At 41.9% G+C, this 57,388-nt stretch overlaps 3 protein-coding genes across 12 annotated transcripts; all 3 read right to left on the reverse strand.

Moving 5' to 3' along the window:
• Nucleotides 1-873: 873 nt before the first annotated feature.
• LOC109636422 (microtubule-associated protein RP/EB family member 3-like) lies at nt 874-6,616 on the reverse strand. 4 transcript variants are annotated; one of them, XM_020098116.2, is made up of 7 exons: nt 6,459-6,616; nt 4,665-4,792; nt 4,438-4,583; nt 4,145-4,301; nt 3,079-3,221; nt 2,484-2,636; nt 874-2,177 (listed from the first exon to the last, which is right to left on the reverse strand). In XM_020098116.2, the coding sequence occupies exons 2-7, from the start codon at nt 4,783-4,785 to the stop codon at nt 2,109-2,111; spliced, it is 789 nt and encodes a 262-aa protein (XP_019953675.1). In that variant the 5' UTR covers nt 4,786-4,792; nt 6,459-6,616; the 3' UTR covers nt 874-2,108. The 4 variants fall into 4 exon arrangements, with proteins under 4 accessions (XP_019953675.1, XP_069392016.1, XP_019953673.1 ...); XM_069535915.1 differs by having other exon boundaries at nt 874-2,173; nt 2,480-2,636; XM_020098114.2 differs by having other exon boundaries at nt 4,109-4,301.
• Nucleotides 6,617-7,377: 761 nt separating this feature from the next.
• On the reverse strand, nt 7,378-17,763 carry dpysl5a (dihydropyrimidinase like 5a). Of its 4 annotated transcripts, XM_020098113.2 has the most exons (14): nt 17,576-17,737; nt 17,162-17,394; nt 14,908-15,178; nt 13,048-13,206; nt 12,650-12,829; nt 12,457-12,525; nt 12,246-12,290; nt 11,463-11,538; nt 11,135-11,291; nt 10,906-11,047; nt 10,578-10,720; nt 10,244-10,451; nt 9,831-9,999; nt 7,378-9,011 (listed from the first exon to the last, which is right to left on the reverse strand). In XM_020098113.2, the coding sequence occupies exons 3-14, from the start codon at nt 15,166-15,168 to the stop codon at nt 8,926-8,928; spliced, it is 1,695 nt and encodes a 564-aa protein (XP_019953672.1). In that variant the 5' UTR covers nt 15,169-15,178; nt 17,162-17,394; nt 17,576-17,737; the 3' UTR covers nt 7,378-8,925. The 4 variants fall into 4 exon arrangements, with proteins under 4 accessions (XP_019953672.1, XP_019953671.1, XP_019953670.1 ...); XM_020098112.2 differs by lacking the exon at nt 17,162-17,394 and having other exon boundaries at nt 17,576-17,763; XM_020098111.2 differs by lacking the exons at nt 17,162-17,394; nt 17,576-17,737 and adding an exon at nt 15,394-15,554.
• A 1,922-nt stretch (nt 17,764-19,685) lies between these two features.
• Nucleotides 19,686-57,007, reverse strand: LOC109636466 (DNA (cytosine-5)-methyltransferase 3A-like). Of its 4 annotated transcripts, none has more exons than XM_069535675.1 (23): nt 56,864-57,007; nt 55,539-55,772; nt 51,668-51,775; nt 47,335-47,677; nt 42,272-42,318; nt 40,175-40,321; nt 32,182-32,553; nt 30,971-31,129; nt 30,674-30,781; nt 29,838-29,994; nt 29,594-29,740; nt 28,689-28,733; nt 28,257-28,336; nt 28,009-28,121; nt 26,081-26,264; nt 25,902-25,986; nt 25,488-25,633; nt 25,180-25,270; nt 24,870-25,018; nt 24,481-24,566; nt 23,579-23,648; nt 23,054-23,172; nt 20,299-22,904 (listed from the first exon to the last, which is right to left on the reverse strand). In XM_069535675.1, exons 2-23 carry the CDS (start codon nt 55,617-55,619, stop codon nt 22,763-22,765), a joined length of 2,979 nt encoding a protein of 992 aa, XP_069391776.1. In that variant the 5' UTR covers nt 55,620-55,772; nt 56,864-57,007; the 3' UTR covers nt 20,299-22,762. The 4 variants fall into 4 exon arrangements, with proteins under 4 accessions (XP_069391778.1, XP_069391777.1, XP_069391776.1 ...); XM_069535674.1 differs by having other exon boundaries at nt 24,466-24,566; XM_069535677.1 differs by lacking the exon at nt 40,175-40,321 and having other exon boundaries at nt 19,686-22,904; nt 56,864-57,003.
• Between the last annotated feature and the right edge of the window lie 381 nt (nt 57,008-57,388).

Raw genomic sequence — 57,388 nt, forward strand, 5'->3', positions numbered from 1 at the left:
CCAGAGAGGAGGTGCTGGCAGAGGCCAGTTCTTTTGTCAGGGGTCATGGTGGAGACCCAACTGACATGTTTTTAATACTGGCTCACTGCAAGCTTCAGTTTGGCAAGTACCAGGGCCGGAGATTTAGATGGCTCCTAGAGAACAGCCTTGGCTATGCACTATATTTAGTGCATAGCCAAGACTCAGTGTGTGCATCATCAAAAAAGGTCCATATTGTCCCATAGTCTTTGAAGGCACATTTTATTGTTATTATCATTATATTAACTGAAACAAACAAACAAACAAACAAACTTTGCAAAGGCATCAGTATTTGAGGGCACACTTTATTATTATGATATTTATAACCATAGAGATAAACATTACTAGTCACTAGTCAGAAACTGCACTCTGTAACTTCCTTCAGGTCCGTCCGGCAGGTCCGATGTTCGACTCCAGCTCACGGCGGGTGACTCGATTAACATACAACTCAAAATCTTCCACAAAGCCCAGGATTGTCGCCTGAATATAGTTGTAGGGAAAAATGTCACCGTTGCTTCTTTATTCTATGTTTCCCTGTGTTTTCCGCTTGTGCGCGAGAGCGAGAAGATCAGACTCTTTCCTCGCATGAGCGAGCGCTCTACCATCTGAGCTAATCCCCCGGCTGGTTCCGTTACTGTGAGCGTTCAGAGTTCTTGTCACATCATGTTTCATTATTTTTAAATTGTGTCTAGATGTTTATATTTATTCGTATTACCAAGCTTAAAATTTGTATAATGTATAATTATATCAATAAAAGTTTATCTAATTGTATAGTTTGTTGCATTCGTTCAGTGAAACTTTGAAAGCTATTGTAGACTTTACATTGCACTAGAAATCAATCATCACACAAAGCCATTTATTTCACAACCGCTTTATTTAGTCAAAAGTCAAAAGATGAGTGTTCTGTGGATGTTTACATGGTCCAAGAATGGGATTTCCAGAGCAGACGACAGCCAGTGTGCAAAGTAAAAAGAGCTTGGGAAGGACAGGGAGACTTCCTTGGTTAAACAGATCTCTTAATACTGAGTTTCTCATACGTCCTGGGCTACCAGCAAATCAAAAGTAGAAACACAAAATGATCAGCGGGAAAAAAAGACATGATAAAAGCTTTCATGTTAAAAAATCTGTCTGTATCAATTCTTCGTCAGGCTGCCGAGAATCAAACGTCAGCTCTGCTACGATCTAGAACCACGTGGTCGTTCTGCGGGCAGCTCTCCACCTCCGCCTGAAAGATGCAATGGCAACTAACCAGGATCGATCACAAAGTACATTTACAAAATATCACTCATTCACAGTCAATGTCTAACATTCTCATGCTCAGATATGTTGCGGATCAAAAATGAATAATTGCAGAGCACTAATCATTATACGCCTTGAGTCCATTACACCAAAGTATTTCCTCCAGTGTATCCACATGCCATGATCCTTCCATAAAACAAAATAAAAAGCTCGATGCAGCCTCAAACACACACCTTAACTCAAATCACATACAGGGCCCTCAGCTTTCAGCTCACATACAGTAGGTTTTGCACCGATTCTGCTACAGAAAGTTAATCGTAAGGAAATATAAGTTAAATAAATAAGAAATTGTTAATAAAAAGTCAGTTTTAGTAGCTCTGGGAGTGTCCTGATGGCACGTTGGAGCAGTGTTGTTAAGTGCTCTAGTAGTAGCATTAAGACTAATAACTCCATAATGAGCAAAGACATTGTTCTGTTCTCAGAAATCAAACTTTCAGTCATATTTACAGACTTAAATCTACTGTTTGCCCAAGAAACCTCCATGCCAGCGTCAACTTGATTTTCTGCGTTACTCATGCTGAAATAACTGGGATATGTCATACATTACTGTTATTGTTACTGTGTAAGTGGATGCAGGGGTGAGCAGCAACTGATGATGCAAAGTATGTCGATGGCCAGAGGGTAGATGGGGGGAGGTAACCGACTGATGAGAAAGAAAAGAAAAAATGGAGAGCGGGGATGATGGGGGGTATTTATAGAGAGCGTGCAGAGAGAGAGAGAGAGTAGAAAACAAATGAGGGCACAAAAGAAAAGGGAGAACGGAGATGTCCGAGGGGAGGGAGATGAAGGGTTCAGTATTCATCCTGGTCCAGGTGAGCTTGTTCTTCGAGGTCTTCGTCTTCTGGAGGCGCAAAGCCTTCCTGAGAGAAAAGATCGGTTTGTTTGTTTGTTAGTTGGGTTGTTTTTTCATTTGCAAAAACTACAGAACAATAATTGGTGGAAGGATGGAACATGGGCTGAGAAAGAACCCATTAAATTTGGGGTTTTGTTTTTCACTTTAATATTGAAAGATTCTGAGCGTTATATATTATATATTTCCTGACCACTGATGATATTCAAAGTTGCAGTTTCACTTAAGCCTCTCTGTAGTAATTCATTCTGAGAATAAAACAGTCCTCAGTGGTGCACTGCAGTCTATAGAGTTGTTGTTGGTTGTTAATACATGCCTCTGTTGCGTAGAGAATGTTTATTATCCTGCTGAGGACGGGGTTGTTTTCGCTCTCGTGCTCCTGGCAGATCAGCTCGATGTCCCGTAGTTTGCTGAAGTAGAAGTCTCTCTCCTTCTCTAGTCCGTCTACAGTCAACTTCATCTCCATCAACTGAGGGAAGAAACCGAAAAATGTGTTTCAGTGGGAGTTTCCAAAGAAAAAGTGATAACACAGCCACAGACATCAGTGTTTTCATCTTATCAACAGTTCTGAAACATGCAAACCATGCAAATGTTAAATAAAGAGTGGGGGTTATAGTGGGGGGGGGGGGGGGGGGGGTTTCTCAATATTTTCTTTTAATCTTAACTAAATTTGTGGTTTGAATGTAAAATAACCTTTGCTTTGGAAAGATTCAGAATAGATTTATATGTTATGTATAACAATGAAAATAAGACCGAAAACAACTGGATAACAATATTTTTCTTTTCATTGACAGTTGTCAGTAATTTTCAGACGTGAGACATGACAGTGAGCCAGAGTACAAAACACCAGAACCCTGAAACTACTGTGATTAAATGAGGATTTAGACTGTAGCTCCTCCATTCAACTCTACCTGTTGATTTAGCTCCATGATCTCCGCATCACTGCCTCCATTTCTAGACAAAGACGGGTTCTTCCGCAGGGCTGGAGTGTTGTGTTGGACCCGCTGTGGTGTTGGCATGTTTTTGGGAACTGTTGGAGATGTCCTCTGTGGTCCTGGATTTGGTCAGAGATGGTGATAGACGTCATTTGAATGAAAACAGAGTCGCTGCATTAATTGTTTTTGGCTTCGTAGCAACTGTAGCGATGGATGTAGCACATTATAGAGAGCTGATGTTATCAGCTTGTAGCATAAAGTTGTGCCTTTGATAGGTTGTTTTTGTGAATAATATAAAAGACACATATTGATATTGCCAGATTTCCAAGAAGCCAATTAAAAAATTTAAGAAACCGTTGAAAATCCAGTTTCTTGGAGTTAAAGTCTTAAATAAAAACTGCCAAACCTCTATAAGTGCTTCAGCAGAGGAGTCTCAAATCAAAGACAAAACATGCCATCTTGCAAGACTACAGTTTTCTCATAAATGCCCATTTACAACCACACAGCTTGCCAGTGGCAAAGTCACTCGGCAGGCGTATGAGACACTACAAATAAAATTAGGTTTTTTTGCCATCTTTACCAAGCAAAAAGCTTTCATGGAGCCAGAGCAAGGCTGTTCAAGCTGACGTTGTTGTTGTTAGTAAAATGACACACACTTAGTTTTTTATCAGTCTAGCTTTCAGGCAGATGAAGCTGCAGCTGTGTAATGCGATACACAGGAAAACACTGCTGCATTTGATATTTCCGTACATTATGAATTTGAACTAGGAGAGCAAGTTCAAACTGAAGTTGCATGATGTGAGTTTTGCTACCCCACCAATGCTGCCTCCCGCTGCGCAATGAGGTGATTCACCACCATCCCAGCAGAGACTCGCTCATACCTACGCAGTGTCATGTTGCTTGTGAATGCTGGGCAGTGAGATGGACCTAAAGAGGACAGGGAGCGCCTTCGGGCCATCCAAAGCTCAGCAAGACCGTGCAGCAACGGCAAAACTGTCGGGTTTACCTGGGTTTCTCTTTGGTTTGTGGATAAAGTGATCACCTGGGTTGGGGGAAGGGGCCACGTCCTGACCCTGTCTGGCTAGTAAAGGGTCGTACTCCTTCCCGTCGTAGTTGGCATCGAAGAACTTCTTGAACCATTGCACAAATTCAAAGTTGTCCTGGAACTTCCCTTTTACAAGCTTTTCCACGGGAATTATCTGCAGAGTGGAAATGGGAAATGCTTGAATAGGTCTGTGTGATACAACATGCAACGTAAGCATCTTGAGTAAGAGATGATACAATCATAAGTATTGAGTCAAACACATAATAATATGGTAATGAGAGGATTCTGACTTTGTCGACACTCATCCGTTTAAAAGCTGCCTGAAGAACTTTGAAGTTGTGTATAAATTCATGCTCCAGCTTGGCTTGAAATTTGACCTTCTTCAGCAGGATGCAACCTGGAAACAACATGTCCATGAACTGGCAATATGCTGCTCCTGGAAAACACAAAGACGAGGTAATTAGCCTCATTGTCCTGTTGTGGACAAACGTCAGGGACAACCGACTCTCAGCTTTACCTGAACAGAGCTGTTCGATCTTGGTGTAGGTGAGATGCAAAGAGTCGTTGACCCATGCCAGCATGTCATGTCGGCTGAGGTTGTCAATGGACACAGATGTGGCGTACACATTCACTGCCATCCCCTACCTGAGACAAAACAGCAAAGAGAGAAATAAAGTTTGTCAGTTTGCAGGATGTAAAAAATTAAGGTTTCAGTGGAATTAGGTGGAACTTTAGATCCAGAGAAATACATTCCCCTACAAAATCATAACAACTTCATAATGTCAGTTATTACCCAATAATGGAAGTAAACAAACTGATGTTTTCATATGATCAAGTTGGGCTGTTTGAAGACTTGGTTTCCTCCATCTTTCTGAGCTGCAGAGTGACATTCACCGATTCTTTCACATAACCTTTACCCATCGTATCAGACGTCTTTGACTTTGCACTTGACTTATTTAGGGCTTAAACTAATGATGGTTACCCCAACCAATCCTTGTTTGGCAAAGAATTGTGAAAAAGCCTTGTTACAATTTAAGTTGACGTCTTCAACCAACTTGTGATCCGACATTCAAAAGCCAAAAGTTAGTTGGTGTCACATAAAGAAAATTATAAACAGGAAATCGTCACATTTGAGAAGCTTGAACTTTGACATAATTGGCGTCTGCTTGTAAATGAAGTAACTTTCCGAATAGTTACTATCATTGTTTCAGCTGTAGAATTCATTCACTTGTGGACCTTCTCTTCTCTGACTAATTTCAATTAGGCCATATCCTGGATTTCTAATTTGCAATCTATAACATTAGCATCAAACCTTATGATCTTTATGATCTGTGTATATGTTGAAGTTGACATTTAGAGGGGAGGCGGAGGCAGATTAAATATCCAGGACTGGCTCTGAAACCACCGCAGCTGAGGGGCCTGTAAAAGAGACCCGAGCAATATCGGCCTGTGTGTCACTTGGATTTCTGGCTGTAAACAGTGTGGTTTTAGTTTTAATCTACAGATGTGTTGTGAGCACACACACACCCCACCCCCCAGATTAAACAGAAAAACCCTGAGCAGCTTTAGACATCTGACAGCTCCAGGCAAGCCTCACTTCGATTTTCCTCTGGTGTCCAACAACATTTGGACTGTGACACCTCGAAGGTCCCTGCAGTGAAGAAGATGGGGGACTTTAAATCGTCTTTGAGGTCACACCAGCGCCATGTGTCTGCAGCTCAGAGGGATGACACCGGCTGCACCTCACCTGCGATTTGCACGATTCCTGGTGAAAACACTGAGTGAACGCACGACGTTCCACCATGCACATTCCCCCACGGGGCTGCAGCCTGCAACCATGGCAGCGACAATACAGAGCACGCAGGTTCCGCCACATTAGCAGAAGCGTGCGATCCCTCTAAATAAAGATTATTCTTCTTCTTATTATTAATATAGCATCGAGGGCGGCGGAGGGGGAAAGGGAAGTCAATCTATTCTCCAATGGATATAAAAAAAAATCCACTGGGCCTTTGCTCCGATAATGACTGCAGCACAAAAAAAAAAAGTCTGGGACGAATGGGCGGGGGTCTGACATTTCAAGCCTGAGCTGAGAACAATAAATGAGCCCGTTTCGAAAAGCCGCAACGCTGGTCTTGCAGCGGCCCCCTCTGCGGGCCTCCCCGGATACACCTCCGGAGTGTCGGCTCTGGGCAGATCTGCTCAGCGCCTGGGAATCAAACACGCATCCCTCCACCAAACAAAGAGGAGCAGCAGGACGCGGCTCGGGATGAGTCCACCCTCCACCTCCCCGCGCTCATGCCTCCATACTCACTGCGTTTCACGGGTGTTGTTATCACGCTGGCAGGTTTCCTTCTGTCAGTGCCCGCTGCCGTCGTCGGTGTCGGACCCTGCGCTGCGGTGCTCGCCTGGTAACGGGCCGCCCCTGTCTGCAACGATCCGGCCGCGCACCGCGCATGCGCCCGACTCCATGCTGCTAAAGGTTCATTATAAATAGGACTTCGGCCTGTTCCAGCTCAGAGACACATGATGTGTGTGTCTGTGGGGTTTAAGGCCCCGCCACCGACGAAGGGCTTTTAGAGGGTTCAGGCTCAGGCGTCACGTACAAACCAAGAGTTTAATTTGTAATATAGAAATAAAAATAAAAAAAAGGCCTTAATTGTCAGTGTGTCATAGTGCCACTCCACTTGGTGCACGAGCAACACGATCTTGCAGAGATAGCAAATGATTATTCCACAGTCCACAGAGGTTAATGCACCATTTACAATAGTGGTTAAGATAAGAGGTGGAGCAGGCAGCTTTCTCTTTGGGTGTGGATTTAGTTGTTAGATAGAAGTTCTTCTTCTCCAGCTCTACTGGACAAATACACATAGGTACTAGACTTACACATAAATAGACATTATAGTTATAGGAGCGAGGGCAACAAAAGCTGTTTGTCATTGTATTATGATACAACAGTATGTATAGTACCACTCCGCTTGGTGCATAAGGAAAACATTCATGAAAACACAAAATAAATAACATATTTTATACCACCATAAGTATCAAAAGTATATTCACTTGTTCTGCAGTTTTCTGTCCCATGTGAGTGATATATAGATATATATATATATATTAATATATTTTACATTCATAGATGTTAATTTCCTATATGTTGATGCATTAGTAGCATTTTCTTGTTGCAAAGAACAAAATAAAAAAAGCAAAATTTGAAATCAGATACAGCACTCAGCTGAGGATTTCCTTGTGGTTTATTTGCACTCAAATCATGTGATAAAGAGCTGCAAGAAAAACTAGAGAGATAAACAGAATTCAATGTGACAACACATTGTTCAGCACCGGTGTAGATTTGGGAGGGAGGAGGAAACAACACAACATTTGCTGGAGCTTCTAAAAATAAAAAAGTGAAATAAAAAAGCGTTGTGGGACTTTTACTGTATCACGCATCTTCGGAACATAACTGGGTCTAAACATTGAGCTAAATCTCGTGTGCAACCCTGCTAACTGTGGAGTTGTGACAAAAATAACAACAAAATCAGAGACTAAGACAAATATTCACAAAAAAAGATCTGTAACTAAGCACAAACAATGAAAACAAAGAGGTTGAGAACAAGTTACGATCCTGAAAAAAACAGCATCCATCGACAAACATCTCTACGTGAATCCTAAAGAGGATCCCTTCACCTTCTCTGTGCTTCACAGTGGTACATTACATCTGAGGTGTCAGTGAGGGAATGTTTTAAACGCCGCAGTTTCAGAACGAATCAAAAAAAGAAAAGAAACACAAATGACAGCAGTCAACATGTCAGAGGTCACGACCTGTAGCGGCAGGTTGCAGAGGTGTGTTTGAGGGTGTCAGTGTTCTCAGGTGAGAAAAAGGCAGTTTGGGTGAGACTCTTTGCTCGCTGTGGAAAATGAATTTGACCACAAGAGGATTCTGTGACATTAGCTCAAGCTATGCTACCATGCACAGTGCACACAGCGTAGGTTCATTCACATTCAGTAGGGGGTGGAACAGAAGTCTGTAAACATGAGCTGAAATGCTAATCTGAAGACGATAAATTACTGAACCTAAGTGTTTTTTTAAATAATTCAACACAGTAGCATCAAACGGAGAAAGCTCAAATGATACAGTATAAAAAATAAATTAACAAACACATGTAAAAGGTTAACTTGCATTACGTTGTTTTTCATTATTCGGTCAATTGCATTGTTTTATTTTTTATGTGCTGACATATTAATGTCATGCCGACACCCTTTTAATAATCCTTCACATTTCATTCACCATGACGCGCAGTTAAAAAGACATTTGTGACATTTGTGACATTAAATCATGTAAAAAGGCATCTAAATAGTACATGATACAAGTGCAAAATCGTATTTTACAGTGAGGTAACACAGTCGCATCGTAAAAATCATGACTCACCTTCCTAAAACTATGAGTTAGTTACAGTATTCCCCCTCTAACCACATCTAACAGCCACATTAATTCATTGGCATGTTCTTTTTTATTTTCTGCTTATTTTTTGGGAAACATTTGACTGAAATTTGGTAGCTGTAATCGCTTAACAAAGGTTTTCCTTGGTTGACTCCATGTTCCATTATTGTTACGGCAATGTATACAGTTTAATGTTTTACAGTCCTAAATAACTCATGAAAACATGACTCCATTACCCCACAAATACACTAAGCTTCCAGAAAGAAAAACAAAGTCGTCTTGCTTGGCCAAATGTTTCCCTCAGGTATCGTTCTTCCGCTTCATGTGACGTCCTCCTGATTACTCACCAGATCCCGCTGGACCTGCCTCCAGGGGGAGCGAGGATCCTGGCCGAGGACCTCTTTGGAATGTTGTCATCGACCTGGGCACCTGAAACATAAGGGGGGGGGGTCACTTGGGTTTAGCAGTGAAACACAAGGAACTATAGTTTTTTCAAAGTAGTACTTAAGAGCAGCTCAATCATATTTTCTTGTGGTGTTGTACAGGCTTCTCCAGACGGCTTATAATCAGTCCAAAGCAGTTCTAGTCAGATTGAAGGATTGCAACATACTTCAACAGATCAAAACAATTCCTTTCATTCCATTTAGAACGCTGCTCGTAACATTTATAATGTAAATGTACGATTTCCATTGGCATAAAATCTGACAAACCAGTGTCTGAATGATGCTTTTTCTTGAACAGAGAAATCTATGTTATCTTTTTAGGCAAGTTGAATCCCCAGGAACCAGGATGAAGTAAACTTGGTGTCAAAAAAAACTCTGCATCTGTTCCTCATTGATCTAAAGGTATACTGGGGAGTGTGACGTGGTGCTTCTAGGCTTTAAGGCATCAACTATGGATCTCTTATACTCTATTTATCTATGTAAAATAATGGAAAAGAGAAGCGTGTAAACTTTTTATACCTTGGCAACTCAATCTATAATATCTTTTATTATGACAGATGTGTAATTCATTTGAGTCCCTCAGACCAACAAGATGCACTGTAACTGTCCAGGTTACTTTAACTATAGCTCCCTCATCAGGCCAGTCCTCAGATTTTGTGAAGGCCAGAACAGCAGCAGCAAACCAGGTTGCCCCACTATTGTTTTCATACTTTTTATAAATGGGCACCAGTCTGAAAAAGTACTTTCCCTCATATATCTGACATATCTGATCCGTATGTACGACACGCCTTGTGTTGGTCCTCACCAGACAGGCTGAAGCTGGACTCGTGGAGGTCCCTCAAGCCCCCGTGCCTGGTGCAGGGGCGCGTCGGAGTGTCCACATCTGATGCCCCAAAGTCCCTCTTTCCTGAGTTGGCCACCGCAACAACGTCCCCTGTGTACGGCTCCCGCTCCACAGCTTTCACCGCCTGGCACTGGTGGGTGACATCACACATACACAGACACACATGAAGGAAGAGGATAGCGAACACGTTCAAACTACAAATGTGCACGAGTAAATATCACTAATAAGCAGTAAAGAAGTGGTGACTGTCTTCTCTGTGGTACAAAAGCTTCCCTGTGAAATCGAAATGATGTTTCAATGACATGTTTGGTGCTTTAATTCCTGATTGTGTCGTAACATTGCACACTGTGGTTTTAACAAATTCTGTCCGATACCTTTTCCCTCTGAACCATCTTCTTGTAAAGATAATCCGGGAAGGTTCTCAGGGGGCAAAACTTTCCAGAGCCTTCAGCACATGTGAACATGCCATTTTCATAGACCAGTCGCCCACGGCTGATGGTAACCAGGGGAACACCGTGACAACGGAGGCCCTCATACAGGTTCATATCTCCTCCCTGGACCTGGTTGTCCACAGAAATGGTCCTGCAGGCAAAGATAGAGAGACGTGACCCAGTTTAGCTCGACAAAAAGCTAACCAGCCTGTGAGACATGAGATGAGAGCTGGAGTGAGACAGACTGGTCGATGAATGGATGGATCCGGTTTCATACTTTGATCCCTCGGGGTCCCAGACCACCACATCAGCATCTGCTCCTGGGATGATCCTGCCTTTCCTGGGATAGAGGTTGTAGATCTTGGCTGCGTTTGAGCTTGTGACTGCTACAAAGCGATTCTCATCCATCTTACCCCCGATCTATGAATTACAACAAACACAAAAACGTAAATCTGCAATCTGCAAATCTAACTGATGCACTGAAAGCAGGAGTCTTTCGTGCCTCTTCTGTCTTTGTTTTTTGTTTTTTTCAAATCGATAACCTCAAAGCCAAAACAGATGTCCTGTTCGTGGAAGTTCTCTGGGAACAAAAGAGCTACACATACCACTCCTTTCTCCCAGATGACGCTCATGCGGTCCTGTATGCCAGGGAGCCCGTGGGGGATCTTTGTGAAATCGTCCTTACCCATGGCTCTCTGTTTGATGGTGAATGGACGATGATCGGACCCCACAACATTCAGAGTGTCACTGCAGGCAGAACAGAGGAGAAGAGAAAGGTCATGCTTAGATTTTAAAGCAGTTGGAAAAGTGGAATGTGACATTTTATAGACTTACTTTCCCAGCAGGCTCATTAGGAAATTGGGGGTACAGGGGTCCAGGCGGAGAGGAGGCACGGTAACATGGGCAGCAGCGTGGGCCCAGTCCTGATGATAGTACTGCATACCGTTCAGCACAGTGTGGGCCGTGGTTGTTTCCCCATGGACCACCTTACCTACAATATACACATACACTGGATTAAATCTCAGAGAGAAAATGGGTTAAAGATTAAATAAGATTTCATGCTAAAATGTGATTTTCTAAATTTAGTAGAATGTAGATATATATAAACTTTACTCATCTTTTAAAACAGTAACACCAGATGTAAAAAGAAACTAAGCCTCACCTTGCATCTTGGCTGTGGCAACCACATCTCCTGCAGACATGCTGGACACATTCACAAGGTAGATCGGGCAGTGGGCCTACGGAAAACAACCCACAATCAAGAGGTATGAAATGGATTTAAGCTAAATGCTTCTGTCAACATGCTAAAATGTTCACAATATTAACATGCTGATGTTTAGCAGGTATCATGTTAGTAAATAGTCATAGTAAAGTATGAGACAAATTCTACCCAAAAACAAGCGACATTAAACGTAAAAGGGCAAAGTTACAAGAATTTATCCTGTGGGGAACATGAATGTCTCAGCCGAATTTCATGTTTCCATCCAATTGTTGAAAAATGGTTGATTCAGAAGCACAAATAAGAACCTCTTGGTGGTGCTAAGGAGAAAGTCGGGCATTATCAATGTCAGAAGAAGACAACCTCTGAGGACCATGAATGTCTTCAAAGAATTCTGTGGCATTTAATCTAGTTGATCTTGTAGTTATGCTGGTTCGCTTTAGAAGATCCAGTAGATTTTGTAATATTTCAGAGGGTAAATGAACGCCTTGACCTGCTGGTGGTGTTAGAGACTCAGGGGAATCATCACAGTCAGTATGATTCATCCTCTGGGGACTTTTTATAGAAGTTATTATAATCCATTTAATATTTCTTACATTATTTCAGTCTGGAACAACAATACCATAACCGGGTCTACAGTATACAGTACCATATGTTTACATTAGGTATATATATTATATTCATTTAATATATTATATTTATGAGTACCAGCGACCTCTCACTCACCCTGTTGGCGATGGTGATTGCCCTGTGGGTCGCCTCTGCTTCCAACTGTAGAGAAACAGAAATCTGTGAGGAATCATCTAAGTGTTCCAGAGGTGGAACGATATAGACAGAAACAGTATTATTATTAAAACAAGAGTCTGGCTGTAAAGAAAGTAATTTAAATGACAGACAATAATTAGAGGGAAGATCTGATTAAACCTGACTATCGTACCTCTTCAGGTCTGCTAATTTCAATCCCCTCAGGGCCACTGATACCCAGGTCCAGTGCTTCCTTTGCACCCTGATAAGAGGAAAGAGAATGCCACACATTAATAACATATAAAAGCATATCATATCATAATAAGTCAATATTCTATCATCAATCAATCTGTAAATATATACACACTGAAAGGATTCTCCCTCACCTCTGCCACCAGTTCCCCGTTCTCAGCATGGACTCTGGCGATCGCTCCGATGTCCTTGCAGTGCTGCAGGGCCTGGAAGAGCTCGCTGTCTCTCAGCATGAACATGTCCTTATAGGCCATGAACATCTGAAAGGAGTTCACCCCTTTCTCTCTCACCAGCTTCTCCATCTCAGCTTGTACCTGCAGGAGGAGATAAATGAGCATCTCAGTACAGAATGTACAGAATGAATGACCACACGTTTGTGTCCATGCTGGACGTTTCATCCACAAAGGAGTTACATGTTTTCATTCAGCTTTATGCATAAGTGCTAAATTAATTTTATGAAGGAAGGGACACGGGCAAAGGAAAAAGCCATTCACTTTCAAGCAGGATGCTGGGAAGCACAGTGTCACTGTACCTTTGGGCCCCACCAAGTGACTCCCACGTGCAGAGCGTAGTCACAGCAGGTTTTGGAGTCAGCCAAGCTGCGGCAATTCTCGTAGGCTTCCAGCAAAGACTCATTCTTTTCTGGCAGAACGTGACCAATCACCATTGTCGTGCCACCGGCAAGAGCAGCCTGGGAAAAGAAAAACACAGAATAGCACTCAGTTGAATAGCAATCATGTAGAATGTCATATGCATAGGTAATTGAGTTGTTTTGCTTCTGCTTCTCACCGATAGATGTAATAACTAATGATTTGACCCATTGTAATGTAACACTATAATGATCTGAGGTTAAATGAGAAGCAGACCTTTAAATTAACAATAAAAGGAAGCATTACGTGACACTCAAGCAGAAGATATTGATCTTTAAAGTTCATAAGTACTGAAGAGACCATAATCTACTGATCAACTAAGCATGTAAGTAAAGCCTCTGTTCTTTATCTTTATGGTTATTTGCAGATGACTGTTGAGGGAATATGAATCCTTACACAGGTACGGAAAGACTGGACTGACTGCCCCTCACAGTATAAACTGCAAATTTCCCTAATGTGGGACTGATAAAGTATTATCTTATCTTATCTTATAATCAGAGGCATTTAAAGAAGTAACAGCACATAAATGAATGAGTGTTTTTATCCCCTTAAAAAAACATATATTTAAGTTTTAAGCTACAGTACAAGTAAAGAGAGAGTGTGTTTTGTGTACGAGTGCATGCTTCACGCAGCATCTGTCAGCTGAGCCTAGAGAGTGGAGTAGTGTGTAGTGGGTGGGAAGACGAAGGGGGGGGGGCATGTCTGACAACCATTGTCTCCAAGCACAATGGCGCGAGTGAAAAGGCTTTTTTGCGGCAGCCTTTGCAGCAGCTCCCTGGTTTCCATGGAAACAGATTCTCATCTGCATTTGGAGATGCAGACGGAGTCATGCCGGAGCGCGGCAGTGGGTCGGGAGGGAGGGGGAGCGGACGGAGAACAGTGGAGAATAGTGTCTGTCACCACGCTCCACCGCTCCGTCCGCTCACAGAAACATCTGAATTCCAGTGCGCGTCATCTCTCAGCTCCCATCATCTCCAAGTGCTACAGAGTGATGAGTCATCACGGTGCTCAGAAAGCAGAGTGGGGTCTCCCGGTCTCATCAGCAGCCACAATGACCAGACGTTCTGGCAGCTGTTCGACTGCTGAGCGCTACACCAACAAAATGCCAAATCATCTCTGTGGGATGTTGACAGACTCTTCAACCATGTGAAGCTTTCAGAGAATAAACAGTTTGGCTGCAGTTAATCATTGTTAGAGTCTTTCTAGTCTTTGAACGTAGTGTTTGTTTTCTGGAATATTCAATTCATTACTTTGCCTATTAAATATCAGAAAGTTGTGAAAGATGCTCATAACAAAGTGGTTTTCACTTGCTGGTTCTTTGCTGTTTTAGCTGCGATGTCCTCCATATACTACCAACATTTATATATATATAAATATAATCATATATTATATGAGCCTTTCACAGACATATGTTATGTTTACAGCTTTATGAAAACTTGTATTTTACAGAACAAACAATGCAGGAAAATGCTTTGGCTGTTGAAAATGGTGTCATTACGTTAAGTTAAGTTAACATTAAGTTATCCATGTTATCCAAAACATCTTAAGCAAAAAACAAGAAGCATTAACACCAGTGGAACGTTTTTGTTTGTGATCTTCTGCAGTATCAGAATAAAAGGGATATCCAGGAAAGTCAAAATGATAGAAAACGATGCTCTGTAAATATACGAGTGTTATTCTGCTCTCACTCTGTTCTACATTTAGGGCATGTTTCTGTCTTTGCATTTCCAGCAGGACTTTACCTTGGTGCCGCTGTAGTAGTCGTCTGCCGTGGTGGCATTCATGAAGTTCTCCTCCAGGTGGACGCTGGTGTCGATGCCACCGGGGAGGACCAGTTTTCCAGAGGCGTCTATCACTTTGGCCCCGCCGGGGATCATCAGCTCCTTCCCCACCTGCTGGATGATGCCGTTCTCGATGTAGACGTCGGCCTCCTGGGTGCAGTCGTCGTTCACCACCTTGCCACCCTTTATCAGGATCCGCACCATCGCTGAGCTGGAAGACATGGCTATCGCTCTGTGAGGCGGAGAGAAAAAACAGATTCCACAACAGGGATTTAAGATTGAGATCTGATTGTGTAAAACCACCACATCACAAAAACACAAGAAAAGTTACACAAGTACAACCCTAACCCCCCCTAACTACCATCCTAACCTTTCAAACTGTTTGGTCCTGGAAAGAACTTGAGGCATTTCCACAAGAACTTACAGAAAATGAACATTTCACTGTACCTCATTCTGAGACAGTGTAGTAAGACTGTGGAAGAGAGTGAAGGGTCAGTGATGCTGCTCTGAGACCAGTCCGTCAGCCTGTGACTGACATCAGCTACGAGACTGGAAGAGTAACGGCCGTGTCAGTCACCGCCTGAGACCTGGCGTCCTAGTGGACCGCGATGTGGTGGTAAACAGAAAGAAGCTGAGAGACACGGCTCTGAAAGGCCATTATTCTGAAAGGACTGAGGCAGCATTAGGCTACTTACAATTCACTCACTATGAAGCTGCAGAGAGAGAATCACAATGGATGAAAAATAAGAATAAAGTAAGCTGAGGTGGATTCTCTTACACAACATACAAGCCGAATAGCTCTACTCTACTCCAGTGGGTCAGTAAGAGAAATTACTGGGGTAGAAAAATTCATGTTAGTTTTATCTTGCTTAATTTTTTGGGGCTTATCTCCACTCTCTCCTGTCTTTCTTTCAAATATTGGTATATTATTACGTGCAAAGGCATAAAATGATTCTAATGAAACAATAAAGTTACAGTTTCAGCTGAACTGCTCTCTACAACTTGGTTCTAATATCAAAACCAGGTTCGTAGCTCTGCATTGACTGATGACTCAGTGAATTAGGAAGGAAAATGTATTTATACTAGATATTTAACGAGTGATCTCAGTATTTTTATACTGGACATTCAGACCTTAAAAGCAGATGAATTGATTAAGAAACCTTTTCCTGGTAGTTAAAGAGCATTTAAACGTTTAGTAGATTTGCTGCGCCACTGGCGACTGATGACACTGTGAATTTTGAAGCAGTTAACATTCTATACGTATAAATGAATGGATATAGTATTGACTGATGCCAATATATTTAAAATTGAAAATTTTAAGCAAGAAAGCAGAACATTTAAGAGGAAAATTCACAGTGAAGGAACCTTTTAAATGTGTTAAATCAAATTGTCATCACAATTGTATATATGATGAAATATAAAATCAAAGATAAACATTGAGTCCTTCTAGTCTTGTTGGTGTAAAATATCCTGATCACAACCACTACTTTGTGTTGCTCTACTCTTTTCTACTTATTGCATCAAAAAAACATGCAAAATTTGTAATAATCCCAAAAATAAAACCACACTGTGTTTTCAACAGTTCCTGTCAGTGGTTAACTATTCATGAACAACAAAGAAACAAGTCTCTACCTTCCTTTACACACAACTCCTCTAATGATGGAGTGCATTCGCTTAATGTGTGTGTGTGTGTGTGTGTCTCCATCCTGCGTGCTTGCGTGTGTGTGTGCGTGCAGGGTGTGTACGAATGAGGGTGCGGCAACTTTACTGCATGGACTCCCTCACACATCCAGCAGATCTGATGGCTGATACTGTCTCAGATATCCTCTTACTCACATCACATAGGATAAATATTAGAAGGCAACACATTATATTGACATCATATAAAGCATGGAAGCAGCTGCAGGCCATAATAAAGTTATCATTATTATTCGAATAAGAGTTACCACTGTGGAAGTTAGTCAATAATCAATATGTGAGCTTGTGTTGCCTGTTTAAACACTCCAGCACGGTAAATATCTGCAATTTTATTATAGCAAATATTCAATAATTGATTATAGATGAAGCAGACACAACATTTACTATGAGCTGCCCTGACATTTGCCTAAATATTTTCATCTCTTTACTGATTTGTGTGTAAAAATCCATGAAATCACTGGTCAATCTCAACTATTTCCACTTCAGAATGATTGGATGAGTGAATACAGGGATTTACGTGTGATGTTGAGATGATGACACTTGACACAAAGAAACCGGTCCCCATCCGGCATGAGCGGCTGCACAGCCTTCATCATTATCATCGACCTAGAAACCACAGCTCCAGCAGCCTCCTCCTCCTCCTCCCAGACCTCAGCCCCTCCTCCGGTGCACTGTGACCGGCCTGGATCACCGGTGCATCGGCCTCTCACCTGCTGGAGGCAGGTTAGACGAGGAGACACCCCAGACCTGCTGCAGCCAGGGGAGGAGGAGGAGGAGGAGGAAGAGGAGGGAGCATGGAAACAAAGTCTCCAGCAGAAGAGGATTTCCGCCCAGACACACACACACACACACAGAGATAAACAGACACAGACACAGATAGACACACACACTTGCAGGCAGAATGAATCTGATGAAGATGAGCATCACATACCTGCTCTATGGAACCTGATGCTGCTGCTCCACTCGGCTCCCCCGTTACTTTCTGTGTGAGTGCAACACAACCCGTGGACTGCACTTCCCAAGGAGCGACACACACACACGCACACACACACACATACACACACATACACACACACACACCAGATGGATGCCTTCCTGGCCGGTCTGAGACCAGCAGCATCAGCCCCCATCAAGTCAGCAAGAGGATGCAAGGGACACTTCCCTTTATGGCTTTCCAAATAAAATCCTCCACAGTGATTATCCTATGCAACTTTATTTAGTCATGCAAACTTCTTCATCCAAGAGGGAATCTTCATCAACAACCTCCAACAAACCCTGACTGTATGTGTATTTTGTCAGATGAAGAGAATCACCTTTTCACTAGATCTACGATTTGACAAATCATTGCAATGCTGGTAAAACAGTTTTTTGTTTGTGTCCGACCTTATGAGATGATAACTGATCGATCATTGTGTGAACTGATGGTATATTTACATTTATAGGATAACACAGTTGGCCGATCACTTGTTTTACCATGTTGTAATTTCTTAAAAAAAAGGAATAAAGTGTCAAAAATAAATTAATTAATAAAATTGAAATAATCATCTTATGCCTGATTATGCGTAAGATATTGAATTCATGCTTTTTCTTAACTTCAAGGGGTATTTCAACATTTAAAAACAGTATTTAATTTGAATAAATATCTATAGAAACTCACACATTGACAACTTTAATCAAATGCATGAGTAATTTGAACACCATCAGATTTCATGATATTAAATATGTCTTATTTATTATTTTGAGTAAGAACACCAGTGCATTTCTATAGCTGATCAATATTTTTTAAAAAGGCCTCATTTGTTTTTGTGGCAGTATTGACTCTGTCCTTTGGCAAGCTTTTATTTTGTAGGCCTACCCCCTGAGTTCCGGGGCCATCCCCTCTATATAGAGCTGACTTGACGCAGCTCGCAGCCTCCAGGACATGAGACGGTGATGAGGACCAATCAGCGGCGAGCAGAGAAGGCTTGGTCGCCTGAGCAACCAATCAGTGCAGACTTTGGGCGTGTCCGCTGTGAGGAGGCTATACCACTGTGAGAGGAAGAGGGGGGGCTGCACAACAAGGCTGCACAATGAGATTATTCTAACGTGGCATCATCATTATTATCTTTTTACTCGTTAAAATGTCTCTTTGAGCTTTGATGACGAATCTTTACAACATATTCTCTGACCTGAGACGTTTATAATTAAAGGAAACAGAAATATAACACAGATAAATTACATATTTATGAGCAGATTTAATGAGCAGGTGTAAGTGCAGAGCCCATAAAGTCTGTGTAATGGCCTGATGAAGATTTGTAGAGTGGCGACATGTTGAGGTGAGATCAGTGAAGAGCTTCAGGACAACACGCTTATTTATAGAGCAAGGGAGCAAATTAAAAAACATCTTCTGCTGCACGGCATGATGGGAAAGAAACTGGACATCATCTCAGCATCCTGATGATTAGAAATGTTATTCACTAAGCCTCAGTCCACATAATCATGAGTGATCATTGCATGAATATTTGGAAGTTCATCATAATTTCAAGGTTTCTGTGAAATCATTCATACACAGGGCCAAGGACAGAGAGACACAATGAAAGTTAAATATAATAATAATAACAATAATATGTGAAATTATTAAAATGAATAATGATGATGTAGATATTTAAATGCTATTTTCTATCTATCTAATACTTTAAATTATTAAACTCTGCATCATCGGAAGTGTCACATCTTCGATTTAACCACCATTTAAAGAGAATATTGTGTGTTAATATAAATATAAATCTAGATCTAGATTTAATTTAACATTTATTTTTCTGTGCTTCTTTATAGTTCCTAGTGGGTGGGTCAGAAATCCTGACTAATATATATATTGTGATAGTAATATGAATTGAGTTTCATTCTTAATAAGCAACACCTCACTTTGAATGTAGAACATTTAACTGTGAATATTAAATGCAGCAGGGGAATGTTTAAGATTTGAAACTAAATATAAAGGAACCTCAATGTAAATTTGAATTTTTGCACAAAAACAAATGATGTAAAAAGGACAGGAGATATTTTTGCACAAAAACAATACATTTATTCAAGTGTTCTCCAGCACAAGTACATACGGAGCCTTTATCTTCTCTCTGGACACTAAACAGAAGTATGAGGGGTTCAAAGTGGAGAATGACTGCTGCTACATCTGCTGTACGAACTGGTCTTGAGGAAAAAGTGGAGGAGCCATAAAACAGTTATGACGGAAAGAAAGTCACACAGTGTCACTGGATATAGAATTATTGACCTGCCTTGAACAGTAAAAATGAAATGTTGTTTCTGATTTAAAAAAAAAAAAAAACTAATAAAAAGAAACAAAAAAAAGATCATCGATTCAAAACAACATTTTGAAAACAGACATGGAGAATATTACAGCATGGAATGTAGGATTAAGAAGCGATGCGTATTAAGCGTACATTATGCTACAGTAAAAGTTACCGCTTTTTTTTCTCACACGATTTTTCCCACAGATAAGCACCAACTACAGCAATCTCTAGTCTAAAACAATATAGGAGACCTTTCATTATTTGTTATCCTTATTTTTTCAAGTACAAAGTTAAAATGCCTTTGTTAATATATTTATATGAGTGAAATAATAGTTCTTTTCCGTTACTACAAGGAACTTAAAAACAGTCATTGTCGAGACGTGTTTATTTCTCTTCCAATCAAATATATTTGTCTTGATTAGATAAAATGTTTAGCACCATCGGAAACACCTAAAATCCCTCTTTTTTTTTTATTCTTACAAAAGAAACAGAAGCTAAAAACACCACCATGTAGGGCTGTGCAGTGAAGTGGAGACCGTTCATCTTAAAGCTGTCCATAGGCCACTATTAAGATCACACCACATTAAATCTGGATTCACTTGATAAAACAAATCAGTACGAAAAAAACTAAAGAAAGATGACTTGGAGTCTCCCTCTATCTAATGCTCAGAGCAAGTTTTGAATCAAATTGATTTTTATTCTCATCCTAAGATTTCTTTCTCTAATTCGATGATATATATTAGCAAAGAATTATATTTGTACATCTCATACGTAAAAAACAAAACAAAAAAACAAATGAAAAAAACAGCAACCGGAAAACTCTATGTACAAAATGTACAAACATGGGGGGGGGGTGTTAAGTACTACATCAGGAGGGAGGGGGAAATAACATCTGGTTAAAATATCACAAAGCATGGAGGCTCATATTGAGCCCAGCGTGCTCGGACAAAAATTTATAGCAATAAGGTCACTTAAGAAATTAATTACATTAAGAAATTAAATTTCAAATTTTGAATCTTAAATATGATATAGATAAGCGATAGCATCTGTCTTTATTATCCTCTTTATTCTTTGAGTGTCTTCGTCAAACACTGTGTCAGTTTTTCGTTTTGACAAACCGCAGCCTAAATCCTCCATAGTTTAGCTCGAGAGGTTACAATCAAGAGAATTTAGTTTGAGAATCCAAATTCGGATCAGCACTTAAATTTGTCAACATGGCGACTACGATTCATCAGGGAAGCGGCGGAGGCCAACTGTCCTTCATAGGGGACAAAATATTACAAAAAGCACACGACAGAGTTCTGCAACTCCGTCGTACATTTTACAATCTTAACAGAAAGTAGACATTCTTTGAAACCGGGTAGAAACATATTGTATCGCTGCTTTAGAGCAGTCAACAATATGGGTGGTGGGAGAAAAGGAAAAAGGGGTTCGGGGGTTACAAATGTCGATCCATCTACTGTACACCGAGTCAAATAACGTGGGTTTCACATATCAAAATCCATTCTTTCACTTCTATTGGCACAGCCCTACTGTATACAAAAAGTATTACACGAGGGTAGATCAGTTCACATCATGAAACGAAACAACAAAACAATTCACAAGAACAAATAGTCTTTTAAAAAAAATATCAAGAAAAAAAGAAAGTATACATATAAAAGTGCTTTATAATGTTGATAAAACAGCACAAAATTGCTATAAAAAAGGTAGAAGAACTTTGTGAAGCCGCACCATATTGTTGAGGATTTTTGCACCTGACAGTTTTTCAGTTTCGAGGCGCGGAGGTTGAGGCGGAGGGTGACCCGGCCTGGTCGCCCTGCCGCCCTCCAGCCGCCACGCTCACCGACAGTTGTACAGTAATGTCATTGGTCAGGATGAAACTAGAAAAAAAGTAGCTCACCACAGACTTTGATCTGAAGATATTTTTTTTTTCTTTGAATGACAGAAAACATCATTTCCCATGTGGCTAGCTTCACTTCCTGTTTGTGCAGATCCAGCGATTAAATGAGCACTATATTAAAAACAGTATAAAAGCTGTAAAACGCAGAAAAGAGGATATTTTGCAGTCTACTCTCCGTCACTCCCAGGTTTCCTCTGAAGTGAACTGAAGGGCACGGACGAGTTTTTTTTCCACTAAGCGTAAAAACATTTTTTTTTTTTCAGCACCAGGTTAAAGAGCTTCGTATAGTCTAAAGTTGCAGTGCCACATGGGTTATGATGCTTCTCATCATTTTGGAGCACCATGGTATTGTAACCACATTACAGTAGTACCTTTTATTACCTTCAGTTGTGTATAGAAACTGTAAACAAAGAGGTATATGTGATCTGGTGTTTTGGATTCTCAGAGACACGGCTCTCCTGACACTGAAGAAAAATCGCCTTCCTCTGTGAGGCTCAGTAGCTGGAAGCACGGCTGCACAGCACTGGGAGTCTCGCAGCCCCCCCTCCCCCCTGACGGCACAGCGCGCTCACACAGCAGAAACATTTCACACGTCTCTAAACCACGTTCCGATGTTTCCAGTCGCGTCTCTTTTGAAAAAAAAACACGTGTTAAGCACTTTTCTGTCTCAGTGAGAAGAAAGCATAGTCTCAAGTATAGCTTGCACAAACAAAATCAACAATACTTGATAACACTGCTAAAAAGGTAAAATGACATATCAAAATTAAATAGAATAAGAATTAAAATTCAAATACAAGAAATAATGTGAAAACTACGTCAATGTTTCGCTCACAAATTATACCGAGAGTATAACTTGAGGATCAAGGCTCTTATTTCTAGTCACAATAGACAGCTGTAGTTCTAAATGGTTCCGAGTGAGTCGCCTCGTCGCTCAAGCGCAGGCAAAGTAATCTTTGAGTGGTGCAAACAGGTGGCGGATAACCGGGACGCTCCATGACCTGCCCAGGAGCCTCTGCCTCGCCAGTCGGCTCATGTTGGACACGTCCGTGTAGTGGACCGGAAAGCCAAAGATCCTGGTGAGAGCAACCAGAGCGGCCAGGGGACGCAAGAGGAGCACAGACAGGGAGGAGGACAGGGGGACGACACAGAAAGATGGTAGTGAGGTTTGTATTTCAGAAGAAGACTGATGAGAACAGTTATTTAAAGGATGATCTCCACGTACCTCTCCATCTCAGTGCACCAGAGAATGTCCTCCTTCTCGTTCATGTAGACGGGGAAGTGCTGGTCCTTGCCCTGCTTGATGGAGTTAGACCTGGTGGTGATGGTCCTCACTTTGCCAAACTGAGGAGAGAAGAGTCCAGGAGTATTACCTGCTGCATGTTTGTCTTATTTCACTCACACTAAGTTCTGACTGATGGATTTTCAAAGTGTTACCTCCTCCTGCCACTGGGGGCCGCAAGTGTGCAAGGTTGTGAATTCAATCAAACTAACTAAAGTCACGTATCATGAATATATTTCCACAAACACCAGTGACTGTCACATTCTACCACACATGTTGTCACAGACTAATAACTAAGAAATGATCTTTACTTTTTCTTTTGTCATACCAGTCAAACTCAAAGAATGTTTCTTAAACAGCTGAAATCCAACAAATGAATCCGAAACGAAGAAAACTTTCAGTCAGGACGTCCTGGATTTCTTAAGTTCTGTGTTGATCTTTCACCAGGCAATGCTTATAAACACATACCTTAGCTGTCCTGCCGTGTTCTAAACAGTCCTGGAGATCCAGCCTGTCAGTGTACATCGCGGACAAAGGCCTGAAAACGAGAGACAGCAGGAGTCACACCTTGTATTTAGACACTGGACGTCTTTTATAAAACTTTGTTGTGCATTGAATTGATGGCTGACAAACTCATTGCACAATGTTAATCTGCTGACTTTGGTCTAGAAGCCATGAATGATTTGGCTTCTCTCTCTGGTTCATGACTCAATGCAACGCATCACAAAACTCAGTTCAGAGTCATTGATCAGATCATTTTTCAGATCGGCCAATTAAAAATAAAATAGGGAAACCAGTGCGGCTTTACGTTTCATTTTTTACATAAAGAACCTAAATAACCCTCAAGATTAAATAAACAATATACAACTGTTAAATTAAAGTGCAACATGAGGCACGTTGATACCTTCTGCTTTTGACCAATAATGAATGAATAAGTAGTGTTTGTCTGCACAATGAAAAAATCGGACCTGAGCTTTTAACTTCAAATTCTTTCTTTAGGTTTGATGGTTTGTTAAAGACCTGGAACAAAACACCCTCTTAGCTGTTGACCATCTGCTGCTGATTTTTCCTTTCAAACAAGAAAAATATATATTTCTAAGCAGGCACTGCAACTGCAGATATTCATATCTAAAAGTAATTTTGATATTTGCTGCAGACGTGTGTCACAAAACGTTAAACAACTGGTTGGTAAATCTAATCTGCAGGTTTAACTTGACATAACAAGACAGAACTTATTCAATTATTTTATATTTCATTGATAATAATACTGAAGGAGGCTTTAACAGATGAATTCCCTCGTTCACAGGGTTGTTTTTTCTCCATTGTGTTATGTCAAAGGCTGCTGCTTCCCTCACCATTCACACACCAACCTGTTCATGCCAGGAAGGTTACCCCAGAAGTAGCGGGCACGGTGGGCAGCGGACACCTCCTTGGCATCGATCATCACAGGGTTGCACTGAAAGAAAAGTTGAGGACAAAGACGTCAGTCAGAGAGGAGCTCTGCTTCAGATGCTCAAGTTTTCTATTTTTGCTCAGTATCTGATCTTTTTAAAGTGCAAAATATTTTTAAAGGGATCGTTGACCACTATATCTATATCAGGAGGTAAATCATAGCACATTAAATGCAGCGTATTAATGTTTTACATCAAGACTAAGAGAGTCAACCTTCCCTCCTAATGGTCAGTGTCTAACCATAATGAATTAGTGCCACAAGGGGGCATTCATAATCCGTCCGGTGTGACTCTGTGAAGATGCTGACCTCTAAAAAGCGAGAGATGTCCCTCTTATCGCTGACGCCCATGGCAACCACGTTTTCAAAGAGCCAGAAGAAAGGCCGCGCTTCCCCCTCCTTCGGCCGAGCCTCGTGGAGCAGCCTGTAAAACTCAAAGAACAGGCGGCCGGTGCCCTCTGTGGGACACAGACGGACGGTAAACGATGCTTGTAGTAAAAATACACAAACTGATGGTATGTATGAGTTTTCTTCAGATGATGAGAGGATTTTCTTTCATTTGAACTGGATGAATTAACAGAATAATATCACAAAGCGAAAGGAAAGTGTTGAGACCTACCAAAAAGACCTTTCCTCGCAGGGTTGACTATAGAAAGGTCATTGCAGGGGCTTCCTCCAATAACTAGGTCAAACGGACCCCACTCGTGTATCTGTAGACAGATGAAAGACAGACAGATAAAGAAAAAAATATGTTGTTTCATTGAAAGAGCAAAACACCCCTCCAACGTAAAGGTATTACGTTTTTGGTTGGTTTGTTATGGGCCCCTGTAGAAACACGGCAGTACAACATTCAAAGAGGTAAAACACAACTCTAAACAAAGCACCGAACAAAAGACCAGTGAACCTCAGCAAAAACATTCGACTCACATGTTTGCGCGTGACGTTCCTCACATCACCAACATACATGATGCGACCCTGATGCCGGACAATGCCCACAGTGATGGAGTCCTCACACACTTCAGAGGCTACGTAGCGATCTACTTGGATGCCAAGTTCTTTCAGCACCAGCAGTCCTGCACAGGACAGGTCGAGAAAAAACAAAACTCAGAAACTTTAAACCTGTAACCTGTGTACAACGAAAAAATATGTCCTCTTAGATTCGTGCGAAGAAAACTGTTGATTGAAACTGACAATGATGATTCAAATCCTCCATTTACAAGAGTCTTATGTCTCCACCACGATAATGAAAATGCTGCTCTTTTAGATGGAATGGACTCAAAGTGTAAATGTACACAAACTACAGACTCTGGAGAAAGTAAAGGGGGGGGGTTCTTGTCTAACCTGTTGCTATGCCATCAAATAGCGACAGGACACGAATGGGCCTCCTCTCCTCCACCATGACTGGGGGGTAAAGCTTTGGTGGATCCTGAAATACAACATTGAGAGAGAAAGGGGAGGAGACGAAAATGAGAAACAAGACAATCAGTGTTTTTTTTATCGTCAAAAGGAGCATTACTCACAAAATCCTGGTCGTGATTATTTGCGAAGAAGTGCTGCAGGCGGCAGGGCCAGTCGGTGCGACGCTCCAACAGACCGAACACCCCCTTCTGACCGCACATGTAGCAGTTCCACGGGTCCTCCTTGATGGCAGCGTGGGCGGCTCCTTGTCCGACGAGGAGGTCGACGCACTCCACACAGAAACACCTGAACACAGGCAAAGAGAAGTTCAGGCTAGAGACCGACAGATATTTCCAATGGCTGATATTACGACCAATATGAGCGTTTCACAGATATACTGGTATCTTATGTTTGCTGATGTGCACAAGTATTAAAACGTTTTCACAGAATAAACGATGGACTGTTTTTATTTTACACAGAAAACTATGCTTATTTCTAAGCTCTTCATTTTTATGATTGTGTTTTCTTTTTAATTTATAGTTGTTTCATAAATAATTAATGGTGAAACTGTAAAATATCAGTGGAGTTGAATGACTGGACTCTGCTGATTTAGGTTTTTTTCTTTTTCAATCCACTGCTATTTTCTTTCATTAGAATATCTGCCTCTTATTTTCAGTTATTCTTGATACTGTGTCTCGCAACGTCATTGCTGCTATTTAGTTATTTAGAAAAAACATCTTCCCGTTCCTGATTTCCTGTTCAGTGTGCTGCACTGTTGCTGTTTAACAGTGTTACGTCCTGTTCTAAAATAAATCAAAAATACGACAGGATCCAGCCCAGTTTTAGGAGATTATTGTATATTCGTGACCCGTTTTTAAGGATTTATCTCCCCAGCTGGTTTTGGGACAGAGAACCTCATATAAACAAGTGATGTCAGAAAATATCAGAAATAGGACAAATACATTGTTAGTTTTTGTTTCAGTGGGATTTACTGTCATCAACACAAAGCAGCAAATAGCTGCAGACTTTATCCTTTAATGTGGGACGAGTGATAAACAACTGATAGTTTCTTTCTGGTTGAATTCATTTCTAAATCAATCACAGGTCAGACACAGGCCACACAGACTTTCTATTATACCTGCAGGACCAACAGTTTAAAATTAGTTTTGAGAGAGTTATCATTGAAATGTCAGATGCCATCATCTGCACACAAAGCAAACCATTGTCTGACAAGAATCTAACAAAGCCCAATCTGTTCTCAGTGTTTTGTTTTTTTCTAGATTTGAATCTAATGGTCTTGACTGTGTGAGGACACTTTGATAAGACTCAACTCATATACAACCATACTTCATATAATATTAGTGATCAGCCTCTTCTCCACTCGACCTCCCAGACATTGCCCCTGTGAGATTTGTGACATCGACACAAAGCTGTCATTGTGTGTGTGTGTGTGTGTGTGTGTGTGTGTGTGTGTGTGTGATGATGGCACAGTCCTGACATCTGTACTGCAGCAACAACTGTACATTTGAAGCAGCGACACACAAAAAACTGATCTCTATTAAAAAAGAATTGAACAATTTCGATCTAATCGAATCTATCTATCTATCATTTTTTAAAGAAAATATTTGGCAAAGATTCCTACATTATCATAATCAAAACCTTATGAGAGACAAGACATTTAATCGATTGATATTTTACAATTTAACCATAAACTTAATCATGAATAACTATACATTTAGTTATTATCCAAATGTAAAACAAATGTATAGAACCTGAAAACGTCAGATAAATGCACATCTTCTCTGCATTGTTTATTTCATTTAAATACAATTTTCATATTGGTGGATATCAACAGCCATTAACACAATATCGAACTTTTTTTTCTGTATTGTTTATTCTGTAAAATTAAAGGTTTTATATCGATTTTTATCGAACAGACCGATAAATCAATCACTTGTCTTTTTACTTTTTATGGTGAATATATTTAAAGCCTGCCATGATTTTCATCACCCCACCCCCAAAACACAGTAGAACCCAGAAGAAACCTCACCGGCAACAGTTGTTGTTTCCACACATGAGCACCTCTCGTCCTCCGCAGCAGATCGTGCAGTATGACTGGTAACCGTCGTCGTCATATTGATACGCGCACTCTAGGAAGCAGTTCTGTGAAAACAAGTGGTGGAAAGTCAGAGAGCAGTCTGATGGGGTCACATCAGGTGCTGCTTGAAACATGTTGCGTTCATTATTAGCTTTGAAAGGAGGACTCTCAGAATTTCAACGACCTCTGTCGCAGCTTACCTTACAGCTCTGGCACATCCCCCCAGCGAACAGTGGGTGCTCGAGGCTAACGTTCAGACTCCCACAGGAGATACAGATGTCTGCCGGAAGAGAAGTGCAATATGTCAGTGTTTAACAGGAGGATGTCAGAGAGGTGTGAACACTGCTGCACACCTCAATGAAACTATTTGAACAGCTGTGACGCAGGTCTGGATCTACCGAGCTTAGCTGGTGTGTTTGCAGAGAACACACACGGGAGCCGGTAAGGCAGCAAAAATCACGGAAATGTTATTTCTTCGTCTTTGCTCTTATCGTTTGATTAACACAGACGCGTACATTTTTTTGCTTTACTCGTCAACAATGAGGCCAAGTGCAAAGCGTCTCGGTGTTCGTCCCCCGAGAGGCCCCTCAGCACCGCCACAAGCGAGAGCACACGGAGGACACATCACTTACCCTCTATGCTGCGGCACTTTTGTCTCACTTCATAAACAAGCCGCTCTGAAAACACAAAACAAGGTGGGAGTGATGAGAGCTGTGGGTCAACACGATCTACATTTAATGTTGTAATTGTCAACAGTTCACATGTTTTCTTTCTTTTCAAATTCCAATTTTAGTTTTATTCTCACATAAAAAGACTCGGTGACTGATCATCTCAGAAACAAATATTATTGGTGTACAAATAAAACTAAAATACTATATTAAAGGTGAGTTGACATTTAAGAAAATGACTAGAAAGAGAATCTGTGTGCTTCCTGTACTCTACAGACTTTTTACAAGAAACTGCAAATGTTACTATTAGACGCCAATTCATAACCAAATCAATACAAAAAAAGAATCCAGCCCTGTAGTACATCAAGACTTTTTAATTTGAAAGATGTGTGACATCGTTTAGCAGAATATTTTCAGGTCAAAGATTCTGTGAAATTCAGTTCAGGCCTGAAACTGGGGAAATAATAATACGTTTATTAAAATATATCAGAGCTTTAGTGGACTCACAGAAATGTTAAATGTATCTGAGCGATAACATGAGAAATCAAATTATTTAGAAACCTTAGAAAACATATTTCACTTTAATTTTTAATGACTTTTAATGATTATTGAGTCATCACCAAAACATCATGCAGTTACTGAGCACATTTGGGAATTAACTCAAACAAACATCTCTTCATTGTCTGAACAGGCTTTTTGTCTGGTCACATCATTCACTTCCATCTTAAACCTGTCGCTCTAATGGACCTCTTGTCTGTACACCACGTCTTCGACCACTTACGCTGATGTACGACTGCACTGACTCCTCCCCAAGGGAAGGGACACGGAGTTCACGACTCCTTTTTAACCCAATAAATGAGGCACCTCACCTCGTGTCCTCTCGTCGATGATGTCCTTGACCTTGGGCTTCTCCACTGTGCTTTTGCGAGGTTTTTTGGCCGGAGGAGGCGTGTAGGCTGCTGCTTCTGGCTCCACCCACATCTCAGGGTACACCTCTTTGTACGGGTTACGCTCCTCTGGGGTGGGCAGCATATCAGTCAACATTGTGAATTATTTAACGTTAATCAGAGCGCAGACAAGGTCAAACACCAGAGCTTCATTATGTCGACTTACCCTCTGGTGGCTCTAAGGCCTTGGGTCCAGTGGGCTGAAATCCTGCCTTAGCCCAGTCGATCATCTGTTTGTTCAGCATGTCCACTGATTTGGACGTTTCTGTCTCATCGCTGTCAGGACAGGCCATGAAGGCTTTGCCTGCCCGGCTGCTGGCCACCTACGAAAACATGGACGACTTATATTTATCCTCAGTTTATTAATCTGCTGATTCAGAGCGATACGTGTCTCAACTGAGACGCAGCTACATACCAGTGATTACAATTATTCATACATTAGAACATTAGATTGCTTTTTATGACAATGAGGCAAATGTGGAAGCCACTTCTCATTCTTCATACTTTAAATCCACAAGCTTTCAGTTATTATGGTGCAGACAGGAGGGCTGAAGGAATGCAATTCTGTTTGCGTTATTTTGAGTGAGTAAATGACTGGATCTGCAAATGACGCTAAAATCAGAAAGCTGTTTATCATGTTCATGCAGTTTTATGGGCTGTGTATGAGGAACCTCTAGATGCCCGGAGGATGCTGTGTGATTTCTTTCTTGAGTCTTAAATAAAAATATATGAATCCAGCACTAAATCCACTAAAGTAAGATGTAAGTTAGCGAGCTTCAGAGATGTTGGGAGGTACAGTTTTGAATTTTGGAGAAAGCAAGGCTATCCCTCTGCTTGCAGTCTTTATGCTAAGCTAAGCTAATGCTTCAAACAACTGAAATATTCTTTTATTATAGAACTTTGAGGCCTTTGAGTTTTGTTTAATCGTCAAATTTTCATGATAAAATGGGAAATCAGTCAAACTGAACACATGCTTTTGAATGGCACTTCTCTTTCACTCACCTGTAGCACTTCGTAGATGGCTTTCTTGTACATGGGCTGCTTGTTGTAGGTTGGCGGGTGAAAGGCATTGTTAAAGGAACTTAAAGGCAAGAGTTTCTCTACACAGACCTGTGAATAAACACAGAAAACATATCTTATTATGTAAAAAGTGTCAAGAGATTATTGATTTTTATGTTTATGGTGGAACTAATAACACAACAGCCTGTTATAAAGTGTGTGGTTGTCACTATAAACAGGAGGCTGTTTTATTTAATAGAAAAATATCACCTCACACTACTGTTGGCTCTTAACACTCACCACTGAGAATTTTCCATCTCCAAACCACATGACCCATCTGGTTCCCTCGGCAGCTCTGCTCCGTCCCGTCATCCACCAGGATACGATGCGGCCTGGCCACCACGAGAACCCTCGCAGCTTCCCCCAAACCAGCTCGCCAATGCCAAAACCACGACCGTCCTGCAGCCAAGATAAAAAGACAAATCATCCGCTCAGTATTAACCTCTGGGAACAGTTGTGAAACTTTTTAAAAACTGTCTGTCTGTCTGTCTGTCTCACTTTCTGTTTCTGACCCAAAACATTGTATAATAACAATAATTTCAGGTGATTACATCAGATAATGATGAAAAACACATCAAGATTTATCATCAACAGCCCAAAACCCAATATTCAACTTTTACCATCCCACAGGACAAAAAAATAACAGTTTTAGAAGTTGCATCAAGACTAGAGATGAAACAGTATTGAAATTGTAAATCAATCAAATTCAAAATCAGGGGGAGACTTGCTCACTCTGGTTGATGCTGTACAAACTAAACTAAATCACCCCCCCCTCCAAAATGTATAGTGATGTACTTATTTGTATTATTTTGACGCTCTTCACATCGATGCACTTGTGTGGTGAAAACCTTTGATTATAGCCTTTACCATGTCCGATGGCCCCACTTGCCCCCCCCCCCCCCTTAGCATCACCACTGCATCTCAGGACATTACTCGGCTCCTCTGCTCTTTTCTAATCACTCAGACACATTATTGGCATCTTTGCTCGCTCTGGTTGACAGCTGTGTAACTCATGAATACTTTCCCAAAACATGAATGAGTCCTTGACTCCACCAGGATTAACTCGGACTTTAAACTGAATCCCTTTTCCTCTGTTGTTAAACCGTACGAGTCTATGATCAAACATTAAAAGATGTGAATCAAGTTTGAACTAGAGCAGATTCTTGTGCCAAGGCTAAACAATCCTACACATCTGTCTTGATATTCTAATAGTAAAATAAATGGAGAAAATGATGTCAACACCATTGATGTGTCTAATTTTACAATAAAACCAATACGTGATTTTCTAAAAACAGACGAAAATGGGGAAAAAATATGTAAAGAACTGAAACAAATCCTAGATCTGCTATTTTAACCAAATCTGCTGCGAATTGAGTGTGTTCTTGCCGGGCTCATATCTCATCCCTCCACCAAGATGGTGCAGTTGGTTCAGTACTTTTTTATGATCCTACCTCATACTCGGGCTCAGTGTCTGCAGACTTGGGGCACGTCTTGTCTCCGCCTGCGATGGCGACAGGCTCAGGGGTCGTGGCCACAGTGGGGGACGCTGGGTCAGTGGGTTGCTGCTGTTGCTGCTGCTGCTGAGGCAGCTGCTGCTGATGTTGCTGCTGCTGCTGTTGCTGTGGCAGCTGTGATTGCTGTTGATACTGAGGCTGAGACGGACACTGAGTGTGTGACTGAGGCGGCGGCGGCTGCTGCTGCTGTGGCTTCGAAGGCTGTGGGTGCTTTATTATTGAGACCTCTTCTTTCTGGCTCTCTGTTTCAGGCTCCTCGTGATCCTTCATCGCATTCATCGCTGACATCAGTTTGGCCTTTTTCTCTGCCTGAAACACAGTCAAGTGACAGAAGAGATAAAGACTGGGCTTTCCAGATGATGTGTGCAGCCACTGAGTTTAAGGCTGAGTTTAGATCCAGCTGGAGATGTTACTTTCCCAGATATAAAGACATTGCAGGAAATGAAGTAGGAAAAGTGTCAAAGAAGTAGGAAAGAAAGAAGCTTAAGAACAGACATGAGCAAACACTCAGTGCACTAAATCTTGACAATGTTTGATACACTGCGTCATGAAGTCAACTTGGTACTTGAACCAAACCTGTTCAAGTTTATTGACCAACTCTACAAGTGTCACATAAACATGTCCTGATGTTTCCTTGCATACAACACAGAAATTAAACTGATACCAGCTCATGTAAGTGGACAAGACAATAAACCAGTAGCAGATGTTGCTTGTTTGCGTTAACTTTGTAATTTACTGCCCTCTTGTGGCCACAGTAGGGGTTGTTCTCTATAGCGGCTATGTTGACAACCGGCTGTTGCAGCTTTGATCTCTGTCACTTTCAGGGGCGTGGCCACATTAAAGACAATAAGTTGGACTTGTCGAGCAGAGAAGGGAAACAACATTTTTCTGATTCTGTGTATAAGCATTGAGGATAATACTGAAGATCTCTGGCAGGTGTTTATACATCTACTACTACAGACTAATCTTGTCAGGGAAAAAATAAAACTGTTCTAACCTGCTACTTCAATCTGTCACATGTTGAGTCTCTCTTCTTACTTTTTAGTTTAAAACCATCCCTGTCCGCTTTCCCAACATAAGTTCAGTGTGTGTGTTTTATGTGTGCCATGTGATATCGTCCTCTACTCACACCGCCATGGCTCAGTGAGCTGTGCTGAGGTTTTGGGTTTTTTACAGTGTGTAACAATCGTCCACAGCTGCAGGTGTGTTACATGAGCGCAGTGTAAAGATTTCACTCTGACCTTTCGCACATCGAGCAACAGACGGCGTTAAGTTGTGAACTGTAAAACCAAAACAATGAGCGGAGAGAAGCTAAAAGTATTTGGTTATGTTTCGAGTATTTGGTTGTTTTGGCTGTGATGTGAGTACTTTGTTGTGTTGTGTGTATTTGGCTGTGTTGTGAGTATTTGGTTGTTTTGGCTGTGATGTGAGTACTTTGTTGTGTTGTGTGTATTTGGCTGTGTTGTGAGTATTTGGTTGTTTTGGCTGTGATGTGAGTACTTGGTTGGGTTGTGTGTATTTGGTTGTGCTGTGAGTACTTGTTTGTGTTGTGAATATTTGCAGCATGTTTTCTATTTACCGTGTTGTCAAATATTTTCTCCATTAACTTTTGGATTATTGTTTTTTTTGTCTCTTTGCACTTGTTTTCTTATATTTCAGTGTGTTGAACTCTCAGAAACCAGATGAAGCAAACAACTTTTTATATACAAATCTATATGATAACAGTGTTAAGCTAAACTTTGTGCTGTTTGTTACACACTTGTGCACCACAGCAGTGACTGAGCTGCCATTTTATGCTCCCTTCCTGCCACCGTTCTTTTCCTGCAGGTCTCTCTGTGAAACTGCATTCAGCTGAACAACATGCACCTCGTCTCTGCTGCATACGTGCTGAATCTTGATTGTGGAAGCCCTAGTGCTTTTGTAAACATGTCTTTATCTACTGCTGTAAGGTCCCATTCATCAACAGCGGTGTATACAGTAACTCTATAGTGCCCGTAGCTGCGGCGGAAGAGTTCACTGGGTTTGTGGTACCTGACACTGAACCGCTAGGTCGATCAGAGAGGACGAGACGCAGCCGGGACTTAAGCCTCTCACAGTAAATCCCCAACAGCTGCACTCATTCTGATCTCTTTCTCTCAAACACACACACACACACGGTAGGAGTTGCATGCTAACTTTCTTCTCCTTCTCTTTTCCTTTACACACACACACAGAACATATATCTGCAGTCCCATATGTAAACACGTGTTAGTCATAGTATAGGCTACACGTGAGAGCATTGCTGCCCAGCTGTGCTTACTTTCCTCAAGTCTCTCTCAGGCTCTCAGGTCTCACACACACTGCAAATGCCGGGAGCTGGAGTGAGTGTGTCAGAAGAGAGGAAGAAAAGGCAAGTGGGAGAGAGAGAAAGAGAGAGTATCGCACAATCCTCCGTCCTCTCGCCCATAAACAATAGCGCCTTTAAGGGGAGGTGGTGCCTCGGCCGCATAGGGAGGGGTATCTGCGCCAAAGAGCAGAAACATGTGCTGTTCAATCAAGAGGCTCTGCTGTGGTTTATAAATATCTGTACTGTAGTGCTGGGATGGATGGTTCAAAGCCCTCGGCCATATGCGTTAGGCCTCTTGGCTCCAGCACAAGCACACTGGAGTTAGTGTTCGACAGCCTGCTTCGGATGTGTGGTTCCAGATGGCAAACTGCAAAAACTAACAAATGTCAACTAAACTGTTAAATGTGTTGAAAATGTGTACGATGAGAAACAATCTGTAGTCATATTGGCAAGTGAGGGGAGCGGCCGCGAAATAAATGAGCTGACGGAGCAACTGCAAAGCAAGAGTTTATAAGTTTAGTCCGGCTTCTTCGTCTCTGGCGACTTAAAATCACACATACACTGGTAGATCTGTAAATGCCAATTAGGGCTACTATGACTGTTTATATTTGGTGTGTTTTGGGTCAGGCTGTCTCCAGGGTTCCTTCTCCTCAGAGCCAATGAGCGAGTGACGCTGGAAATGCCAGTGGGGGGAGGAGAGAAAGTACAGTGGCTATAGGGAACCAGATATTTGTCTCTGGACTTCTTCCCAGTTGTAAATGCCCCCTTTTGGGGGCCTCACAGTGTGTGTGCAGCTCCACCAGCAAGACAGGCCCTCCGAGTCTAAAGGGGGAGAGAGGAAAGGAGGTAGCAGAGACACAATGCGGTCTTTATCATTTACGCACGCCTGCCTGTCATTGACAGCACAGAAATACCACCACTTATATCTGCTGTCACGCTGTGCTGAAGACAAATATCAAAAATGACAGCAGACATACAGTAGATGTAAAAACACAGGCGAGAAAATAACCTCACACTGAAAACATCAACTCTTTTTTTCCTCTTGGGGAAAATATGTGCATAAATATGAAGGAGAAACCAACCTTAAGTTACAGTACGTACAGTATCTGTGGATGTTTTTTAAGATAAAGTGAAAACAGAAGCTCCACAGGCTGCTGGCAGAGTGTAGAGACATGTTGGGAGCACAATAAGGGATAATCTGACTTAGACACTATGCAGCATGATACCCTGAGGGCTCGAGGGGTGACAGAGTGCACTGGGCGGCAGAAGAGATATTGGTCTCTGGGGGTGCAGATGATACTTAAAGATCCAATCTGGGCTATACTTGTTAACGAGAGGGTCATGTTTAATGTGCAGCTTCGGTTATTTATAAGACAACAACTGTCTTTTACAAAGTTGTTAACTTTACAAGAAAAGTTTCATAGTCTCAAAGGGTGAAAGAATCTACATTTTTGAGAAATGAAATGAAACATGTAACACAGGGACACAGACAACAAGCCTCAAACAAATGGTATATTAGAGGAAAAAGATGTCAAAGTAGCAGGAATGGTGGCATTAAATCAATTCTGCATCCTGCAAACTCTGATCAAAAGGGGGGAAAAAGTGAAATGAAATAAACTGTCAATGAACATTACTTCCTCACGCGAGGTGACAGCGCGCCTTTGAAACCGCACAAAAGAGTTTGACCTTTGAATGCAGCAGTTTCTCATGTGCAACAGGCAGGGGAGACGCAGCGGGGACTGTTTTGTGTAATTGTCTGTTGGATAATGCGGTGAAATATGTCTTCAGCTCGAAGGACTTAAAGCGTATCTGCTGGGCAAGACTGCAGACAAATAGTAGACACTTCCTTTAAGTCACGACAGGTGTACTTAACTCGAGATGCATCAGGTGAAGAAAGTCTGAAAATGCACGAGTGTCAAGTTCTAATGTGGCGGGATCTGGCTACTGGATTCATTAGCTTTGATTTTAGCACAGATCCCTACAAAGGCAGTGTATTTCACGAGTGGCCTTGGGGGGGTCACACCAAAAGAGACCATCTGGTTCTCATTGTGTTGCGTCCTTTTAAAGAGATAATTAAGAATATTACAAAGTCAGCGATGAATACATAAACAGAATTCCCCATAAATCCACAAGTGGGCTTGTTAAAAAATGCCCCCTGAGGAGGCGGCTCAGTTCACTACAAAGATTGGATCTTTTCAAGTTATCAAATTACTGCTCTTAGAACAAATCTATGTCCCGGGTCAGAAAGAACAAAGTGCACGATGATAGGAAGGAAATGGGCTCTCAGGCCTGCGCAACAACTTTTTCCCAGTTGCATGTTATGCAAGGTAAAACCCAGCCTGCTCTGAAAAAACAAGGTACAAGTATTTGACCTAAAAGAATAATGGTTCTCTGACATTTCTAGGCACTGCTATGAAACAGGAAATAGTTTCAGCATATATCCACCCCAAGGGAAAACTTTTTTCATGCAAAGCAACTTTTTTCCCAAACACGGCTAAAGCTTGTTCACTCTTCCTCCTTTTTCTTTTTTTTTTTTTTAAAGAGACGGTTTCCCTTTAAGCTGAGTGGAGCAGATGGTCCACAACAACTCTCGTGGAAATACCTGAAGTCAGCATATTCCCCGTGCTATAAGCTGGCTAATCAGACATGCACACTATCCCCCAGTGTTATCAAACAAACAATGCACTGCACATACCCATACACGCCAGCGCGCAACCCTCATAATCCAGTGTGAGGCTTGAGTTTTTTTCACCCCCACTCTCGGGGTAGAAGAGATCGCTTAAAAAAAGAAAGCATGAACATTTCTTTGTCTGGGAATTCAGGGTCAGGTGATTGCCGACAGGAATCCTGGTTGGCTAGAGAGGACTTGCAAAATGTTGGCAGCGAGCCAAGAGGCTGTCTTGCAAGCAGGGCTGGAAATTTGCTGCAAACCTCATTTTCACCCTCATATCCATAGCACAGAGTTCATTTCCATAGCTGGGGGAGGGGTCAGGGGAAGAATAGGGGAGGGAAACGAAGAGAGAGAGAGACGGAGAAGTCCACTGTAACACAAGGCACATGAAGAAGAAAAAAAAAAAGAAAAAAAAAGAAAGCAGCAAGATGGCAGTAACCCTTTCAGCCACCATGTCCTGCAGGAGCATGCGGCAGCAACATGCTCTGTGGCAAGAGTCGAACCAAAAGCCAAATAAGGCGATGCATCACATTACTCCTCAGGAGAGAAGCCAAAAACAAAGTCTCTGAGATAATGCGATCACAGCTTGCAAAACGCCAGATGAGAGGAAGTGGAAAAAACATGCACCGTCAGAATTTGCATCTTGCAAATCCACTCAAAACTCCTCGTGGAGTCACTTATTCATGAAAATCCTCACCTCTGTTTGGAAAATGAAAACTGAGTACTAGCTTCATATTTTACGACATTTCACTCGTGGGACTCCTCCAGCATGTCCTGCTAATTTGGCAATATTTCCTCTCTGGAGACATTTTTATTGCCGCTCCCCAGAGGAGAGCAGAGGGGGCCGGGGAGGCAGCAGAAATGGAAGACCCCATGTTGATACTACAGAGACTCCTCATTATGCAAGAGATGAGGTTGCACTACATCACATTACCATCAGCGGTTGTATCTAAACATGATTAAGTGATGAACGAAGGAGCTTTGTATTTATGTAGACTGAGTTCAAGATGAATAAATGTGCCACCAAAAAAATCAGAGCTTGGATAAATAAAGAGGAGCATGAGATTGTTCTGGATGTTCTGGAGTAAAAATACCAAGGTAAAATAAACTTATCAACAAATCAGTGTCGCCACAGCATCCAGAGAATGAAGTGGCTTAACATTTGAAATTAAAAGTTTCTACCATTGAGCTTTCACTCCATCAAAAGATTGTGTGATACAATTAAAAAGTTTTTCAAGGTCGAGAATATGTTCTGTTTGTGTTGATCTGTGCTGAACTGGCTGTGAAAACAAAAACAAATTTCCCCTTGGGCACAATAAAATACCTTCAACAACTATGGTATCTTATAAATTAAAGGTAGGGTTGGTAATTTGTTTCTGAAACACTATTTATCTTATTTGTTGAAATCTGTTTCCTTTCCAGACAGCCACGAATAAATAAAGTCCTCTGAGAGAAGATAAAGAAAGACACAGGACTGCAGTTAACACAACCGTTCATTTGGCCTGATTGAAATGATTTTTGGTGTAGCGGTCTGTCACTAACTGGCTGGCCTGCCAGCCTGAGCTCTCACTGGGCATGACCAGACCCTTCAGCTGTGGATACACCGCTGAAGCAGAGACGACAGTCAGAAGCTGGAGAGTGAGTCAAAAATCATCTCCTAGCAGTTCACAGGAAGTGCACGTTCATGTGTGTTAGCTTTGACTAAGAGGGCTGGCAAGAGGGGGTGGGATGTATCGGTTGTGTATCAAAGTGTAACCTGCTCTTGCTAGTTTTTCCAGGATTACCGACCATAGATTTAAGAGCTTAGAAATTATCCATAACAACTTGGCAATCAGCTGGATTCAATCAATGGAACTTGTGAGATTTTGTCAACTACTCTTCCCAGAAATTTACTGTGGGACATGAAAGAAATGGTCCCAATGGCAAAACCCTGACACTGTGACCAATGTTGACACACTGGGGTCAATATTAGAGGCTCCTAACAAAAAATCTTGAGCCATCTGGAAAAAAAGCTGACGGCTGTAAGGGAAATTAAAGGTACAGTGTGTAGAATTTTGTGATATCTAGTGTTGAAGTTACATGTTGAACACCCCTCACCTCACCTTCCAAACATGAAAAAGATACTGTGGTAGCCTTTAATTGTCATTAAACTCAGAAGGTGTTTAGTTTGTCCAGACTGGACTAATGTAAAAAACATGGCAGCCTCCGTAGAGAGGGTCCCCTTGATTTAAAAATAAAAGTATTTGAAAATAAAGGGCCTTTTCTGGGGTAAAGAAAACTACAATTCATACAATTTAGATGAAATGAACTAGTGAAAACATCATGAGGATTATTCTACATTAAATATCTGCCAATAGTTCCCTTTCAGCTAAATCTTACACATTGGACCTTTAAGGGGCTCTTCCTGGGGACTTAATAGTTAAGCTATATGCTATATAAGCACTTTATCCCGAGTTGAAGTCTCGCTGGAGATATGTTGCATGTCCTGCCCCTCTTTATCTCCCTCTAATGTTTGTTTTCCAACCATTTGGTTGAACTGACCCTTTAAACTAAAAAGCATTTCATCTCAGCTTGAGGACATCAAAAGCACTCACAATCATGCAAACCCAAACTTACTGCAACAATTTCATCCAGGAAGCATGAATCATGTCAAGGTATCAAACAGATGTGTTCACCGCAGCTGCATGTGATTTCTGCTCCGCTAATACAATATACAAGAACAAAGCCAGGAAACGCAGCAGCCGACAGAGCCAATGGTCCACTGAGATAAATCCACTGAAATAAATGGTACCTCCATGAGATATCAAATGACCCATCAAATACACTTGGCCATGAACAAACCATGAGCCCTGTCTTTGACCCTGGCAGCTTGAGTCCACACCTGTCACTCACCCTGCTGTCTGTGGTGGCCCGGACAAAGCTGGGGTACTCACCTCCATCTTCCACTTGGCCAGCCACTCCTCTCTGGTCCGCTTGCTAATGTAATAAGGGTCACCAGCCTGGAAGGTTATTCTGGGCATGGGCCTCTGACGAAGGCTGATCTCCCAACCAACTCCCCCTCGCAGCCTGCCTCGACCTCCCTGTTTATGGTGTTAAAAAAAAAAAAAAAAAAAAAAAAAAAAGTTAGCTACTTGTTTTTGATCCTTCCTTTAAGCCTGTCACTCATTAGGAAGCATCCAGATCTGTGGTAAATCTGTGCCTCCGATCTGTCACTAGTAAACAAGTGAGTAAGTTGGGACAATGGGTTTGTCTAATTTCTAAAAAGGTAATGACTCACATGTTATATGCAATCAGCATAACAATTGTGATTGGTCAGGCAGCAAGAAGCGATGCCACAGTGTCTAATCTCAACTCCCTGGCAACAGTCTCAAGGTCGCCAGCACCAACCGATACGAGGAGCTCCCAAGTGTATTTGATATTTCAATTCTATACACCACCAGGTACCATTTCTTTCTCGAGTCCAAAGCAAGAGAACTTATCAGACTTTCTGGACCTCAGAGATCGGCAACTGTACCAAGCCTCTAGTCGAGCAATGGTGCAGATACAATTTACTGTAAGTTTTCACCACACATTTGTAGGACAGTGGTTTATTGATACACAGAAATAATGTTAAAGGTACTGTATACTATGCAGGATTTGTTGTTGCTGCTTAGAAACACAAAAACATTGGAAGCACAACATTGCGTAAAGGTGCCGCGTTGCCAGATTATGCGTGATTGCAGCCAACACACACGGCTCTGTCCACTGTGGCCTCTGTTCTGTGTGTGTGTAGCTCAGCTCCGCCATTGCTCAAACAGACATACCACATACATACATGACACAGACAGAGAGCACAGGGGAGAGACGGAGATGTGACCTAGTCGCTATGTTTTCTCGCCCTCGCACCCTGCACGCTGTTATTGGCTGGGGGCTGCACACCCACTGCCCAAAGGTTGTAGCCCAGAAACAGCAAGATAAGAACTAAGAGAATACAGACAGAGGGCAGGGTCTCTGCAGATAAATACCCCACACTTGTAGTGGCTCATAAGTGACGATTGATATCATTCACTGATTTTTAGAGAAAAAAATCCTGCATATTATACCGAAACAATTAGTTTCATACCTGGACAAACATTTCATTTTTTCAGTTTCTCGCCAAGAATTAGATGAACGATCAATAACACTCTATTTAATATGAAACCAGAGCCAGCAGCTGATTACGTTAGCTTAGCATAAAGACTGAAACAGTGGGAAACAGCTAGCCTTATATCTTATTTATAACTTTTTGTTTGTTTTAAGGTTCAGTGTGAGGAATTTAGTGACATCTAGTGGTGAAGTTGCATATTACAGCTGAACACCCCTCATCTCAACTCACCCTCCCCTTCCAAACTTTAAAAGAACCTGTGGTAGCCTTCAGTTGTCATGTGTTAAGTTTATCCAGTCAGGCAACTGTAAAAAAACATGGCTGCCTAAGTAGAGAGGACCCGCTCAAGATGTAAATATAAAGTATTTAAATATGAAGGGCCCATTCTAGGTTAAAGAAAACACTTTGTACAATTTAGATGATTACATAGTGATATATTAAATTTCTGCCAATCGATCTCTTTCACTTTATGCTAGGCTAAGCCAGCTGGGTGTTCCCTAACCCTTAAAATGTCCCTGTAAAGTCTAACATCTACAGTAACTCTCAGCAAAGAAACATTTCCTAAAACAATGAACAATTTCTAACAGATACGGTCGTACAAAACAAAAAGTCCTACATTTAAGAATGAGAAAGACTAAAGAAGACATTGCTACCACGACTCTGACCACATCAGTATGATTGTATGTTCTATTCATTATCTGTCATTTTCCAAGGCAGGAAAAGCTGTTTTGCTTCTGTTCAATCTGCATCACGATCATCCATCATGCTGGTGAGCAGGGGAATCACTGTTGTGACAGGAAAGATAGGTCACCCCCCAAAAAGGAAGCTACAGCCCTGGGAGGTGTGAAAGACACCTCGAGAGTTATATCAGCCAGAGAACAGAGACACAAGCACACAGAAATCTTACCTCGGTCTTGACTGCATCGGCCCCGTCCTCCTCCGAGTGCTCCACATCTAGAGAGAAGACAGCGACACAATGGATGGCCTGAATCACTCACAGTAGACTGGAAATTGGCCACATTGCTTTTTCCCTGTATGTGTTAAATTCTAAGTGTCCTCTCATTCATCACATTTTTTTAATAACCTAGATGGTTAAGTTTAGCCTCCATACTGTCCCATTAACTCAATGTTCAATCAAATCAAAGTCAAATGAATAAATCCGCTGAGAGACGCTGGCTCCTGAGAACTCAGTCATCCTGCCATCACAGGACCATGTACGCTCAGGTGCCAGACGGGTGGGTTGTGGCTGCCCAGGTTACGTTGAGTGTGGAGAGGGGCCACGTTTATTTTGGCAAATGTCATACTCCTGACCTTATTTCCCTCCCACTTCAGGAGACAGACAGCCGGTTGCTATTAGCAAGAGCCCTCCCACGCCACTGACACTGAACCGTAAGTACACACGGCTTCACTTCTGTGACTCGGGGGCAGTGTATAACCTCCTTGCCAATTTCCAACACCTCAACTGTATCAGGACATCTTGCAGCTGTAGGAGTGGACAGTGTGGAAACCGTCTATGTTATTTGGAACAGCAGAAGCTGAAAAGTTAATCCGCTCGAGTACCCTCACTAAGTAGAGTTTTAAAGTTTAAAAGGTTTCATCTTGACCTTGGAAGCAGCAGATGAGAAAAGGAACCCACCTCAAAGTCTGTTTAGTGGCTGCTTTGATGGTTTTGCATGATCTTCATCAGCAGATGGCGTTTACCCAGAAAATTTTAACTTTTTTTTTTAAAAGCACTTGAAGACGTTTGAAGCACTTTACAAGATGGACATTAAAACAAGCATGGCAGCTACGAAAATACCATCTGCTGATAAAGATCATGTGATGATACTAAACGTTCCAGAACTGACACTGCCATGACAATGTTTGCTACACTACATCTATGTGACAGATATGATTAATGCTTAATTTACAAAGAGAGACTTTTACGGGGTTAGGAAAAGGAGAAAAAAATGTAATGAAAGACAAGCAGGGTGTATTTATTGGTTGGCTGATAAACAAAATCAGCTTAGGAGCCTTTCATAGATCAGTATCTGCGTTTTCTGATATGCGCCAATATGAAAACTCATATTTTACAGAATAAATGAAAAGATGTATGTTATGTTCATATACATACATATGTTTACTTTTTTGATTGAAGTTTTATTTATTTGATTGCATTTGTGTTTCTTTTTTATTAACAGTTACTTATAAGAAAGTTTATGGTTAAACTGGAACATATCAAGCTTCAATTACATTTCTTGGTCATGAGAGTCTGAAAATGGCACCTTAGCAAACACTGACAATTTCTTTTCAACACATATATCTGACGATATATCTGTATCAGAATTTATTTTCTACTCACTAATACCAGTATTGGCATCGGCAACCAAAAGTCTATATGATTTGGGATCTAAATTAATCTGCATGCTTCATCCACCAATGATTAATTCTTCCCGCACTTTCTTTTAGCCATAAAGGTTTTGCATGGAAAAGAAAATGTGCGTAGTTGCGAAACAGAGAGGTGCAGCAGCAACAGGGCAAAGATTGTCAAAATAGCACAGAAAACATTTGGTGAAACATGCACTAAAACCACAGTCTAATAAAAGTGTCTTTAACACAATAAAAGCTGCAGTTGGGATTTCCCATTAACTCGGCCGTGATTTAAGATCTGGAGGTCTATGACAACAAGGACATGTTATTCATTCTTAAACAGCTTTGTTTGCCTGAGTTCAGCAGAGCAGTGAGGGGTGAGCCAGGGAGCACGGAATACCACCCAACCAAAACATGAGTTCCACCCGCAGCAGCAGAGAAAGAGATAAGGAGGCCAAACAAAATCTGCCTAATCAGTGAAGCTCACATCAACACCTCAAATGATTCATTTGAGTGTAAGCGAGTGTTTATGCAAATCACGAGGATGATAGGACACCGACGGAGTTCATACACATCACTCTAGCAGCTGTGTCCTTTATGAGCAAGGTGGCACAGCCTGAGTCAACATTACTATCTACTTCATCCAAGCCCCAACACTATCATAACACTTGAGCCCTAGAGGCTAAAGACAACTTTTGATGGCGGGTTTTCTGCACAGCTAACACTAGCTTGTCGGTGAAGTACCCTACAGACCTGTCCTAACAATAGTCTGCTCTCTAAGCAGCCTCTTCAAGTTGGTTCCATGTGTAGCTGAGCCCCCTGTTCCTCCCTCCCCTCGTTGCTCTCATTTTTTTTCCATCACTCCCTCCTGGTCTCGTCGTCCTCATCGGGAATAAGTGACTATATAACAAATCGGTGAGGCGGCGCAGACTGCCAAGGTCATTGGGTTTGTAAAGGGGAACTGGCTAACGCTGCCCACAGAGAGTATACCATGCCAGTTTGAGCGGAGTCCAGTGCTCGTATTGCTGGAGCTCAGTTCCTCTCCCCGTGTCCTGCAGATGGATAACACAAACCCTGTTCAGCTGTCTATCGATCCAGCACTCTACCCAAACCGAGGCCTCTCCTATCTGAGGTAAACTTATACCAACACTCCCTCTATTCACGCCTTGTCTACTCAACTGCAGATATTTTTTTGAACTGATATTTCCCCTCTGTTTATTTTTTTTTTTTCAATAAATCTCTGTTTTACAAAATATCTTTGCATAGATGAGGAAACAAAAACACTCAAACAAGCATGCCAGGCCAGTAGGTGGTGATAAGGTCTACATCAACGATCCATCAAATCCCAGAGAAGAACACTGTGGTTAAGTAATATTCTGGAGGCAAACGTCTGTGAATGCTAGTAATGTGGTGCAGTGATGCTGAATTCTGCTGCAAACTTGTAGTTAGACCTAGCAGTACAAAACAAACGAAGAGAAAAATTAAATCGCAGCCCAAAGCAACAGTGGGCATGCACACAGTAAACTGTGACGTCATCATTTCCCAAACACTACTCTTTGGCTACACAGAAACTAGAGGCACTTTGGAAAGCGTATGTAAAAAATCGCAGTTGTCGATGTGTGGACGAGAGGAAGAAACGCAGAGGAAAACAGTTTGTTTTGCAAAATATCTTCATTAGTGTGCAGAAGGCGTCAAACTTGTTCAATCATGGTGCTCATTTCTCCTTAGTCCCCTTCAGATTTATCTTACAGTGAAATCTCTGACATCCTGCAGGTACAACAGTGTGTGGGGTTTGTTGCATCTCTGAAGAACTTACTAATTCAGAGAAGGATTGTGGGAACTTTTCACTGATGCAACATCGCCAGGGTGATTTTCTCAGACTTGAAAAAACCCAAAGACCTAATGCGTGTTTTCTCTGGTTGAGTAAAACTCATTATTACTTATTCACAGCTTTTGTAATTTGATTATCCAGTCTCAATCTTCTGCCTCATCAAGCTTTAATTCCACATCCTCATTAAAAACTAAACACTGTGTAAAATGTGAGTGTTACGACAGTTCAGCCTATTTAAAAAACAATGCCCACACAGAATAGAAAAGAATAGAAAATATTGATTCTCTCTGTATCATACTAAAGCTGAGCAGCACTGATTGGATCCAGCGTTACAAACAGGGTTATCCCTGGTTTCTATTTGGAAGTGAAGCAACAGCTCAGAGACGCACAGACCAGGTGAATACAGAGAGCAGGCTCAGTTTGTAAAGAGCTCTGGGCACGATGCCATCCACCTGGCAGGGCCCCCGACGGGGAGGCGGCCACAACAGAGACCTGCCAGCTCCCAACAGAGGCTCGTTGCCAGGAGACGCGTGGCTCCTCCCCTGGCTTTATTTACTGCACTCCTCATCAAGGTCATAGCCAGTGTCTCTGCGGCGGAGAGAGGAGCGAGAGCGACACGTGGCTGAGAGAGAGAGGGATAGGGCTGAAAAGCAGTGTGTGTGTGTGTGGGGGGGGGATGTGGTTAAGTGATATGGTTAATCTCCATCTTGGACTAAAAACTACCTGTCGGCGCTGCTGATTTATTTCACCTTTATATGCTAATTTTATCCACATCTGCTCTGTAGCTGCTGCACATTCAGTTCAGTGTGACTGCAATTCAATTAAAAATAGTTTATTATAATGAAAAACAACAGTTTGCATTTAATCTGGTCGTTAAATTTTATGCAATGGTGTAATCTCAGTTAAGTGTCATTTCCTGTCATTTTTAAGTTATTATAATTATTTAAGCGGAAAAAATGTTGCACCAGAACAAGTTACCTAAACTTTTCTCTTAAGAAAAGCTAACGTAATTAGGTCAACTGATGATTGTTTTCATAGTTAATTCATTACTTTGTCCCAATTTATCATTTTGTCTTGTTTTTTCTGACTGATCCCATGAAAACCCATTAAAACTCAGTTTATTACAACCTGAGGCAAAGAAAAACAGCAAATAATCAAATTTAAGGAGCTGAAGCCAGAGAATGTCTGACACATTATCTTTCAGAATGATTTAAATGATTAATAATGAAAGGAGTTGCAGATTAATTGACTAATCAATTAAATCAACAAGTTGTTTCACGCGGAAATAACTACTTCACGATGTCATCTGTCTAAGATTTGGTCTCTCCCTCTCTCTCTCTCTCTCACACAGGAGACGACTGTTTCTCCATCTTAACTTCTGTCTTGTTCACACACATTCAAATGTAAACTTGTGGCCCAGAGTGAAAGTGTTTGGTTGAATATATTGAGACATTCAGAAGTGAAATTCATCAATTAAACATTTAGTATAGAATATAAATATAAAAATTATTATACATCTAATTTCCTCTGCAGACCTAATATTTACTGGTGCCTTTTCTTCCCAGCACTGTGCAGCAACTTGAATGCAACAGTGTTACTAATCCCGGCAGTGTCAGTGTCATATTCTGAGTGTAGAGCTGCTTAGACCCATTCAATCCGTCATCCTCTTACAGTTCATTACTCAACATCTTGTACAAGTCCCACGCACGTGACTTTTCCCAATGGATCCGCAGAGGGAGAGAGAGACAGAGAGAGGAGATCTAAAAGATAGTGAAAGCTGAAAAACTCACATTTTGTTGGGCGTTCCAGTTTCCGCCTCCCTCTTTTCTTGTGCGGCGTCATCAGGCTGTCGTTGTCTCTTTCTGAGTCGTGCTCTTCGCGACTGGCCAGGAATCCGTTCTCCTGGGAAGGGCTCGGGCTCTGACCCTGGGAGCTGTCCTCTGCCCGGCAGGAGGAAGGGCCTCTGGGGATCCCGTTCTCCACTTCCCTCTTCTCCTGTTTGGGGAAGCAGGCGTCTGACGTCCTGTCTCTGTGCCCGCCCATGTCTCCGTTGTGGACCTGTGCCATGGACGGCCTTCCCACCCCGGGGTAGCTGTTGCCCACTCCGTCTTTGTGAGCGCCACAGCTCTCAACCTGCCGGCAGAGCAAGGGAACGTTGAAATGTTAACATCCTGGCAATCTATCAACTTTATAGATGGCTGTTGCCACAGCGGTATGTTACGGTTTGATGTGACGAAGGCGTACAGCAGTGTCGTGCCTGTCAGCTGCTGTGACATATGTAGCGCTGAACAAACTGTAGCCGTCTGTGCAGTAAACAAGTCCTTTCAGGATGCACAGCAAATCATCCAGCGTGCTTGAAATAAGGTCATCTGAGCGAGTGACAGTAAAACAGCTGGCGTTATCACAGTGATGATAAGCACTCTTCCGACTTTGTTGGCTAAATGGTTTATTTTGAATGAGATTGTCAATTAAAGCTTTCATCCATTTCATATTAGATGAGCTCAATTTCATCCCCTAAGCTTCCTCAGCTGCATCTGAGCAGAATCAAACACGTAGCTCAACTTCTACACTTATTAGCCAGTGAATTATGGTGTTTCCTATTTAGCTCTGTTAAACCAGAGTTGTAAACTTCAAAGCTGTGCCAGTAAATCTGCTGTACAGCCATTAAGTTGGGAAGTGAGGAAGGTATTACATTACAGTTCATCAGGTACACTACTGAGCTATCTGGAGTCATGCATTCATCATTACAGCAGCACGGAAATATGTAAAGAATGTTGGCTGTTTGACAACGGAGACGGTTTTTTTCTCTCCCCGTCCAGTTTGAAACGCCCAGTTAAACTATTTCATTCTAAGCATGGGAGTAAATTCAAAGAGAGCTGACCCAACTGAAGCTGCAGTTCAAGTTACAGTGGCAGACGTTCAGCTCTTACGCCTAAAAAAAGCACCGACAATCTAACAGGGCCTAGAAATGATTTGTTACAAATCTAAATTGTTTGAAGAAACGTGATCGTGTTTCTGCCGCAGCCTAAAAATAGTTAAAAACACACTTTGCCAGACAATCCCATTACTGGTTCAGAGGGAGCAGAAAGTGGAGCATGTCTTGTGAGATCAGACTGTCAACACTGATGAGAGCGGCGCTGACGCTTTCATCTCCTGCAGATGTAGGTGCAGCAGTTTGCATTGAAGGCAGACGACGCTAACGCCTCAGGAGGCGTCAGTCTGCCAGCAAACGCGAGACCCTGTGCTGCAAGCTAAAAAGGTCAAATGTAATCTGATTCTCACAGGCTGAATAAGCAAACACGACGTAAACTGGCTTTTATGTGACCCAGAGACCCATAAAACCTCTGTGTAAAGAATAAAATGCAAACGGCACAGAACAATTTTCAGTGAAAGTCGTACTGTATCATAAAAAAAATCTATCAAGCATAAAAGTTGGTTTTTGAACATTCCTCACAGGCCACAAAACTATAAATGCTTTTCATTATTGTAGTAACTGAGAACACGTTAACTATAAATGTTACACTCAGGCAAACAGTGGCGCTCTCATCTCAAAAACAAACAATTCAGACAATATTATTAATCTGAATCAGTTCGTTTGAGGCCAAAACACACACATGCATTAGCAAAACTTAATTCTGACCCTCAAACAGCCCATAAAGTGAGGATCTGCCTAAATGTCCTCAAACTGTAAGATCTAGGCTGAATGGTCCTACAAAGATTTCTAGTACATACATACAAAAACACACGAACACACTAAAGCTAACAAACATGGACACAAACACAAAGTCGATCTAGCGCAAACACAACTACGATAGAATTATGCAACAGATTAGTGGCCCAGTGAACTACACCAGCCCCCAGCCAGAGGTCAGAGGTCACAGTCAGTAAATCAGGCGGCTCAGACAGGCAGACAGAGGTCAAAACAAAACACTGACTACCTAATCCAAACTACTGCTGCGGCATTACAACTCACACACCACCCCGCTGCCACATGTAGCTGTTTATAGCACGTTTAATAAACTATTCAAGCTGCATTCATCAATATTTTAACAATGAGTAAAAGAAAATGTGGAATGTGAAAGAAAGCTATAGATCAAAACCAGACAACTTGAAGGTCCGCAGCTAAACGTAGTATTTTTCAGTTCATTCTTTCAGTGAATTATGTTTTGTGCAGCATAAATTGACTGTCTCGGTTTAATCTCACTGCTCATATCAGTGTAGTGACAGGCAGCTGTTTTCACCTCAAATGACTTAAATCTGCACCAAACGGAGAATTTAGCAGCTAAAGAGCAAGATACGTTTCTCAGTAGTTGGTGGAAACCAAAAACAGAGAGATAAAGATGAATGAAAAAAGAAATGCTGCTTTAGTTTTAGATTTGAAATAAATCAATGTTGTGATTGATTTTATGCAACCTGTGAGACCACTGACTTGTTACTGTGATATATTATAAACGGGCTATTTATCTATTGTTAAGATAAGATAACGCTTCACTGATCTCAAGGTGGGAGCAGATGAACATTTTTCAACCTCCTACACACTGACTGAAAGCACTGGATATTACACTCTTGACCCATGACAGCAAAGAGCGGTCAACAGAAGTTAATATTTAAAATGTAAAACCCTGGGAGACGACGTATTTTTCTAAGGGGTTTGGCTCAGGCAACATACCACCGGCATCAGCCATCTACAGCTTTACCTTCTGTTCTTACCACAGATTTAATGATTAGCGCGGGACAGAAACACGTCCACGTCAGAGAACCTTCCCTGTCTGTTTGAGCGCATTTTAATTTGGCAGCTACGTGTTTGAGTGACAGTCTCGTTTTGAGAAGAAGAAAAACAAGAGTGAAGCAGCAATGTGAGTGGAGCATCTGACGTCTGTGCATGTTTCTGATAATATCTTTTCTTTATCTGATATCGTTACCATCACTCTGGTCACCATCACTCACAAACCGACCTTCAGGAGCCGTTCTAAAGTTCGATCTGTAAATATCTTTCAAACATCATTTTTGTTTCGTGTTAGAATTAATGAGCATGATCTTAAAGCCCAGGCTGATGTGCAAATAAATGCAAATGAAAACATCTCGTGGGGAAACAACACTCTCAGATGCATGCTGGCCCAAGAGTCATTATCAAATCAGGGCTTTTAACTAAAAAAGCAGTTTACAAATGGTGTTCATGTCTGTGTGCGACAGGACAAACACGCAAATGTGTCGTCTTACAGGTTTCTGAAGGCTGATGATATATTGTGCAGTTATTGAATATTTTGTTAAATTTTTTCTGTTTCACCAAAACATTTGACTATTAAGGCTGATTAAAAACTAGGTCATATGATAAAAGGTGTATAGCTGTTCCAGAAGGCCACACTCCATACTGGAATAAAAAGCCTCCTGTCATAAAGAGCAGGAGCGTGACCTCCGGGTAAAATCTGGAGAATCGGCTATGGACTTTACCCAGAGTTCATCTTTCACACATGCACAAAACAGAGGGAGGTTCTGTGCACAGACACGTTCATAACAGCATGAAAATCGTACGCGTTATTCAGACGAGAGGCGGACCGGCCGGTAGCAGCAGACAGAGGCAGGAAGTGACCCATTAACTCCACTGATGTTTTCTATGTGTATGAAGTCGCTTTTTCACCAGGAGATATTTATATGTTCTGTTTTTTTTGTTTTTTTTTTAAATGTTTGTGTGCCCCCGCTAACTCATTGTGAATCCAGTGGGGAATCCCCTGCTGTGTTCACACATCGATTTCTCCTGGACACGAACTTTCTACAAGGAGTTCAGATGGATAAAGTCTGTAAAAACTGCGGAGCGTCTCACTCTGTCATTTGTTCAATTTTTACCCCATGACTAGGGAGATTCAGAGCAGCTGCCACAGCTTCAGGTGTAAATGCGTTGTATGAACTATTTCATATTTTGGCCATGTTGCCTTTTATTGAGAAGACGGAGGAATCAGCCTGAAACAGCACAGATTCTTCACCTAGCTCAAGTTCCAGCTGTTATCTAATCTTGACTAAAAACATATTCAACCAAGGCATGTGGAGAACTGACAGAAAATCCCTGTTAAACCATCAGTATATATGAACAGATGGATGTAGATGTGTCGGACAGTCAACACTCACTGGAAACTGCTTGCGCTTTCTTCCCGGTTTGCCAATTTTACAAGAGGCACTACTGTTAGCAGACTTTTCCTCTGGCATCAGGTCCATATCCAGAATTGTGCTCTCCCCCTGTGAACAAAAAGAACACACCGTGATTTGGACACAGTATCCTCCACATATATTATTTATGGGGATGTCAAGTTTGCTCACAAGGCCTGGATATCTGTTCACATTATGCATTTGTACATTCACCTCAGTCAAAAACACAGCAAAAGTGATACTAGACCCACAGGACACACAGAAAACCACCTCTGTAAAACACTTTTAAGGGGAAGTGCAGCGGGTCCTTCAGTCCGTTTGGATGAGTGGACAATGAAACAGATAGAAACTGAATGACACGCCCCTTTGAACTCGGCTAAAGTGAAAGCTCCACAGACGCAGCGCTGACCTTCCTCAGACAATCCCCCTCTTGACACGGTTACAAAGACGCTGGCCAGCCCCCACCTTCCCTTGCTGCAATTTCTTTTTGATTAATAAAACAGTCTGTCCCCCGAACAAAGCCCCATGTCCACCGCCACCAAGCACCCCTGGGGTTGATGGGAGAAAAGATGATCCTAATGTAGATGCTTTGAGTGTCAATATTGACTGAATAGGACCACCAGCACCAAGTCTGAATGCAAATAAGTTCACAAGGCCATCCCTGACAGCTGGAGGTGGAGGATGAGGTCCTTATTAAATTCCTCCAGTAGTGAATGCAAGATTCCATCAATAATAAATTGGATATTTTAAACTTGGGCCAACATGAGAGAAGACTAACATAATAAATTTATTTGTTTTTACACATGGATCTAAATTCAATGACAGAAGAAAAGTAGAGGCGAACTCTAAATTGACCGTAGGTGTGAATGTGAATGCCTCCAGGGATTGACTCCAGCCCATCATGACTAAATAATTAGGATACTATGCAGGTTATAGAGCGATGAGGGGTGTATTTAAGATATGCAAATACACACATGTCAGTCCCTCGGCCCCTTTTTCTTTCTGCAAAACTGCAAACGTGAGTTGGAGTAATTGGGGAAAGAAAAGAAAGGCTGCAGGACTCAGTCTACTGAAGAATTAAAACTGGTTGCATCTGAACAATCTCTGCGTGGATTCAACAATTCTGTTTAAGATATTTAGTTTTAAACCTGCTCACGTCTCCGCTCCTTTGTTCTGCACTCAAGAATACAATGACATCACAAAACCTCACAATGTGCACTTTAAGGTCTTGTCTAGCCTATATTAGATTTAAGCCGTTTGGCAAACTCCATCTGCTGATGAAGGTCATGAGTTATAATCAAAAGCTCCAGAGTAGCTACTGAATGGGCTTCGTGGCGAGAACATTTTCTGAGTTGCTGTTCTCAAAATGAAGAGTAAACTCGGAAACTAAATTAATGTAAATATGTCTGTTGGTGAAGACCAGAGCTGCTACTAAATGGTTTGTGTGGTGAAGTACACTTTGGTCAAATATTGACCGGCTGGTGTAACGTTTCACCGATATCAAAATGTGTGATTGTATAATGTGAGATTAGCCCCTGTGGACCTGTTTAAATACTGCCACCACCGTTTGTAGATATCAACAACTGTAACCACAACTAAAATGTTTGCAGTGGAAATACGGTTGAAATTCCAGATCGGGTCACGGAATCATGTGAAACACCAACCACAGACATTTCTAAAAATCTCATCATCTTCTTATTTTTCTGTCTCTATGTTGTCTACTGCACAGTTAAACCAAAAAAAAAACCTAAGAACACTCAAGGCTTTGGAGGATGAACAGATTCCAACAGACACCAATTGGTAAAAAATGAAAAAAGGTGGAGGATGATTATAAACACAGGCATGGTTTAGAAAGGTCAGCCCATGTTACTCCCTGAGTGTTTGCTCCTCAAACGGAATAAATCCATCAACCATTAGTGTCCCTGGGTGACAAACTGATTTGCATAAAGAGATGGATTTGATCGGAGTAAGGAATGATGTGATTAATGAGGTTATAACTGATTCAAAAAAATGTCAGGAAAATTAAATATGTATTAATAACTCTCTGTATATAAATGCAGAGGTTTGCTAATGAGCTTTCACAGGTTATTTCAGAAGTAGAAGCTTTTGAGAGAGCATTTGTTTTTCAGACGGTGCCTCTGTAATTGAATAGAGAGTCTGGTGCTCTGGTTTTTTTCCTTACGATTTGCATAGATAATAGCCCGGTTGTGAGTGCAGCCTGGTGCGCAGGCTCATTTGGAGGAACCACTTATACAGATGATACAATATAGCGGTGCCTGGCTATATGTGTGGGAGTAGCCTCACCAACGGCGCTCAGCCTGAAAGCGTGGACACACTGAATGAAATTAGCACGCCATTTTCCCACACAGCTTCACCCTATAAAAAAAAAACAAACAAAAAAAACAGAAAAGCCTGAAATATGATTTCTTGTAGCCCGGAGTGAACCCTTCTACGCTGTCAATATCTCGGCACTATTTCCGTCTGCTTAGCCGGTTATTTAAGGCAATGTCTGTTGCCAGGCAACAAGACTAAGGGCAGTACTGTGTAATGGGAACATAGAGGAAGAGGACAGCCCCCCCCCCCTCCCCAGTAGAGCCATTCCAGCTCCAGTTCAACCTACACCAGCCAACGCCCACGTCACCAACCACCATTACACCAGCAAATTGTCACATAATCCAGCTTCACCTCGCAGCAGCGTGCTCAGTGATGCTGCTGCCGCTGCTGCCGTGGAGCGTCAGCGATGCTCCGGCTACATGTGGACTGTAACAATGAGTGTGTCTGCATCATGGAGGGTGACATGGCACTCCCCTGTCACTCGGATTCCGATGTGAAAATCAGAGCATCAATGCACCTAAGTCTACCCCAGTAAGTCTGTGGATTAGAGGGATCAATAAGGCTTTAGCTTGACTGACTGATTAACTCCATTCATAAAGTTAGGGAAGATTTTAAATGGCTTCCACTTGAAATAACTCCACGAATCACATTACTCTTATTCTAAGCCTCTATCCAGGTGTTGTGACAATGATAACACTATAAATACTTGAAAACCAGCCTCACACACACATATCTCCATGCACACTTTGAAACAGATTCTCTTTAGAGATATTTCTGGAACAATTCTGAAAGGCACATTATACTGCAGCCGTGTTGAAAGAGCTCAGGAGTGAATAATCTTCCTTTAAATCACTTTTGGTTGAGTTAAGGGCCTTTAAATGAAATTGCTCTCTGCAGTCAAATCCAAAATAATCAAGAGCTAATTCGAAACCCAAAACATGACTGAATGAATAATCTGAGAAACCTCGGCTAATTCACTAAAGATGTTTTCAGACATGAACATTTGGGTACGGAGTCTTTCTGTAGTTTTGGGATTCTCCGCTCAGATGAATTCAAAACAACAAAGAAGTATCTGGTACGTTCAGGTGAGGGGGCGCACAGCGTGCAGACGTAACGTATCAAATCGCATGTATATGTTTACAGCACATCGACACTGGCACCATAAAACCTCCCTTGACACCTCGTCTGTGTCTTTTACGTGTGTCAACATGCTTTTTCCATCTGAAATATGTGTTATCTTGTAGCAGCTCTGGGTGAATCCTGCTCACGTGGGCTCATTCGGACATTATCCAGAGGTTGTACACAGGGGGCTGGTGGGAGAAACTCCAGAGAATGTCCGCAACCTCTGACTGGGACATTTGCGTTCTCATATGAAGCCCAGCCGGAGAATGTCAGGAGATAATCCAGAGCTCGGTGCATGTCTGAAAGCAGCTTTACATATTAATTTTAAGAAGATCCTTAGAAACTCCTTCAATGACATTCCTGAGGCGAACTTCTATATTTCACGCATGTTCCTTACCATTCTGCTTCCAGGTGAATCTGTGAAGTCTGAGCCTTTGAATGCAGCGGCGTTGGCATTGGTGACAGTGTTGGACGGCATCACTGAGAGTCTTATGGGCTTATGGGACAGAGTTGATGATGGTGATGATGGCGGTGGGGGAGTAGGTGGGGTGTGGATGAGGGGATGAAAAGAAAACTCAAAGGAAGAAAAATAAAGAAAACGAGAGATGATCCCTCTTCTCTCTCCGCTCTCCTGGAAGATGAGAAAGAAAAGTGGCAATCAGCAGTGGCATTACACTTCAGTTTTGCAGCGTGTCTGCAAAGTGCATGTTGTCGTGTGTATTTCCCTTGAATTAGTGCAGTTAGATCTTATTTCCAGTCACTAAGAGGCACTTGCAGAGCATCAGCTTTTTCTATGTGAGTGCACATCATATAGGAAGCTCACATGCTGTTATATACAGGGAGATACCGTATGGCTTCTCTCGCCTATAGGGCCTAGGCCACTTTTCTACCCCAAATGGATGCATGCATGTGCAGTGTGCTACCTTCAAGTGCTGCTATTGTGTGCACAACAGCTTGAATGATGCTGTAGATTAAATTGAGAATGATACTGGTTTTAAAAAGATGAATAATGTGTCATTTTCCCCTCAGGAGTCAGTGTTGAAGTTACTCCATGCGCGCACGGTGGCAATGTTGCACTCGTGGAAATGTGCGTAAAACCAAACCTTAGCCCTATTCACATACAGGATGTTTCCTAGAAAGGGTTACGCACACGCAAAGACTGATGACATTTATTTATCCTGAGTCTCTAATTGGCTCCAGGAATGAAACCTCGCTCCAGAGAGATGATGGTAACTACAGGGAAACAGCCAGGACGCGTAATCTTGAGGAATAATCATTTATTATAAAGCCAGACAGGATTTTAAAGTCACCGCATCTCCATGAACACACAACTACAATCACGTCACGTGCATTTTTAATTCAATGCTGTTAAAATGGCAAAGTTTCAGGCGTCTCTTGCAGCAGGACAAGTCTGCAACACGACCCGGGGGGATTGTGGCTCTTTTACAGGCCACGGCCACTGACGAGGCCGGTGTCTGGAGGAGCCGCGATCCCGCTTCTGTGGCAGTAAAATCGGTCAAGCCCAAGTGCGCGTCGCGATGTCCCAATCGGCACATCTGCAGAAACGCAAACCCCCGCTCACAAAACGCTATTTCCCCCATTTCCATCGAGCGCCTTCCGCTCTCGGTGCTTTCACGTTTTTTTTTTTTTTTTTGTCACCCTTCCTGCTCGGTTACCGGATACACGGATTTGAACGCGTGGATCGCTCGTGTGTTTCGTTACCCGGTTTCTCCCGAGTCCCAGGCCTGACCCTTTTTGTCTCGCTTGCTCCCGGAGCCTCCTTCCTCTTCTCTCCCCGTCCTCCACCTCCCGGCCCGGACAGCTCCTCCAGATGCGCCGCCGCTCTCACTGCAGGGGCCTGCTGGCGCTGTGCGCCGGCCGCCACCGGGTCCTAGAGCCGGCCGGTTTCAACAGCGCTAGTTCAACCACATGCACCACAGCGTGTAGAGGGGCGGGGTCGAGGTGGGGGTTAAAGGTTGATTGGTTGGTTAGTTGATTTGCTGGTTGGTTGGTTAGTAGGTTAGTTGGTTAGTTGATTTGCTGGTTGGTTGATTTGCTGGTTGGTTAGTAGGTTAGTTGGTTAGTTGATTTGCTGGTTGGTTGGTTGGTTGATTTGCTGGTTGGTTAGTAGGTTAGTTGGTTAGTTGATTTGCTGGTTGGTTGATTCGTTGTTTGATTGGTTAGTTGGTTAGTTGATTTGCTGGTTGATTTGCTGGTTGATTTGCTGGTTAGTAGGTTAGTTGGTTA

Source organism: Paralichthys olivaceus, chromosome 12, assembly GCF_024713975.1.
Source record: "Paralichthys olivaceus isolate ysfri-2021 chromosome 12, ASM2471397v2, whole genome shotgun sequence".
Classification (NCBI taxonomy): domain Eukaryota; kingdom Metazoa; phylum Chordata; class Actinopteri; order Pleuronectiformes; family Paralichthyidae; genus Paralichthys; species Paralichthys olivaceus.

What these genes read in the sequence shown, in the direction of transcription:
- LOC109636422 (XM_020098114.2), bottom strand. Translation starts at nt 4,785, where the DNA reads ATGGCAGTGAATGTGTACGCCACATCTGTGTCCATTGACAACCTCAGC. An exon ending in AACGGATGAGTGTCGACAAA is followed by an intron (nt 4,302 to 4,437) that starts GTCAGAATCCTC and finishes TCCACTCTGCAG; the next exon opens with ATAATTCCCGTGGAAAAGCT. An exon ending in TCATGGAGCTAAATCAACAG is followed by an intron (nt 2,637 to 3,078) that starts GTAGAGTTGAAT and finishes TTCTTCCCTCAG; the next exon opens with TTGATGGAGATGAAGTTGAC.
- dpysl5a (XM_069535913.1), bottom strand. Translation starts at nt 15,354, where the DNA reads ATGCCTCAAGTTCTTTCCAGGACCAAACAGTTTGAAAG. An exon ending in ACGGGGAACTGGTGGCAGAG is followed by an intron (nt 12,526 to 12,649) that starts GTGAGGGAGAAT and finishes TCCTCTTATCAG; the next exon opens with GGTGCAAAGGAAGCACTGGA. An exon ending in AAATTAGCAGACCTGAAGAG is followed by an intron (nt 12,291 to 12,456) that starts GTACGATAGTCA and finishes GTTTCTCTACAG; the next exon opens with TTGGAAGCAGAGGCGACCCA.
- LOC109636466 (XM_069535674.1), bottom strand. Translation starts at nt 55,619, where the DNA reads ATGCCGTCCAACACTGTCACCAATGCCAACGCCGCTGCATTCAAAGGC. An exon ending in ATTTGATGGCATAGCAACAG is followed by an intron (nt 25,634 to 25,901) that starts GTTAGACAAGAA and finishes TGTCCTGTGCAG; the next exon opens with GACTGCTGGTGCTGAAAGAA. An exon ending in GGAACGTCACGCGCAAACAT is followed by an intron (nt 25,271 to 25,487) that starts GTGAGTCGAATG and finishes ATCTGTCTACAG; the next exon opens with ATACACGAGTGGGGTCCGTT.